Genomic DNA, 70464 nt, shown 5'->3' on the forward strand with positions numbered 1-70464 from the left:
ATTAAAGGACTTGTATTTGCCTGTGCCCCTAAATAATAGGGTAAACATGCTTTTGACATGATTTAACTGAACATTCTTAAGACTGGTACAGCTGGGTGCAGTGGCTCACAGCTGGAATCTCAATGTTTTAGGAGACTGAGGTGGGACAATCCCTTGAGACCAGGAGTTTGAGACCAGCCTGGGAAATAAAGCGAGACTGTCTCTATAAAAATACTGTTTTTTAAATTAGCCAGTCCTAGCTCCTGTAGTCCCAGCTACTCATGAGGCCGAGGAGGGAGAATCACATGAGTCCAGGAGTTAGAGACTGCCGTGAGCTACCATTCTACCATTGCACTCCAGCCTGGCAATAGAGCAAGACCTGATCCCTGAAAAAAAAAAAAAAGACAAAGAAGAAGAGGAAAGGCTATTGAATGTTATTAAAGCCTTTTCAGCATCTATTGATATAATCTTAAGATTTTTCTTCTTTAATTCACGAAAGATATTTATTTATTTATTTATTTTTGAGGCAGAGTTCTGCTTTTGTTGCCCAGACTTAGAGTGCAATGGCATGATCTCGGCTGATTGCAACCTCCACCTCCCAGGTTCAAGAGATTCTCCTGTCTCAGCCTCCCCAGTAGGTGGGATTTCAGGCACCCACCACCATGCCTGACTAATTTTTGTATTTTTAGTAGAGACGGGGTTTCACCGTGTTGGACAGGCTGGTCTTGACTCCTGACCTCAGGCCATCCACTCTCCTTGGCCTCCCAGAGTGCTGGGATTACAGGCATGAGCCACAGCGCCCGGCCAATTCATGGAATTTATGAATTATGTTGATATGCTTCCTGATAGTCTAGCCACCCTCATACATTTGGAATGAGCCAGTTTGGTCACCCTGTGGACTTGAATCTGCCTGGGCCCCTAAATGATATGGTAAGCTGATGTGACTCTGAAACCAACCCAATAGTCCCATAGACAGTTGTTTTTGGATAAACATAGAAATTGACCCTTCTGATCCTAAAGCTTGAAACTTACATTTGTTTCGTTTATTTATTATTATTTTTTTGAGACGAAGTCTCGCTGTGTTGTCCAGGCTGGAGTGCAGTGGCGCCATCTCGGCTCACTGCAAGCCCCGCCTCCCAGGTTCACGCCATTCTCCTGCCTCAGCCTCCGGAGTAGCTGGGACTACAGGCGCCCGCCACCATGCCTGGCTAATTTTTTGTATTTTTAGTAGAGACGGGGTTTCACCATGTTGGCCAGGATGGTCTCGATCTCCTGACCTCGTGATCTGCCTGCCTCAGCCTCCCAAAGTGCTGGGATTACAAGCGTGAGCCACCGCGCCCTGCCCGAAATTTAACATTTGTTTTATCTGAGTCCCTTCCTCAAGAAAGGATCTCCAGTCCTCTCAAAACGTATCAAAGAACTGAAACTTACCAGATCATCTCCTCCAGACAATGAGACTCCAGGCCCCACATTCATCATGATTGCTTCCTTATCCTTCTGAGTTTCTGTTTTCTCATACATAGTTACATTTCTTCCCTGATATATAAATCCCAAATTTTAGCTGGTCAGGGAGATGGATTTGAGACCAAGCTTCTATCTCCTCAGCTGCAGCACCCAATTAAAGCCTTCTTCTAGCAACACTCATAGTCTCAGTCATTGGCTTTCTGTGCTGTGAACAGTAGGACCTAGACCGAACCCCTGGTGTTTCGGGAACAACTCTTGTGTACTGGATTCCAGTTGCTAATATTTTATTTGGAATGTTTGCCTCTGTTCATTAGTAAAGTTGGTCTATAGTTCTTTCTTGGTACTACATTTTTCAAGGTTTGGTTTTAAAATTATGTCAGCAGTGTAAAATGAATTGCGGAGCTTCTCAATTTTCGATTGGATCAAATAACTGTAATAGGTCAAATAACTATGGACCTGTGTGTTCTTTAAAGGTTAAATGGAACTTAGTTGGAAAGCTATTAGGTTCTGTTCTTTTTGTTATCTAAAGGTGGATCTTTAATCACCTTTCAGATCTCTTTTGTGATGTGTATTAGTTCATTCTCACATTGCTATAAAGAAATAGCTGAGACTGGGTAATTAATACAGAAAAGAGGTTTAGGCCAGGCAGGGTGGCTCATGCCTGTAATCCCAGCATTTTGGGATCCACCAAGGCGGGTGGATCACCTGAAGTCAGGAGTTCGAGACCAGCCTGGCCAACATGGCCAAACCCTGTCTCTACTAAAAGTACAAAAATTAGCCAAGCGTGGTGGCACGCCCCTGTAGTCCCAGCTACTTGGGAGGCTGAGGCAGGAGAATTGCTTAAACCTGGGAGGTGGAGGTTGCAGTGAGCCGAGATCACGCCATTGCACTCCAGCCTGGGTGAAAAATAAGACTCTGTTCCCCACCTCCCACCACCAAAAAAAAAAAGAAAGAAAGAAAAGAAAAGAGGTTTGGCTGGCCACGGTGGCTCACGCCTATAATCAGAACACTTTGGGAGGCTGAGGCAGGTGGATTATTTGAGGCCAGGAATTCAAGACCAGCCAAGCTAACATGGTGAAACCCCATCTCTACTAAAAATAAAAAAGTTAGCCAGGCATAGTGGTGTGTGCCTATAAGTCCAGCTACTCGGGAGGCTGAGGCACAAGAATAACTTGAGCCCAGGAGGCAGCGGTTGAAGTGAGCCAAGATCACATCACTGCCCTCCAGACTGGGCGACAGAGTGAGACTGTCTCAAAAAATAAAAATAAAAAATGTGTTGCCATCAAGTTGTACACAGTATTCTCTTATAATTCTTTTTCATTTCTAATTTATTTATGATTGTCTCCTTTCTTATTCCCAATCTTAAACATTTTTTTCCTGTCTCCTTAGTGAAATTTTTAAGGAGTTTATTATCCTTTTAAAAAAAACTAGCTTTCAGATTTATTCATCCTTTTTACTATTTTTATGTCCTAGTTTACTAATTTCAGCTTTCTCTCTTTCAGCTTTCTTTCAGTTGTTTTTATTTTTTATTTTTATTTTTATTTGTTTATTTTTTTTGAGACGGAGTCTCCCTCTGTCGCCCAGGTTGGAGTGCAATGACACAATCTCGGCTCACTGCAAGCTCCGCCTCCCGGGTTCACGCCATTCTCCTGCCTCAGCCTCTCCGAGTAGCTGGGACTACGGGCGCCCGCCACCACGCCCGGCTAATTTTTTTGTATTTTTAGTAGAGACGGGGTTTCACCGTGGTCTTGATCTCCTGACTGCGTGATCTGCCCGACTCGGCCTCCCAAAGTGCTGGGATTACAAGCGTGAGCCACCGCGCCTGGCCTTTTTTATTTCTTAAGATGAGTTTTTAGGTCATGTATTTATGTTTATATATATTTTTTCTTTTCTTTTCTTTTTTTTTTTTTCTAAGAGGGAGTTTCACTCTTGTTGCCCAGCTGGAATGCAATGGCATGATCTTGGTTCTCTGCAACCTCCGCTTCTCGGGTTCAAGCAATTCTCCTGCCTCAGCCTCCAGAGTAGCTGGGATTACAGGCGCCCACCACCATGCCCAGCTAATTCTTGTATTTTTAGTAGAGACGGGGTTTCTTCATGTTGGTCAGGCTGGTCTTGAGCTCCTGACCTTATGCGATCCGCCCGCCTCAGCCTCCCAAAGTGCTGGGATTACAAGCGTGAGCCACCAGCTTCATAAATGATTATTAAATCAACTTTGTTTATTCAGCTCTTAAGTTCCTCTGTGTTTTTGCCTATTAGTCAGTATTAAATCTGTTTAATCACAATATCATTGTATTTTTCTCAAGTTCTCATTGCCTTTCTTCTTCTTTTTATTTTTAAACGGAGTCTCGCTCTGTCGCCGAGGCTGAAGTGCAATGGCACAATCTCGGCTCATTGCAAGTTCCGCCTCCCGTGTTCACACCATTCTCCTGCCTCAGCCTCCCGAGTAGCTGGGACTACAGGCGCCCGCCATCACACCCGGCTAATTTTTTTTTGTATTTTTTAGTAGAGATGGGGTTTCACTGCGTTAGCCAGGATGGTCTCGATCCCCTGACCTTATGATCCTCCCGCCTCGGCCTCCCAAAGTGCTGGGATTACAGGCGTAAACCACCGCGCCCGGCCTTCTTTTTTTTCTTTTTTTGAGACAGAGTTTCACTCTTGTTGCCCATGCTAGAGTACAGTGGCACGATCTCGGCTCACCGCAACTTCCACCTCCCAGGTTCAAGCGATTCTCCTGCCTCAGCCTCTCGATAGCTGGGATTACAGGTGTGTGCCACCATATCTGGCTAATTTTTGTATTTTTAGTAGAGATGGGGTTTCACCCTGTTGGCCAGGCTGGTCTCAAACACTGACCTCAGGTGATCCACCTGCCTCGGCCTCCCAAAGTGCTGGGATTGCAGGCATGAGCCACCGTGCCCAGCTGTCTCTTCCATTTCAATTTTTTTTTAGCCTTTTTATTATGTATCTCCAGATAGCCTATCAACATCCAATGAGAAACATATGTATTTCCATAGTCTATCAGTATACAATAGATATCCAATGGATTTTTGTTTGTTTGTTTGAGACAGAGTCTCGCTCTGTCGCCCAGGCTGGAGTGCGGTGGCGCGATCTCAGCTTACTGCAACCTCCGCCTCCCAGGTTCAAGCGATTCTCCTGCCTCAGCCTCTGGAGCAGCTGGGATTACAGGCATGCGCCAGCACACCTGCCTAATTTTTTTTATTTTTAGTAGAGAAGGGGTTTCACCATGTTGGCCAGGCTGATCTCAAACTCCTGACCTCAGGTGATCTGCCCACCTCAGCCTCCCAAAGTGCTGGGATTACAAGCGTATGCCACTGCGCCTAGCCTCCAATGGATATTAATGGACTTTCTGAAATTTATTATATATAACATATATTAATACATAAATATATAATTACATAAGCATAAAATACATAAATGAACATAGACATATATTGTATTATAGCTGTGTTCCTCTGTAATCATATGTATTTTATTTTTGCACTTAAAAACATTCAGAGAAGGGGTGTATAGCACACAAGGAAAGGCTAAGAACTCCTACCTTTAACAATCCCACCTGCCCCTACAACTTCAGTAACCATTTTTCCACCAATGACTCACCTGAATTTTTTTCTCCAATTCAGATCTCTCTTGAATTCCAGACCCGCATATTTACATACAAATACCTTCACTTGAGAAGCCCAAGTGAGGCTTTAAAGGAAACTCTAACACAACATGTCCAAAACAAAACTCATTTTCCTCCTCAGTCTGATCACTTTCCAATGAAATCTTTCTCAGAACATGGTGCTGGGAAAGCCAGTAGCCTAGTCCATCTCCCTCACCTCCATATCTAACCCTCACCAAGGTCTGTTGATTTAATCTCCTAAACTTTGTTCATTTCTGTCTACTCTCCTTATAGTGTGGAGGCGGAGGTTACTGGTGACCTTATTTGTTTTAGTGGAATGGGAAGGGCACAGGTCAGATAGACGTGGGTTAATGAGTAGTGAGTAGAAGGTACAAAAAAGGAGAGCGTAAACACAGACAATTCCTTTGGAAACTTTGGACGAAGAATCCTGGAAGATTTTGGAAGATGGTATCTTTCATTCCTTCAATCCAAACAACAGTGTTCCCTGGCACCAGTAAATAGGCAGAGCCTCAGATCTCTTGCTGAGCTTTTACAAGGTAAACCAGCATAAAAACACCCCCTCTCCTCAGTGAGGATATGAAAGAATTTGTGTGTGCTTGGAGATGGGAGGTTCCTGTAATATTACAAAACTAATACTACAAGGCATGCATCTGGACGGATACGGTAACCTCTTTATTGATTTCCTTCATCCATCCCTGCTCTCCTCCAAACTGTTTTCCATGGGGCAGCCAGGAACTTCAAATGTAATTTCTGATCATATTTAAATTCCTTCCTTTGCCTTCCTCACTAGTTTTTTCTCCCTGACTCTCCAGATTCATACTCTGGACCACAGCCACTGGAGATGTATTTGGATTCCTCACACTATCTCCTCTTCTATCACAGGCCTTCATATGTGCTGTCCCCTCTGCTGTCTCCGCCCTTTCATTGCTTAATTAACTCGGACTGATTCATCAGCTCTTAGCTCAAATGTCATTTCTTCAGGGAAGTTTTCATTGCCCTCCAGGACAGGCTAGGACTCCTGACTTTAGTCACATCCTGTCCTTTTCCTTTATAGGACTATATGTAACTGTCATAGTTTGCAGTTACATATTTGTTGTGATTATTTGATTAACATCTGTCATTTCTAACAGTTGGGACCCCTATGAAGGGAGGAAAGGGCCTCTTTTCATACCATGGTATCCTCAACCATGATACTAAGATAGTATAATGCCTAGCACACTGAAGATACTCAATAATGTGTGTGTATGTGTATACTGGCCAAGGGCCTGGATATGCAAAGCAAAGCAAACATGGACTGTGGTGATCTCATAAGGAGACACTAAACTGAGTGGCTATTTCAGAGCTCCCTGAAGAACATCTCTATGGTTAGTCCTCTGTCAACGGCAGCATATAATAGGATATACCATCTACTTGTTTGGTTTCTGAATCATCTGAATCTACCCACACTCAGCAATGTGGACTCTCAGCTTTCAGAGAGAGACCAACCTTGAGATAATTGCCATTTTTTTTTTTTTTTTTTTTGAGACAGAGCCTTGCTCTGTCACTCAAGCTGGAGTGCAGCGGCGTGATCTTGGCTCAGGTCAGAAGTTCGAGACCAGCCTGAGCAACATGGAGAAACTCCATCTCTACTAAAAATACAAAATTAGCCGGGCGTGGTGGTGCATGCCTGTAATCCCAGCTACTCAGGAGGCTGAGGCAGGAGAATCGCTTGAACGTGGGAGGCAGAGGTTGCAGTGAGCTGAGATTGCACCATTGCACTCCAGCCTGGGCAACAAAAGCAAAATTTCGTCTCAAAAAATAAAAATAAAAAAAAGCCGTAGTCCTAACTACTTGGGAGGCTAAGCCCAGGAGTTTTCGGGGCTGCAGTGAACTATGATTGCACCACTACACTCCAGCCTGGATGACAGAGTAAGACCCTGTCTGTAAAAGAGAGAAAAAAAAAAGTGCTATTTAGAATGACTACCCAAGGGGGCATACTTTTCAAACCTTCTAAGCTCTAACTTTGGACCTGTTTACACCATAAAAAGGCAATTTACTTGGCCCACATTAGACAAGCCCCTTAAAAAATAACCATCACTAGACTGGATGCAGTGGCTCACGCCTGTAATCCCAGCACTTTGGGAGGCCGAGGCGGGCGGATCACTTGAGTTTGAGATTAGGAGTTCGAGAAACCCCCGTCTCTAGTAAAAACACAAAAATTAGCCGGGCACAGTGGCGCGCGCCTGTAGTCCCAGCTACCGGGGAGGCTGAGGCAGGAAAATTGCTTGAACCCGGGAGGCGGAGGTTGCAGTCAGGTGAGATTAAGCCACTGCACTTCAGCCTGGACGACAGAGCAAAACTCTCAAAACAAACAAACAAAAAAACCATCACTAGATTGCTTTTTATGTCCTTGGCTTTCATTAGACATAACAAAAAGTATCCATGTGAATTTTGCTTTAGCATTTGTTGTTAAAATCTTCCTGATTGCTTTATTAAATCATCCACTGTTTCCTAATAAAATCACATGAGAAACTACCTTCAGAATCTGGTTATACAGGAAAAAAAAAAATCTATGATGTCTCCTATGATTAATTCATTCCTTTCAGATGACAAAATCTATTCAACATGTACTGTGTTTTCATTTTTACCCTAGCATCCAGGAAGCTCAGAACTACATTTATTTATTTATTTATTTATTTATTTATTTATTTATTTATTTCTTTTCTTTCTTTCTTTCTTTTCTTTCTTTCTTTCTTTCTGAGACAGGGTCTCACTCTGTCTCCCAGGCTGGAGTACAGTGGCACGATCTCAAGGTGGCGAGTCCAAGCAATTCTCCCACCTCAAACTCCCCAGTGGCTGGGTTTACAAGTATGCACCATCACGCCTGGCTAGTTTTTGTATTTTTAGTAGAGACAGGGTTTTACCATGTTGGCCAGGCTGGTCTCGAACTCCTAGCTTCAAGTGATCCACCCGCCTCGGCCTCCAAAGTGCTGGGATTACAGGCATGAGCCACCGCACCCAGCCGACAACTACATTTCAAATTCAGTTATAGTCTTGTTTAACCCCATGATAATTGTGATCTCCTTTTTCTCTGGCCCTAATTTTCTATTTCTAGTTTTCTAGCCTATTGTAAAGCCCCTTTATGCTCTTATGGACAAGAGAGGAGATAAAATTAACATTTGGTATGCTGATTTTAGAATTATTTCTGCAATTTTACGAAGGTAAATGCAAAAATACATGTCCTATGTTATGATATTTAAAGAATTTGTAGAGCTTACTCCAGGCACACTGCCTATGGGGTAACCCTGTTCCACAAGGAGCAGGAAAAAAAAAAAAAAAGAATTTGTAGTAACTGAAGGGGACCCAGAGAAAAGCAATAGAAAAAGAACAATGAACGGGGACTGGGGTAGTATGCCCATATTCTCCAACTCAAATATTGTGGCACATTGATGTAGCATATGGGCTAATAGAAGTGAATATCTGTAATTCGGACTGTCCTGAAAAATCCTGGAGATATGTTGAAGACAGATCCCAGGAGTCATGGTCATTATGCAGTATATATGAGAAGGTACAGAAAGGCTTTATCCTTTCTTTGGATCAGAGATTCCTTTGATGATCTGTTGAAAACATCGGAACTGCTCCCCAGAAAAATACAGACGCGTAGAGTTTCAGAAAGCAGAACCCTCCTGTTATCTATTTATTTTTCCAGAATATCAAAAGCACTTTACAGCTGGTATTGCTGTGAAGAGTTCAGAAAGACGAGGAAGAACCTGAGCTGCCAAGTCAGATGGGAAGAATGGCAAATCAGCTACCAGCTGAAGTTCTTAACGCTCTGAAGCCATTCTTAGACGGTTTAAGCCAGTGGGTGCTTTTTGTATGTTCTCAACTTTTTAAAGTAACATATCCCTTTGATGAGTTGCTTAAGGTATGGGTCAGCTATCTCAAAAATACTCCCACAAACACCCCCACCCTCGCTCCCACCCCACAAATCTGCAAATAATTTCACGGGGTTCATGGACTTGCTAAAGCCCATCCTCCAATACTCGCTTCTGTTTAAGTGCAGACTTCCCAGGGCTCAGCGGAATGCCCTTGATGACCTTTAACAATCACCCTTTTATCATGGGGACAAGAGCGGCCTAGAAGGAGGTTTTTGGAGTCACCAGACCCCCATGGCCCCTCACCAGGCCCCTTCAAGCTCTCCCCTCCCCCACGCTCGCGCAGCGCAGGTGCGAAAACCTTAGGGGCCACCCGGGCGCTACAGTCCCAAAGCGGGGGGGATGGGACCCTGGGAGGGGCGGGCGTGGGGGTGGGGGCCTTCCCGGTGTTGCTTGGTGACCACGCTCTCCGCCCAGACCGTTCCATTTCTTCAGCAGGGGGCGCCCCGGGCCGGGCCGGCACTGACCAGCCTCGCAGAGCCACCCTCTTCCGGCCTGTCCCCCTCTGCCGGGCGATGGCGTGCGCCCGTGACGTCACAGAAGGCGGGGCCAGCGCCGCTGCCGGGTGCTGGAGGCGCCATTGGAGCCGGCTTGGCTGGCGAGCCCGGCTGAGGAGCCTCTTGGGCCGCACTTACCGCCGCGTCCGCTCCCGGTCCCTGGCCCCTCAGCGGCATGGCGTGTGGGGCGACGCTGAAGCGGCCCATGGAGTTCGAGGCGGCGCTGCTGAGCCCCGGCTCCCCGAAGCGGCGGCGCTGCGCCCCTCTGCCCGGCCCCACTCCGGGCCTCAGGCCCCCGGACGCCGAGCCGCCGCCGCCGTTTCAGACGCAGACCCCACAGCAGAGTCTGCAGCAGCCCGCCCCGCCCGGCAACGAGCGGCGCCTTCCAACTCCGGGTAACCTGCGCTGCTCTGGGCTTGGCAGGAAGCCAGGCCCAGGCATTTTTCTGGGGGGAGGTGGGGGAGGGTTCGGAATACCAGGCCAGTTTACCCAGGGACCCCTTCTTTGCCTTGAGAAAAGGGAACTGGGATGCCGCTGGGCCTGGTTGCTTCCGGGGATGGGAGGCATCCGGGAGGGGTAGTGGGGCCACAGGGTCGGTTTTCGGTTTTCCTGGAGGAGAGCCTGGAGGGGTGGACACCAAGAGGAAGATGCGAGTACCTCTGGCCGCTCCGGGCCCTCCCTGTCGCTGAAGCCCCTCCTTCCTCCGCTGGCCGGGTCTGCACCAAGCCACCCTGCAGATCCAGTGGGCCATGGAAAATTGGATTCTACTCACGAACCTGGCCTGGAGGGCGGGGGTGGGGTGGGGGCGGGTTACCGGGAAGGGGCGCGAGTGAGTGCTGTTTAGCGCTGTAGGGAGACATGATTTCTAGAAGTCTTTAGGGACCCAGAGGCCGCCGCAACAGTCACGGAATCCGATTTCAACCTGATCATTTCTAAGGGACTGGCCACGTTCTTTTATTATATGGTTATTGCCTCGTACCATATATGGCTTGAAATCGGTAGATCATTAGCTAGAATTTGAGAATCCTACGACGTACGGAGGTTCTACAGAACTAATAATGTAACTGTCCTTAACAAGGACTCTCCTTCAGTAAGGCGTTCCACTTTGTCCAAGGAAAAGGAAGGGCTTGGCGTTACAGTAGACAACCTCATAGCGCAGGAGTAGAGGGGAGGGTGCTTCAGCATTAATATTCTGCAATTTTAAAGGACTTCCGGAAATGAGGGGGCGTCTCAATAATGGATTTGGGCAAGTCGTTTCTTTGTGTGTTTTTCTATTCCTCAAGCTTAAGTAAAACCTTAGGCTCACCGTAAAATTATCCTTTTTTCACCCCTTTTCAGTAGCAGTGCCTTCAGGTTTCATTTCCTCCTTCCTCTGCATATCGATCCACAATGCAAATTGCAGGCCCTCATCCTCACACCAAGATTCCTACATCCAGCTAAAGCTCTCCCAGACTTCATATCCTTAACTCGAGTTCACCTTTTTATCCTAGAATTCAAAGGACTTATGAACTGTGACCATATCTTACCTAGTCAGTCTCTTACACATTTTTTTCAAACTGTGCCTCTACTCTTTCCCCTGACCCACCGCTCTGTGCCCTTATCATGTTTTTCCCTATTTGCTAATCCCAAAAGAGTAATTTCTTCAAGTCTCTTACCCATTACCTGACTAACCTGCCCATAAAAAACGCTGTTCTACTTTAAATTCCCCGGCCATTCGATGTTGTATAACCTTATGTACAGGATGAGATAATGTTTGCAAAAGTCCATTTTAAAGAACCCTCAAAGACAGGCGCCATAGATGGCCACTTGCAGTGATGTTTTGTTCTTCCCTAGCTCCTGCAGATACCTAAAGATAGTCCATAATCGTTTTGGGTCTCACTTGTGCAAATTGGAGTTCATACTTGCCCTATCTTTTGTTGAAGAACCCTCAAGATAGTTGCAAAAAGTATTTTGAAAAGTATAAAGTGATGGGTTTAATGTAAATGTTTTATTCAATACTACCCTCTAGACTAATTCGGTTATGGTTCACATTACAGTAGCTGCTTCATAAGTGATTTTTGGGCTGGGCAAGGTGGCTTACGCCTGTAATCCCAGCACTTTGGGAGGCCATGGCGGGTGGATCACGAGATCAAGAGACCGAGACCATCCTGACCAACATGGTGAAAACCCTGTTTCTACTAAAAATAGCCGGGCGTGGTGGCGCGCTTGTAGTCCCAGCTTCTCAGGAGGCTGAGGCAAGAGAATCGCTCAACCCCGGGAGGCGGAGGTTGCATTGAGCCAAGAGCGCGCCACTGCACTCCAGCCTAGAGACAGAGCGAGACTCCGTCTTAAAAAAAAAAAAAAAAAAAAAAAAAAAAAAGGTTATTTTTTTGTGGGGGCAGTGGTGGCGTGCGCTTGTAATCCCGGCTACTAGGGAAGCTGAGGCAGGAGAATCTCTTGAACCCGGGAGGCAGAGGTTGCAGTGAGCGGAGATCACACCATTGTGCTCCAGCCTGGGCCACAAGAGCGAAACTCCATCTCAAAAAAAAAAAAAAGAATGTGGGCAAGGCGTGGTGGCTCACACCCGCAATCCCAGCACTTTGGGAGGCTGAGGCAGGAGGATTGCTTGAGCCCAGGAATTCGAGATTAGTCTGCGCAACATAATGAGACCTTGTTTCCACAAAAGAATTCTAAGGCCGGGCGCAGTGGCTCACTCCTGTAATCCCAGCACTTTGGGAGGCGGAGGCGGAGGCGGGCGGATCACCTGAGGTTGGGAGTTGGAGATCACCCTAACACACATGGAGGAATCCCGTCTCTACTAAAAATACAAAATTAGCGGGGCGTGGTGGTACATGCCTGTAATCCCAGCTACTCGGGAGGTTGAGGCAGGAGAATCGCTTGAACCTGGGAGGCGGAGATTGTGGTAAGCAGAGATCGGGCCATTGCACTCCATGCTGGGCGACGAGTGAAACTCCATCTCAAAAAAAAAAAAAAAAAAAAAGCTAAAAAATTACCTGGGCAATTTTTCTGAAATCCGAAATGCTGCAAAGTCTGAACTGCTCCAAAAATTGAGTGTTAATATGACACTCAAAGGAAATACTTATTCATTGGAGTTTTTCTGATTTGGGGTAAGGGATGTTCAATTGGTAAGTATAATGCAACTATTACACAATCCAAAACTGTGTCAGGCATTTTGGATGAGGGATGCTCAATCTGTATGGTACTTTTTGTGGAAAGGTCCTGTAAAACTAAGCCTTTCATTGCTTAAATCTTTATTGAGTGCTAGGTGAATTCCAGCCATGGAAGAAGGGTTGCTGACCGCAGGAAATATTTGTAAACATAGTGTGCAAAGCAATTAACTGATTATGACTTGAGAGTCTGCGAATAACTTCTGAATTAAGGTAGCATTTTAGCTGAGTCTTTTTGTTGTTGTTTTTTGTTTTTTGTTTTGTTTTGTTTTGTTTTTGAGACAGAGTCGCTCTGTTGCCCAGGCTGGAGTGTAGTGGCACGATCTCGGCTCACTGCAACCGCTGTCTCCCATGTTCAAGCGATTCTCCTGCCTCAGCCTCCCCAGTAGCTGGGATTACAGGCATGCGTCACTACACTCGGCTAATTTTTTTTTTTTTTTTTTTTGAGATGGCGTTTCGCTCTTGTTGCCCAGGCTGGAGTGCAGTAGCGTGATCTCGGCTCACTGCAACCTCCACCTCCCAGGTTCAAGCGATTCTCCTGCCTCAGCCTCCCAAAACGCTGGGATTACAGGTGCATGCCACCATGCCCGGCTAATTTTTGTATTTTTAGTGGAGATAGGGTTTCATCATATTGGTCAGGCTGGTCTCAAACACCTGACCTCAGGTGATCCGCCCGCCTCAGCCTCCCAAAGTGCTGGGATTACAGGCATGAGCCACCGCACCCGGCCTACTAATTTTTGAATTTTTTGTCAAGACAGGGTTTCACTATATTGGCCAAGCTTGTCTCGAACTCCTGACCTCAAGTACTCTGCCTGCCTCGGCCTCCCAAAGTGCTGGGATTACAGGCGTGAGCCACTGCGCCCGGCTAGCTGAGTCTTGATAAAGTTTGAGCAATAGTCCCATTTCGAGCACAGGGAAACTGTGAGAGCAAGGTCCAAAAAACACACAATTTAAGGAAAGAATAATGTAACTAAATTATAGTGGAATCCAGATGGAACCAGGAAAATAAATTGAGGCCAGATCTTGGAAAGTATTGACTGCTGTGTTCAAGAGTTTGAATTTTGGTTTGTAGCAGGTAGGAACACTGTAGAGTTTGGAGGATGGGCTTAGACCTGAAAGAATCTGGCAGCACAACCTCAAATAATGGAGGCAAGGATTAAAATTATCCACTATTAAAAAGAAATTTGAGTTTTTCTTTTTAAAAAAATCATGTGCTTTATATGGCCTTCTTCAGAAGAAAATCATGTCTAACTTTCTTATTTTTCTCCCATGGATACCGTGTTTAGATTCTTGGACTTCTTAGTCCTACCACCCTCAAAATTGTATCTTTCCATTTGTTAACATTGCAATACAGGAGGCAGAGGTTTATCAAAGACCTTCTGTTCTCTTGAGCATTGTCCTCATACTTGTCCTTTCTTGTTTCAAGTATTTGCAGTTCTTATCCTTGTATTGGCTCTGGCTTGAGGAATAAGACATTTTAAAATAAAGTGGGGGCAGTGGTGGCTCATGCCTGTATACTCAGCACTTTGGGAGGCTGAGGCGAGCGGATCAGCTGAGGTCAGGAGTTTGAGACCAGCCTGGCCAACATGGTGAAACTCTGTCTCTACTAAAAATACAAAAAATTAGCTGGGTGTGGTGGCGGGCACCTGAAATCCAGACTACTTTGGAGGCTGACGCAGGAGAATTGCTTGAACCTGGGAGGTAGAGGTTGCAGTGAGCTGAGATTGTGCTATTGCACTACAGCCTGGGCGACAGAGTGAGACTCTCTTAAAAAATAAAATGAGGTGAAAACTTAATAAATTCAGGAATCTAAAATACGAACTTCACAGCACTGTTTTTTGGTTTTGTTTTGTTTTTTGAGACAGTCTTACTCTGTCGCCCAGGCTGGAGTCCAATGGGGTGATCTCAGCTCACTGCAATCTCTGCCTCCTGGGTTGAAGCAATTCTCCTGCCTTGGCCTCCCAAGTTGCTGGGATTACAGGTGCACACCACCATGCCCAGCTAATTTTTGTATTTTTAGTAGAGACAATTTCGCCATGTTGGCCAGGCTGGTCTCTAACACCTGACCTTAGGTGATCCACCTGCCTAGGCCTCCCAAAGTGCTGGGATTACAGGCATGAGCCACCATGCACAGGCTTTTTTTCTTTTTTTTGATACTGGGTCTCGTTATGTTGCTCAGGCTGGCCTCAAGTGATACTCCCACTTTGGCCTTCCAAAGTGCTGGATTACAGGCATAAGCCACCGTGCCTGGCCCATAGCACTCTTGTTTTTTTGTTTTTGTTTTTGTATTTTTTTGAGACAGAGTCTCATTGTGTTGCCCAGGCTGGAGTACAGTGGCACAGTCTTGGCTCAGTGCAACCTCCGCCTCCCCGGTTCAAGAGATTCTCCTGCCTCAGCTTCCCGAGTAGCTGGGACTACAGGCGCGTGCCACCACGCCCGGCTAATTTTTTGTATTTTTAGTAGAGACGGTGTTTCACCATGTTAGCCAAGATAGTCTCAATCTCATGACCTTGTGATCTGCCTGCCTCAGCCTCCCAAAATGCTGGGATTACAGGTATAAGCCACCATACCCAGCTGGCCCATAGCACTCTTAAAGCATCTCCTACATTCTTCCAGTATTTAGCCTGAAAGTTAGGGAAGTTGACTATGTGTGGAACCACTTGAATTCATGTCAGTTCCTGGACTGTACTGTCACTTGTTTTATGACATTATTGTTACCTTTGGTTTTTATTTTTACCACCTTATCAGGTAGGTATTTAACGTTTATATTGAAGAAGATCCTGAATAACTTCTCAAGGTTATAATCACACAGCTAGTAAGAAGGAAAGTGGCATTGTTAATACCTCCCACCATTTAAAAAAAAAAGGTGGTTGTAGCAAAGTATACACTAGAAAATAATTTGAGTTGTTTGAGATGGATACAGTTATCTCTTTTTTTAAATTAGTAGGTACAAACAAAGAACTTGAAAACCACATCCTTTTAGATTCTTTGTTGTTTCTAGGAGTGTATTTCAAGGTGGTTAGTAATTTGTGTTTCCTGGGCTCCCTTTAATAGTGTTAGCAAATTTGCTTTGTGATTACCTTGACTTATAATCTCCCCACACACTGAGTTGCCTCTTAGGATCAGAAAATTATTTTCTAAGCCCTGACCATCACTTCTAGGCATTAAATCTCACTTCTTTCCTTGGTCGATGTCCACGCTGTAAACATTATGGTTTCTGCTGCCCTCTTTCCCAAAGTTTGTTTTGATTTTTTTTTTTAGATAAATCACCCAGGCTCCCTTGTGGTTTTTTTTTGAGACGAGATTTTGCTGTGTTGTTCAGGCTAGTCTCCTGGGCTCAAGGGATCCTCCCGTCTCAGCCTGCAGAGTAGCTGGGATTACACCCAGCTTTGGAGCCACCACTTCCAGCTTCAAAGATGCTTTTTTAAAGTCCCATATGGGACAAGAGCTTCCTTGTTAGAAGGCCTTGGGCAGTATGAGACTCACCCCTTAATACCATAGGTTGTGAAATTGTAAAATTTAAAGGAGATTAAAAAATAATCCCTGTTAGGTAAACAGAGGTTTCTTTTACTGTAAATTGTACTAGTTAACCATCCAGCTAACTGCAGATCTTGTGTTCATTGCCACAGGAAAACAAGTAAAGGGAACTCTGGCTGGTTTATGCCAAAGTAGCTATTCTTTTATGCATTGTTGAAATAGTGGCAATCGGCCGGGCGCGGTGGCTCAAGCTTGTAATCCCAGCACTTTGGGAGGCCGAGGCGAGCGGATCACGAGGTCAGGAGATCGAGACCACGGTGAAACCCCGTCTCTACTAAAAATACAAAAAAAAATTAGCCGGGCGTGGTGGCGGGCGCCTGTAGTCCCAGCTACTCGGAGAGGCTGAGGCAGGAGAATGGCGTGAACCCGGGAGGCGGAGCTTGCAGTGAGCCGAGATTGCGCCACTGCACTCCAGCCTGGGTGACAGAGCGAGACTCCGTCTCAAAAAAAAAAAAAAAAAAAAAGTGGCAATAAGAACATACTGTCTTTGAAGCCACTGGGGAGTGCTTGGTACGGTATAAACATTTTGCTTGTTTATGTCAGGGGAGGGGGAGATTGAGACCTACATGCCAAAGGGAGTATCTAAAGTCTAGTCAGAAGATCTTTGTCTCTTCCCACTTCTGAAGAAAGTTTGAAGAAATGAGACAATAAAGTGAAAGCTCAAGTTTGTTTCTTTTTTATTAGAGCAAATTTTTCAGAACATAAAACAAGAATATAGTCGTTATCAGAGGTGGAGACATTTAGAAGTTGTTCTTAATCAGAGTGAAGCTTGTGCTTCGGAAAGTCAACCTCACTCCTCAGCACTCACAGCACCTAGCTCTCCAGGTAAGCCCACTTTGATCTGCAAAATCCGCATTAAGAGTTTGTAAATGGTACTTACGATGATGAATCCAGAATTGGCCTCCTCTAATGTAATAAAATTGCTAAAGTAGATGTATTAATATTTACAGATATTTTTAAAACTATACAGTCATGAAATTAAAAGAAACCTCACATTGATTTGATGTGCTTCCATCCACCCAGTACAAGAATATCTTCCTGTATAACTGCAGTGTGTAATATTGTAGCCAGTGTGTAATAAATAGCCACATGTGGGCTATTTAATTTTAAACTAATTAAAATTAGATAAAATTTTGGCTGGCTGAGGTGGCTCATGCCTGTAATCCTAGCACTTTGGGAGGCTGAGGCAGGCAGATCTCCTGAGGTCAAGAGTTCAAGACCAGCCTGGCCAACATGGCAAAACCTCGTCTCTACTAAAAATACAAAAAAATTAGCCAGGCGTGGTGGCTCACACCTGTAATCCCAGCTACTCGGGAGGCTGAGGTTGCAGTGAGCTGAGATCACACCACTGTACTCCAGCCTGGGTGACAGTGAGTCTCTGTTTCAAAAAAAAAAAAAAAGTTTTTTAAAAATTCTGTTCCTCAGGTTCAGTAGTCACATTTCAGGTACTCATTAGCCACATATGGCTGTTGTATTCTATATGCAGTTACAAGATATTTCCATAATTGCAGAAAGCTCTGTTCAGCAGGGGCTGGTCATTATTGACAAATGGTCAAAGAGGATGTGCTAAAAAATAGAATCTCAAGGTTGGAGACAATCTTTATGGTCATGTAGTGACTCAGTTTTGCCTGCCATATTGCCTCCTATTGGGGTTCAACAGCCCAGTGTTTGACCATCTCCAGTGGTGGTGAACTCTGTCTCCTTTAATAGTAGAAGAGTCTTTTTCCTCACAAAGTATTCTACCTAACAGTTCTAAAGGTTAAAAGTTACCTTGATTAAAAATTGTCTGCTTACAAAATATAAACTGGGGTTTGCCGGGAATTAGGGTTAGGGGAGAATGAGGAGAGATTGCTTGATGGGTAAGGGCTTTTAGATTTTGTAGTAATGGAAGTGTTCTGGAACTAGAAGTGGTGGTAGTAGTGCAACATTTTGATGATGCTAAATGCCACTGACTTGTTTGCTTTAAAGTGATTACTTTTATGTTATGTGAGTTTTACCTCAACAAATTATTTTTTTTTAATCCAGAGTTCCTGGCTCTGGAACTGCACCCTTTCTGATTGCTCTTGCACATACATGATAAACCTGTCAGTGGTTACAACTAGCACTATTCTCTTGAGATTTCAGTAATATAATTTTAAAGTAATAGGAGATGTTTTGGTTAGATTTTATTTGTAGAGAAAAAAATATCCTTGAGTTAGTTTAAGCAAAAAATTATTTGTTTCAGTGTGTTAAATGGCTTACAGGCTAACAAATGGCCAAAGAAACAGATTTTAGCCTGAGCTTTGAGGAACACCTGAGAACTGGGCTGCCACCAGGGCTGCTGCCTGTTTTTGTTTTTTGTTTGTTTGTTTGTTTGTTTTTTGAGATGGAATCTTGCTCTGTCGCCCACGCTGGAGTGCAGTGGCGTCATCTCAGCTCACTGGAACCTTCGCCTCCCAGGTTCAAGCGATTCTCCTGTCTCAGCCTCCTGAGTAGCTGGGACTACAGGCGCCCACCAGCACGCCCAGCTATTTTTTTGTATTTTTAGTAGAGGTGGGGTTTCACCATGTTGGCCAAGCTGGTCTCGAACTCCTGACCTCAAGTGATCCACCTGTCTTGGCCTCCAAAGTGCTGAGATTACAGGCGAGAGCCTCCACGCCTGGCCAAGGCTGCTGCTTTTGTCATCAGAAAGCCACTTGTGGGATCTGTCCACTTGCCAGCTCCAGAACCAGGCTGGTAGAAGCTTATCCCTGCGACTTATTCTGTACTGAATTCAAATCTTCTGTGAGTGAACCTGATTAGGAGAACCTTTTTTTTTTTTTTTTTTTTGAGACAGTTTCGCTCTTGTTGCCCCGTTTGGAGTGCAGTGGTGTGATCTTGGCTCACTGCAATCTCCGCCTCTCAGGTTCAAGCGATTCTCCTTTCTCAGCCTCCCAAGTAGCTAGAATTACAGGTGCCCATCACCACGCCCAGCTAATTTTTTTGTATTTTTAGTAGAGACAGAGGTTTCTCCATGTTGGTCAGGCTGGTCCCGAACTCCCAACCTCAGATGAGCCACCCACCTCGACCTCCCAGAGTGCTGGGATTACAGGCATGGCCACTGCGCCAGGCCTTTTTTTCTTTTCTTTTCTTTTCTTTTCTTTTTTTTTTTTTTTTTTTTTTTTTTTTTTGAGATGGTGTTTTACTCTTGTTGCCCAGGCTGGAGTGCAGTGGCACAATCTTGGCTCACTGCAACCGCCACCTCTTGGGTTCAAGCAATTCCTCTGCCTCAGCCTCCCGAGTAGCTGGGATTATGGGCATGCCCTACCATGCCCAGATAATTTTGTATTTTTAGTACAGACTGGATTTCTCCACGTTGGTCAGGCTGTTCTCCACCTCAGATGATCTGCCTCCCTCGGCCTCCCAGAGTGTTAGGATTATAGGTGTGAACCACCACACCTGGCCCAAACTCACTTTTTCTTTTGGCCAGGTTCCTCATGGATGAAGAAGGACCAGCCCACCTTTACCCTCCGACAAGTTGGAATAATATGTGAGCGCCTCTTAAAAGACTATGAAGATAAAATTCGGGAGGAGTATGAGCAAATCCTCAATACCAAACTAGCAGGTAGGCCGAGGCAGTGACTGCCATTGTCATTAACAGGGTTCAGTTAAAAATTAACACCAGTTAAATAACTTAGAAAAAGATAGTAGGACCTCATGCAAGGGAGTTTATTGGGTTGCGGGTATGGAAGTTACTCTCTTTGGTGGTTGTAAACATATCATTTATACATTATATGGAAGGACTTTTTTTTTTTTTTTTTTTTTTTTTGACAGAGTTTTGCTCTTGTTGCCCAGGCTGACACCACAACCTCCCCTCCGCCTCCCAGGTTCAAACGATTCTCCTGCCTCAGCCTCCAGAGTAGCTGGGATTACAGGCATGCGTCACCATGCCTGGCTAATTTTTTTTTGTATATTTAGTAGAGACAGGGTTTCTCCATGTTGGTCAGGCTGGTCTCGAACTCCTGACCTCAGGTGATCCGCCCACCTCGGCCTCCCAAAATGCTGGGATTACAGACCTGAGCCACCGCGCCCAGCCAGGACTTTGTTTTTTAAATAGAGGCAAGGTTTTGCTGTGAGCCCAGCTCTAGGAGTCTCCAGCTCCAGGCCTCAAGAAATACTCCACCTCAGCTTCCCGGAGTGCTGGCATTACAGGAGTGCTACACCTTGCCCAGTGGGAGGGATTTTTCGTTTGCATTTCTGAAAAGAAACAAACCAAGGTCTTGCAAGAATTTTCCATATCAATGAAGGCATTGAGTAGGCCATTTGGGCTAGCTGGCTGGTAAACAGATGGTTGTGATACTGTACTAAACTCTCAACAGGTGTTATGGAAGAGTTCAGTATTGTCAACATATTCAAACTTCCTAGTAGAAGTCAGAGTTATGGATGTGGAGAGTTGGGTGTGATTTGGGAGGAACAGTAGAGTAAAAGCAAGGCTAGGGCAGGTTAGAACAAAGGTAGTGATCAATGATGGCAACAAGTAAAGCCTTCTGTGAAAGAAAGATCTGAATCAGAAATAAGAAATAGTACCTGTTTAGTGAAAGTGGATAATATTCCACATTAAACCACAGTACTGTATGTCAAGCACAAATCTCATCATACTCCTTTTCTGATTAAAGTCCTCAGCTGTACCCTATGGGATATAGGTCAAGATCTGTTGCTTAGGGTGACAGTGTGAGTAATTAAGAAATTTATGGGCAGCTTTCATGCTTTGCTGCTGTGTAATCATCAGAGAGTGAAGAAGCACAACTTTTTCCTGTAACACTATTGTTTCCTAATCTGGTGACCCACACAACGTGGTTCCTCAGAATATTAATAGATCTGTTTTATACTGGGAGCTGTTGGGTTAAGCAAGGTTAAATGAGTTCCTTTATAGTAGAACTACTTTGATCCTTTAATATGTATTATAAGAAGAAGCTCTAGGCCAGGCACGGTGGCTCACGCCTGTAATCCCAGCACTTTGGGAGGCTGAGGCAGATGGATCACAAGGTCAGGAGATCGAGACCATGCTGGCTAACACGGTGAAACCCTGTCTCTACTAAAAATACAAAAAATTAGCCGGGCGTGGTGGTGGGCACCTGTAGTCCCAGCTACTCGGGAGGCTGAGGCAGGAGAATGGCGTGAATCCGGGAGGCAGAGGTTGCAGTGAGCCGAGATCACGCCACTGCACTCCAGCTTGGGCGACAGAGTGAGACTCTGTCTCAAAAAAAAAAAAAAAAAGAAAAAAAACCAGAAGCTCTAATATATCATTCCCTCTCCCACTCCCACCTTAATACTGTTTCAGTCAGCTGGTTGTAAGTCACTTCTTTGTTCACAGATGTCAGGCTACCTTCTTCCTTTCTACTCAGTTTCCCCTCAAAAGGTGGTACTTCTGTGGAACTGTTTGCAATTAAATGGTATAGATTTTCGCTTAGCTTTCTAGCCATCCCACATTTCTTCCACTCATGTTTTTCACTCAATGTGTGTTGAAATGTATAACAAGGAAAGAGTTTCAAAGATTCATGTCCCATGGGAGATGGGCTGAAATTTGCTGGCTATGGTAGTGAGCATACTTCTCTGTCTTGGGAGGCTATTAATAGGAGATGGAGTTATGTCAGGGGGGAGAGGTTATCAGGAAAATACCATTATATACCATCAGTGACCAATTCTAGAAGCCAAGGATTTGGTTCTGGGTTCTAAGAGGAACAGATCTCAGTGACCTTTATTGGGTCACTGGACCTTAATACAAGGACCTTTATAAGGAGGGCCTGAGAGGGTGAAGAATTCAAACTGGGAAGCTATTTGTGATCCTGACACTTGATTCTTAAAAATTGAGGGAGAGTTGCTGAGGATAAGTATGTACCGTCTTCTCACAGAACAATATGAATCTTTTGTGAAATTCACACATGATCAGATTATGCGACGGTATGGGACAAGGCCAACAAGCTGTAAGTATTGCCACATTTTCTTTGAATTTTCCAACTTTCAAGAACAAAATTTCTACACTGAAACTTACCTTCTGAGAGTAAAAAGTCCCTGTGAAGTAAAATGTGCCCGCCACTGTGCTAAGCGTATTAAATCCACACCAAAGCTTATATAATCCTCACAGTGACCCTATGAGGGAGTACTATTATTAGCTCCATTTTACTGGTAAAGATAGCACTTAAAAAGGTTAAATAATTTGCCCAAGCTTATACAGCTAGGGGTTCAGCTAGGATTAAAATCTAGGTAGTCTGACTTGAGCACCAATTTGTTACCTGTCTTTTCTCCAGAAAGATAGTTTCAGTTGTTAATTTATGAAAGTTGATTCCTTAAGTTAATTTATCAAGTGTGGTCAGGATTTCTTATTCTAAATAATTTGCAACTACCAGATATTCAAAGCATAAAATATAAACAGTTGTATATCTAACTGAATTTGAGTCAGGTTCCTTAAATTCTTGATCTTTAGTATCTTTTAAGTGGTGACTCATCGTTCATGCTATTTCTCACGTTTACTGTTAGTGAAAATTTTTAAAGCATGACACTACAATTTTTAGTATTCTTACCCTTTTTGTTTTTTATTCCTAATTTACAGATGTGTCCTGAAGCTTTGTCACATAACTGGGTACCAGGTTTGACCTCAAGAGATGGCTGCTGTACACTTTTTGCAACTGGTTTGATGTCACATTTCAGCTCCAACTTTGCATCCTGAGAACACTTAAACGTTTCTGCAGGTCCATTTTATACAACTTGAAAGACTGTAAAACTTTCTGGTTGCCACAAGCATATCTTTCTTTTCTGCTCATCCAATAAACAGCTGTGCCCTACTGTGATAGATTTTCCAAACAAAAATACCTGGAGCAGCAGTTTAGCAAAATATGCCTTCAGTGGCACTCAACAAATGGAGTTTCCCCAAGCACAGTTCTGTAAGAAGTGTGTGTGAGAGTGTGTGTATATGTGTGTATGTGTATTTTAAGTTATTATTTGTATTGTGCAAAAATTTTTTTTGATCTTGGGGATTCTGGCTGTGAATTTGGTGCACGACAGTTATGGTAAAAAAACATTTGCTTGGTCTACAGAAGATCATTAATGTTTTGTGACCATATAAGTTGTAACAGTGGATTGTTTTTATGTGTAGGTATTGTTAAATACAGGGACTGTTTCCAGGCACAGAATATGAATCGTAAGTTAGGATGGACATTAGATGTGATTATGATAATAAAGCGAAGGTCTGTGGTCCTACATCTACAGACACGTGGTGAGAAATTAGAACAAACTGGAGATGGGCCATTGACACATGGACTCTGCCTGGGTGTGTTAGGAAAATACTTTTGACTCCAAGCCTTAAAATACTCACATGGAGTCGGCGCTCACCTCATTCACACAATGATCATAGAGCTCCCTGGACACTGAACCTCTAAAGGGAAAAGGTCTACCCTGGAGCAGGAGCATCAGGGTTGGCTTGGGGAGCATGAGAGGTGAGCTCAGGGCTAGGCCTGGGCCAGGCCCCGGCAGCACTGCTACTTGGGAGGAGCCACTTCACCTTTGTATTAGTTATTAAAAAATATAATTTGGGCTGGGCACAGTGGCTCACGCCTGTAATCCCAGCACTTTGGGAGTCCGAGGCATGCGGATCACTTGAGGTCGGGAGTTGGAGACCACCCTGGCCAATATGGTGAAACCCCATCTCTACTAAAAATACAACAAAATTAGCCGGGTGTGGTGGCAGGCGCCTGTAATCCCAGCTGCTTGGGAGGCTGAGGCAGGAGAATCGCTTGAACCCTGGAGGTGGCGGTTGCAGTGAGCACAGATTGCGCCACTGCACTCCAGCCTGGGTGACAAAACGAGACTTCGCCTCAAAAAAAAAAAAACCAGAATCTGGATCCTTTGGTCAGGTTCTCCCAAATTCTTTTCAGGTGTCCATGGTCAACTGCTTCAGCTTTGTTTTGGCAACCCCCTGCCCGAAGTCGCATATAGGCTGTTCTTCACCTTGTTTCCAAGGCTGAGGAACAGAAAGTAGCCTCTGTTTTGAGGAGGTGGAAGTTAAGTATACATTTATTTTTTACTGTGACTTGTTCAGGACCACATTTTACAAAATGCCTTGTTTCCTTTATTGTTTCTGGAAAGGAAAGTTCTATTAATATTGTTTTACTTTGAATATAGAATAGTTTTTTTAATTAGGGCTTATTTTGAAAAATTCTGAGTTTAATTCAAATGTATGCCAGTACCTTCCAAAGTAAGGTAATATTCAGAGACAGTTGTTCTGATCAGATGGCTTAGAGAAATTTCTGGAATATTCACATTCGAAGATTCCTTATTAATGAATGTCTTTGACTTAAATCTAACCAAAAACTGCAACATTATTCTTTGTACATTTTCATTATATAGTGTTAACAAGCTTAGTTGCAAACAAATAAAATACTTAAGCTATTTGTTTACCTTGCCTTCTTAATACTGTGATAATGTTTATTAATTCAGAGAACTTATGTGAGAGCTGCTATAACCATTTCCCCAGTTCAACATTGCATTGAAAATTTATGGACCTTTTAAAAAAGTCCAACAGTGATTTTTTTTTTTTTTTAATAATTAAAGAATGATTTTACTTCGTATTTGAAGGGCGATTTGTTTCATCACTTCTTTTTTCAGGGTAGTCACTTGTTCCTAAAAGAGGAACATGGCAGTGGCTGTAATGGGAATGGCTCTGCAGTGGGCTAGTCACACCAAAATAAGGAAAGGGCAGCTGTGGGAGCCATCAGAAGCTGTGGAGGCTGGACTGGTAATGGGGAATGCTGCCCCACTGAAGTCTTGTTTTAGAGATCAGTGTGATGTGCTCACTTAACTATAAAGTGTCAGCCCCCATTCCAACTAAGTGGCTCCTGGCTGGGAAGTAGAGTAGGTTTCTCTAAGGAAAATGACACCTGCTCACCCCACCCTCTCACTATCCCACATTGTTGTTAGGCTATCGTAACAACATACCGTATAATGATGAGGTTTCCCTCTGAGGCCACAAGGTAAGACCAAACCACCAGGGCTGGGTTTTGGGATCCCCTCTAAAGAGACCACACATGTTTGTTTAGTGTTTAGAGAAAAGACAACTCTTGGGACAGAAAATGGGGACCTGGAAGGTAGGTCTCAGACTGGTGAATGAAAGAATTTTTCCCTAGACCTTGATTTCTAGAGCTTGAATTTAAGGGCACTCCCAGGTAGGGAAATGTCTTTGTCCCATGGAAATTATAGACCAAGGAAGATGTCAACCTACAAAAACGTATAAGGGTCTCTCAGGACCAGCGTTTTCAGAATATCTGGTGAGCTAGTTTAATTTTTTTCTCTATTTTAATTCCAGTTATTATCCTTGTTAAAGTCTTAAGCTTAAGGGGAAAAAAAAGAGTAAGTGTCCATCCTTGGGTCAGAAGTTAAAAGGAAGATCAGAGCTCCTAAGGCAGTGATCATTGTTAAGATCTTCCAAAGGGGAAGACCGTCAGGGAGTACAAGAATTTAAGCCAGCGGGGCGTGGTGGCGCACGCCTGTAATCCCAGCACTTTGGAAGGCTGAGGTGGGCAGATCACTTGAGGTCAGGAGCTTGAGACCAGCCTGACCAACATGGTAAAACCTCATCTCTACTAAAATACAAAAATTAGCCGGGCGTAGTGGCGGGCGCCTGTAACAATCTCAGCTACTTGGAAGGCTGAGGCTGGAGAATCACCTGAAACCATGAGGCGGAGGTTGCAGTGAGCCGAGATTGCGCCATCGCACTCCAGCCTGGCAACAGAGCGAGACTATGTCTCAAAGAAAAAAAAAAAAGGATTTAAGCCAACCTTTCAAACCTGATGAATCTTCTTACCATGGAGGACTGGTTGGCTAGCATAGTAGTTAAAGGACTGACTGCGTGTTTGTAGCTCTGTAGTTTGGTTTCTTCTCTGCCACTAATTTGCTTATGTCAGCCTTGCCAGGTTACTAAACTTGCTGAACCATGGCTTCCTTACCTGTAAAATCGAGGTTAATAGTAGGTTCATATTGGGTTTTGTTTTCAAATGCAAGAAATAATCCATGTAAAGAAAGTATTTAGCACAGCTTAGGGCATAGACTGTGCACTTTACAGTGTTAGGGCAGGTTTCTTTATAGTAGTCTTCGTCAGACCTGGAGACTCAAACTTTTGTGTCCCAAGTAGTGATTCTCAGCTTTCCAATATGAATAGCCCCTTGTTAACATAAAGATCTCACTTTTTCTTATTAGAATTTGTACCTTTAAGTGTTTGATTAAGGAAATGAAAGATGAATGACAAATGAATTTGGTAATGCCTTTCTGTGAATCTGTATTCACTATGTTTTGTATGTTAATATAGCAGGGTCATACAAAAACTGGCCTATTTTTGTAAAGTTTTGTAGAAACACTGCTACACCTATTCATTTGTCTGTGGCAGCTTTCACACTGCAACTCTAGATTTGAGTAGAGTAGGTGCTACGAAGACCAAAGCATGGGCCACAGAGCTGAAAATACTTTGTGTCCTTTTTAATGCTGGCCTTTGCACTAAAGCATGAAGAAACATTTGGGAAAAAAGCACACAGGCTGGGCGCGGTGGCTCATGCCTGTAATCCCAGCACTTTGGGAGGCCGAGGCGGGCAGATCACCTGAGAATGGGAGTTCAAGACCAGCCTGGCCAACATGGAGAAATCCCATCTCTACTAAAAATGCAAAATTAGCCAGGCGTGATGGTGCATGCCTGTAATCCCAGCTATTTGGAAGGCTGAGGCAGGAGCATCGCTTGAACATGGAAGGTGGAGGTTGAGGTGAGCTGAGATCGTACCACTGCACTCCAGCCTGGGCAACAAGAGCAAAACGGTCTCAATTAAAAAAAAGAAAAAGAGCAACAAACAAGGCAAAGTTACTTCATTTATAATCCTTGTTGCATCATGAGTTGGTGAACACTTAACCTAATTTGTCATTCTTTTTTTTTTTTTGAGACAGAGTCTCACTCTTTCACCCAGGCGGAGTGCAGTGGCGCGATCTCCGCTCACTGCAGGCTCCGCCCCCCGGGGTTCACGCCATTCTCCTGCCTCAGCCTCCCGCGTAGCTGGGACTACAGGCACCCGCCACCTCGCCTGGCTAATTTTTTGTATTTTTAGTAGAGATGGGGTTTCACCGTGTTAGCCAGGATGGTCTCGATCTCCTGACCTCGTGATCCGCCCGCCTAGGCCTCCCAAAGTGCTGGGATTACAGGCATGAGCCACTGCGCCCGGCCCCTAATTTGTCATTCTTAAGGCTGTTAAGTTGAGGTGTGATGAAAATACCCTTTTTGCTTACAAATAAAAACTGATTGCCAAAGTAAGTATGTCACAGAAAAAGCTACTGAACAACTGTTTAGAGCAATGATTCTCAAGGATGGGGACAGGGAGCATACTATTTGGGGAGGGAAAAAGATTTGAAATGACCAATTTTATTTCAAGCATGTTTAATTTTGGAATTTTAGGTACAAAAATGGTGTGAGAATTTTGTTTAACAGAAAATAGCATGGCTTTAAAATAGTTTGTAAAATACTGCTCTTAAGGAGCAGAGTGTAATTGTGCCCATGGGCTATTAAAAAGGAACAGAAACTTCTCTGCTACTCGGGAGTCCTTTGTTGAAAACAGATTGAGGGAGTGCTGTAGTCTTCCAGAGCTACAGTTAAACTGGCTAAGGTTGGACACCTGGAGAAAAGCGTATGTTTACCCACCCTAAACCATACTTTCTTTCTTTTTTTTTTTTTGAGATGAAGTTTCATTCTTGTTGCCCAGGCTGGAGTGCATTGGTGTGATCTCGGCTCACTCCAACTTCCGTCTCCCGGGTTCAAGTGATTCTCCTGCCTCAGCCTCCCAAGTAACTGGGATTACAGGCATGCACCACCACGCCCAGCTAATTTTGTATTTTTAGTAGAGACGGGGTTTTACCATGTTGGTCGAGTGGGTCTCGAACTCCTGACCACTCGCCTTAGCCTCCCAGAGTGCTGGGATTACAGGTGTGAGCCACCACACCTGGCCACCAAACCATACTTTTAAGTAAATAATTAGCACTTTATTGTACTGAAGGTGTGATATTTGGACAATTTAAAGTTCTGGTCTTCATGAGTCTTTGTTTTGTTTTACTTACTACTATATCTAATATCTCCTTTTTTTTTTTTTCTTTTTTGAGACAGAGTCTCAGTCTGTCGCCCAGGCTGGAGTGCAGTGGTGCGATTTCAGCTCACTGCATCCTCCACCTCCTGGACAAGCGATTCTTCTGTCTCAGTCTCCTGAATAACTTGGATTACAGGCGCCCGCCACCACACCTGGCTAATTTTTGTATTTTTCAATAGAGACGGGGTTTCATCATATTGGCCAGACTGGTCTCAAACTTCTGACCTCGTGATCCACCCACCTCAATCACCGCGCCCTGCGTAGTATCTCATTTTGTGCCTGGTTGTCTGTGAGCTGGACAGTATATTTGAGAAATTATGACTGGGCATGGTGGCTCAGGCTGGGTGCTGTAGCACATGCCTGTAGTCCCAGCACTTTCGGAGGCCAAGGTGGGCAGATCACGAGGTCAGGAGTTTGAGACCAGCCTGGCCAATACAACAAAACCCCGTCTTTACTAAAAATACAAAAAATTAGCTGGGCGTGGTGGCAGGCGCCTGTAATCCCAGCTACTAGGGAGGCTGAGCCCGGAGAATCTCTTGAACCCAGGAGGAGGAGGTTGCAGTGATCCAAGATCGCGTACCATTGCACTCCGGCCTAGGCAACAAGCAAAACTCCATCTCAAAAAAAAAAAAAAAAAAAAAAAAAATTATTTGCAGGAGTAAACAGGACAAGAATGAGGGTATCTACCTCTAAGAAGGATTTATGTTGCCTGTGGCTGGGGATACTACCAAATCATCTGATGCAGGTTTCAGAAGACCGAAAGTACCTCAGGTCATCCAGATTAAATATAACCTGGTGGCACATCCACTTGAGAACTGGTTTACTTTTTTTGTCTGGTTTTGTTGTTTTTTTTTTTTTTTTTTTTGAGACGGAGTCTCGCTCTGTCGCCCAGGCTGGAGTGCAGTGGCGCTATCTCGGCTCACTGCAAGCTCCGCCTCCCGGGTTCACGCCATTCTCCTGCCTCAGCCTCTCCGAGTAGCTGGGACTACAGGCGCCCACCACGACGCCCGGCTAATTTTTTGTACTTTTAGTAGAGACGGGGTTTCACCGTGGTCTCGATCTCCTGACCTCGTGATTCGCCCGCCTCGGCCTCCCAAAGTGCTGGGATTACAAGCTTGAGCCACCGCGCCCGGCCTGGTTTTGTTGTTTTTTGAGACAGAGTCTCACTCTGTCACCCAGGCTGGAGTGCACTGGCACAATCTCGGCTCACTACAATCTCCGCCTCTCGGATTCGAGGGATTTCCCCCGCCTCAGCCTCCTGAATAGCTAGGAGTACAGGCACGTGCCACCAAGGACAGCTAATTTTTGTATTTTTAGTAGAGACGGGGTTTCACCATGTTGGCCAGGTTGGTCTTGAACTCCTGACGTCAGGTGATCTGCCTGCCTCGGCCTCCCAAAGTACTGAGATTACAGGAGTGAGCCACCACACCTGGCCGAGAAATGGTTTACTTTTGATTCACCTTTATCTTAACAGGGTAATTCTTTGGGATCCCAATTTAAGGTGTCTGTGGTGAGAATTCCCACCGTTAGCTAGCCTTAGGTTTTGACTTTTGTCCAGTCCTTGAGGCTGCTGAAAGACTTCCAAAAGTGCAGCTCAGGCGTCCAAGAACTTTTTCCAGATGGGCAAATGCCTTAAAGGAAAAAGCAGCTCTGACTGTTAGGCTTAGCTCTGCTTTGTCCTCGCTTAGACTTTGGTTCAATTCTTCCTTATTACCTGGTTAGCTTTTTGATGCCTTTAAGAGAATGACGGGCCAGGCGTGGTGGCTCATGCCTCTAATCCCAACACTTTGGGAGGCTGAGGTGGGAGGATCATTTGAGACCAGCCGGGGCAACATAAGGAGAAACCTGTCTCTGCAAAAAGTAAACTAAAAAAAATTAGCCAGTCATGGTGGCACACACCTGTGTTCTTAGCTTCTCTGGAGGCCGAGGTGGAAGAATCACAAGCCTGGGAGGTTGAGGCTGCTGTGAGCCATGATTGTGCCATAGCACTCCAGCTTGGGTGACAGAGCAAGACTCTGTCTCAAAAAACTATATATATATATATATATATTTTTTTTTTTTTTTTTAAACTGCTTTTTTTTTTGAGGTGGAGTTTTGCTGTTGTCGCCCAGGCTGGAGTGCAGTGGCATGATCTCTGCTCACTGCAACCTCCGCCTCCCGGATTCAAGTGATTCTCCTGCCTCAGCCTCCCCAAGTAGCTGGGATTACAGGCACCCACCACCACACCTGGCTAATTTTTGTATTTTTAATTGAGATGACGTTTCACCATGTTGGCCAGGCTGGTCTCAAACTCCTGACCTGAGGTGATCCACTCACCTTGGCCTCCCAAAGTGCTGGGATTACAGGTGTGAGCTACCGTGCCCAGCCATTTTCATTGCTTTTTAGTTGGCTTTGTCAGTAGGTTTTTCTATTTATTTTTTTAGAGATGGTCTCGCTCTGTTGCCCTTGCTGGAGTGCAGTGGTGCAATCATAGCTCATTGCAGCTCAAGCAATTCCCCCACCCTTGGCCTCCCAAAGTGTTGAGATTACAGATGTGATCTCTCAGATTTTATTTTTTTTAATTTAGGGTGACCATCACCCGTGGCATGGCCCTCAGGAGTCATGTGCCCTCAGGTGGATCCAGATTTTCTTTTTCTTTTTTTTTTTTTTTTTGAGACGGAGTCTCGCTGTGTCGCCCAGGCTGGAGTGCAGTGGCGCAATCTCAGTTCACTGCAAGCTCCACCTCCCGGGTTCACGCCATTCTCCCGCCTCAGCCTCCCCAGTAGCTGGGACTATAGGCGCCTACCACCACGCCCGGCTAATTTTTTTTTGTATTTTTAGTAGAGATGGGGTTTCGCCGTGATAGCCAGGGTGGTCTCGATCTGACCTCGTGATCCGCCTGCCTCAGCCTCCCAAAGTTCTGGGATTACAGGCATGAGCCACCGCGCCCGGCCAGGTGGATCTAGATTTTCTAATGCTCCATTTCTAGGAGTGAAAGTACCTGTGTATTTCTTGTCTCATCAGGGCTTTCATAAGTTGATGAAGGCTGTTAACCTGCCAACCTGCCTTGCTACCCAACATGGCTTCTTGTTAGTTAAACGTAAGTAGGAAAAGACATGTTTATGTTGGCTTTGAGTGTTAATCATTCAGCAAGTATTACTGGTGTCTCTGTGTTCTTTATTTCTGGAGGAACGATATTTGAGTTTTTAAAGCCTGACAAGTTCTGTAAATGGCCCTAGCCCTTCTGTCTTATAACGCTAGTACCCAATTTAGAGTTTAACATAAATAAATAGTCAACTGAATCTACTGAGAAGGGACTCAGTCTAGCAAGAGATATAAGCAGGCAAGGTAAAAGTTGGCAAGTGTTGTGTGACTAGTACAGGTAATAGACTGAGGAGAGGGCGGTTCTGATCAGGGAAAGCTTCATTGGAGCAGATAGGGTTGAAACAAGTTTCAAAGAATGAATGAGTCTGGGCGCGGTGGCTCACGCCTGTAATCCCAGCACTTGGGGAGGCCGAGGCGGGCGGATCATGAGGTCAGGAGATCGAGACCATCCTGGCTAAGATGGTGAAACCCCGTCTCAACTAAAAATACAAAAAATTAGCCAGGCGTGGTGGCGGGCGCCTGTAGTCCCAGCTACTGAGGAGGCTGAGGCAGGAGAATGGCGTGAACCCGGGAGGTGGAGCTTGTGGTGAACTGAGATTGTGCCACTGCACTCCAGCCTGGGCGACAGAGCGAGACTCTGTCCCCAAAAAAAAAAAAAAAAAAAAAAGAATGGGCTCAGGTAGGTGAAAGTAGGGATAGTAATGGGAAACCATGGTGGTATGCAGAGAGGACATTCTTGTTTAGCCAGAGTAGAAAACTGTTATGGATCCCAGGAAAAGTCTGGAGCTAGGTAGTAGGGGCTAGATAATAGAGGGCTTTGACTAATAGAAGTTTGGCCGTTATCCTGTGGAAATCTGAAGGGTTTTGGGAAAATGAATTCAGGGCTAGGGGCAAGACAGAAGGGCAAATACCAGACTAAGACACACAGCCACTAAGAGCCCCCCCCTTTTTTTTTTTTGTCCAGTCAGAGGTAATGAGGCCTATATATTTGTTAGGAAGGATGATTACCATGGCTGTAGCTTCACCTAAGAGGAACGTGGCTCTTGGCTGGGTGCGGTGGCTTACGCCTGTAATCCCAGCACTTTGCGAGGTCGAGGTGGGTGGATCACCTGAGGTCAGGAGTTCAAGATCAGACTGACCGACATGGAGAAACCCCTTCTCTACTAAAAATACAAAATTAGCCGGGTGTGGTGGTGCATGCCTGTGATCCCAGTTACTCGGGAGGCTGAGGCAGGAGAATCGCTTGAACCTGGGAGGCGGAGGTTGTGGTGAGCCAAGATCACACCATTGCACTCCAGCCTGGACAACAAAAGCAAAACTCTGTCTCAAAAAAAAGAGAAGAATGTGGCTCTTGAAGAATCTAGTCTCATCTTCCCTGTCCCCGTAAACACACCTTCAAAGATCCTTTTTCTTTTGGTTTGGCTTGTCTTTCCCCCTCACTTTACCTAATCCAGCCCAATTCCATAGCCGCTGCTGGTTCCTTTAACGGAGGAGGGGAGTGGGGTGACATAGATTCTCTTAAACCTACCTATTTAAAGGCATTAATTAGCGTTTGCATGCACTACTTTAAAATTTTCCTCTCAATTGCTTGAGTCCAGGAGTTCAAGGTTACGGTGAACTATGATTTCACCATTGCAGTCCAGCCGAGGCAACAGAGAGAGACCCTGTCTCTTACAAAAAAAAACAACTTTTTCCTCTCAGATTCTGTCCCTAGCATTGACTCAACCCATCATTTTTTTTTTCTTGAGATGGAGTTTCAATAAAAAACTCCAGGCTGGAGGCAGTGGCACAGTCTCGGCTCACTGCAACCTCCGCCTCCCGGGTTCAAGCGATTCTCCTGCCTCAGCCTCCCAAATAGCTGGGATTACAGGCACCCGCCACCACACCCAGCTAATTTTTTGTATTTTTAGCAGAGACGGGGCTTCTCCATGTTAGCCAAGCTGGTCTGGAACTCCTGACCTCAAGTGATCCACCCACCTTGGCCTCCCAAAGTACTGGGATTACAGGCATGAGCCACCGTGCCCAGCCTTGACCTATTATATCTATTCTTGTCTTTTAAATAGTGAGTGACTTCACAGCTCAGTCTCTTTGTTCTGAACTTCCATTCTGAGTCGCAGCCCAGGTACACCTTAGGAAGGGCAGGATCCCATTATCCTGTCCCTGAACAACTACTGAGACAGCTGATGAGGCTGGCTCGGTGTGTGACGGAGGCGCCCCCAGAGTCAGCAGAGCCGAGCGTACAGCGCACATCAGGCAGAGCAGGCCAGGGGCAGGGAAGACACACTGGGGCAGGGCCAGTGGGCACATCTGGACCACCTGCAAGGGCTCTGCAGGGAACTGTGACTATAGGCCAGTTGTGAGTAGTCCCCTGCAGAGACTGCCCACCCAAGGTTTGGTTGGGGTGGAATGTGATGACAGCACATACACTAAGAAGGTGGGAACCGGGGGCTGGGCACAGTGGCTCACGCCTGTAATCCCAGCACTTTGGGAGGCTGAGGTGAGTGGATCACCTGAGGTCAGGAGTTCGAGACCAGCCTGGCCAATATCGTGAAACCCCGTCTCTACTTAAAATTGAATGTAAAAAAACTGGGGGCCAGGCCCAGTGGCTCATACCTGTAATCCCAGCACTTTGGGAGGCCAAGGCGGGTGGATCATGAGGTCAAGAGATCGAGACCATCCTGGCCAACACGGTGAAATCTCATCTCTACTAAAAATACAAAAACTAGCTGGACATGGTGGTGGGCGCCTATAGTCCCAGCTACTCGGGAGGCTAAGGCAGGAGAATCGCTTGAACCCAGGAGGCAGAGATCGTGGCGAGCAAAGATAGCCCCACTGTACTCCGTCCGGCCTGGCAACAGAGCGAGACTCTGTCTCAAAAAACAAAACAAAACAGTGGGAACAGGGTTGTCACCTACCTAGCAGGGCTCTGAGAGAGCCGGGCAGGCCCAAAGTGGCTTGAGAAGGTAAGGGAAAAATCCTGGCCTGTGCTTGGGGTCACAGAGTAGGGGCCCAGGGGTAGTTCCTGCTGAGGGCAGGGCCTTGCCAGACTTCGGTCTCCATCCAGTGCCAAAGGTGGGAGCTCCCGGGCTGTCAGCATCTCCAGATGAGGGCAGAAGGGAGAGGCTTAAACTCAAGTCATGTCCAGCAATGGAGTCCTATGTCCACATCGTCTGGGAAGTGAGGAACACCTCTGCCCCGCCCCCACCCCATCTGGGAAGTCAGGAGCACCTCTGCCCGGCTGCTGTGCAACCCTCCAGGTGTAAAGTGACAACCTTGTGTGTGATCTTTCTGCCCTCCCCAAGTTTGCATTTTCGACATTAAAGTTTACTTTTTAATTATGTTTTAAATTGGAGAATTAAAAAAATAGTGACGTAATGAATTATGTGGCTACTCTTCCTCTTCCCCAATTTTCAGTATTCTACCTGAAACTCTTTCCTCTTAACTCCCAGATCAAATAATTTTAAGCCTTCTGTAGGCTGTCTCTCTGCAGCCAAAATCAGTGATTCAGCAGTCCTCATCCTAGAGAAGCTCACAATCTAGTGGGCAGAAGACTCTTTACTTTGGTAAGTGTTCTTTGGGTCTGGACAGAGAGAGGGCAGGGTGTTTCCTGGGGAAGGTTATTCAGCTGCCCTGGCAAGTTCCCTCCAGGTAGTGTAATTACCCTCATCTGTGTTCAGGAATCTGACTCACTAATAAAGCTGTATTGGTCTATAAAACCAGATTCCTGGCCGGGCGCGGTGGCTCATGCCTGTAATCCCAGCACTTTGGGAGGCTGAGACGGGTGATCACAAGGTCAGGAGTTCAAGACCAGCCTGGCCAAAATGGTGAAACCCTGTCTCTACTAAAAATACAAAAAAATTAGCCGGGCGTGGTGGCACACGCCTATAATCCCAGCTACTCCAGAGGCAGAGGCAGAGAATTGCTTAAACCTGGAGGGGCGGAGGTTGCAGTGAGCCAAGATCGCACCACTGCACTCCAGCCTGGGCAACAGAGTGAGAATCCGTCTCAAAAAAAAAAAAAAAAAACCAAGACTCCAGTGTGTTAATTTATGATGAAAATATATGTCAGGTAGACTGGTCCTTTGGCCTTACTAGTTTATTTTCTTCATGTAATCATACTACTTGGGGAGCCTAGTTAAAGTTAAAAGGCAGCTCTATAAATCAAAATGAGAGGAGTTAGTTGTTCTAGGGATGGGATGTTTACCAAAATCAAGTTACCCCTCCCACCATGAGCCTGGCACAGTCTCTCCCCAATTCATTTTGTCTCAGTGATTCCTGATTGTTTCACCTGTTCAACTTGATATTTCCTCCACCCCCAAGTGGCACAATCTTAGATGTCACTTAGATGATCGCTCTGCTTTCCATTATATTCCAGCCCTTAAGACCCGTTTGTTTTTCACATCACTTTGCTTCTCTGTTGTGTCTGTCCTACAGCCGAATTACCAGGTTAGGAGTAGGGAGACTTTCTAAACACCGTCTTCCCCAAATGTGCTACCCAGCTTATTCAAATCTGTGTGGCAGTGGTACCAGGATACAGACCTAAATAAAGTTCCCAATGTGCTAAATTATAGATGGCCTATCTGTAGAAGGGTACTGTGAGAGCTTTTCTCAGGTTATGACTAAGGTGTGTAAACATGAGGGAACCTTACAGGTCAAGGACAGAAATCCCGTGAATGCAGACCCAGGGAACCTTTAGACGGCTCTGCCTACAACCTTACAGACACCCTGTGCATGCAGCAGCTGAGGCTTGTTCAGAGGGGTGGGACTCAGGGCCTTGCATTAGCACTTCCAGCCCCGCTTTGTTACCCTGGGAGCAAGGCTATGTTGGGAAGAATACCTAGTCCTATTCCACTGGGCGTCGGGGCCTCGGGATCCATGAAACGGAAAACAGCGATAGCCTGGGCTTGCCTCTCTACACATGAAGGCCTCCTTTGATTTCAGTATAAAAACACCCATGAAGCAATGGATATGCAGATCCAGGCAAAGAAAAGGTAAAGGTAGGGAAGGGGGGAGGGGACAGCAACATTACCTCGCTTGTGACATAGGGAGCAACAAAATGCAGGCAGCGGCCAGTGGCAACACGCAGGCTCAGTTCTGGTAGGGGGTACTCTGGGAGTTGTAGTTTCTCAGCCTTTGCGGCCAAGGAAGACTGACACCTACATCGTTGCACCCCTGTCATGCATACAGCAAGACTGTATGCAGGGCCCAGTGGAGGAGGCTGGGGAATCATCATTTAACAGTATCTATAATAGACGTTTACAGGGCTGATGGGATCTCAAAAAGGCCTAGTGAATGCCTGAGGAATTCAGGAAGTTTTCACCAGAAAATGACGTGATACACTGGATCTGGATGGATTAGGCATTCGCCAGGGAGACAGTGGGAAGGTAGCAGCAAGTGGGTGGGATCGTTCCAGGCGAAGAAACTGCTCCTACAGCTTGGAGCGTGAAAGCAATTGTGGATGCCTGAGAACACGAGTTTGAGTGGGGGCGGTAAGCAATGGGATCTGAGGATTTAGAAATGGGTGAATGATCTTGAATGCCAAACCCAAGAATTTTTACCTTTTGTTGAAGCATTGACACACGCCAGGGCAGAATGAATGGCTCCCTCCTTTGTGTTTCATTCATCTTTCTGTAACAGATCACTGGCTACGACATTTTGACTGTTTCTTCATCCCAAGAACCCAAGGGCCATGGAAGTGTTGTTTTCATAAATTATTAGGGTACAGGTGGTATTTGGTTACATGAGTAATTTCTGTAGTCGTGATTTGTGAGATTTTTTTTTTTTTTTTTTTTTTTTTGAGACGGAGTCTCTCTCTGTCGCCCAGGCTGGAGTGCAGTGGCGCAATCTCGGCTCACTGCAAGCTCCGCCTCCCGGGTTCACGCCATTCTCCTGCCTTAGCCTCTCCGAGTAGCTGGGACTACAGGCGCCCGCCACCACGCCCGGCTAATTTTTTGTATTTTTAGTAGAGACGGGGTTTCACTGTGGTCTCGATCTCCTGACCTCGTGATCCGCCCGCCTCGGCCTCCCAAAGTGCTGGGATTACAAGCGTGAGCCACCGCTCCCGGCTGATTTGTGAGATTTTGATGCACCCATCATCCAAGCAGTATACACGGTACCCTATTTGTAGTCTTTTATCCCTCGCCCCCCTCCCGCCCTTTCCTCCAAGTCCCCAAAGTCCATTGTATCATCCTTAAGCCTTTGCGTCCTCATAGCTTAGCTCCCACATATCAGTGAGAACATATGATGTTTGATTTTCCATTCCTGAGTTACTTCACTTAGAATATTAGTCTCCAATCTCATCCAGGTCGCTGCAAATGCCATTAATTCATTCCTTTTTATGGCTGAGTAGTATTCCATCGTATATATATATATATACACCACAGTTTCTTTTCTTTTTTTTTTTTTTTTGAGACGGGAGTCTTGCTCTGTTGCCCAGGCTGGAGTGCAGTGGTGTGATCTCAGCTCACTGCAACCTCTCCGCCTCCTGGGTTCAAGCGATTCTCCTGCCTCAACCTCCCGAGTAGCTGGGACTACAGGCACGTGCCACCACGCCCGGCTAATTTTTCGTATTTTTAGTAGAGACGGGGTTTCACCGTGTTAGCCAGGATGGTCTCCATCTCCTGACCTCATGATCTGCCCGCCTTGGCCTCCCAAAGTGCTGGGATTACAGGCATGAGCCACTGCGCCCGGACCACAGTTTCTTTATCCACTCATTGATTAATGGGCATTTGGGTTGGTTCCACATTTTTGCAACTGAGAATTGTGCTGCTATAAACATGTGTGTATAAGTATCTTTTTCGTATAATGACTTCTTTTCCTCTGAATAGATACCCAGTAGTGAGACTGCTGGATCAAATGGTAGTTCTACTTTTAATTCTTTAAGGAATCTCCACACAGTTTTCCATAGTGGTTGTACTAGTTTACATGCCCACCAGCAGTGTAGAAGTGTTCCCTGATCACCGCATCCATGCCAACATCTACTGCTATTTTATTTTATTTTATTTTATTTTATTTATTTTTTTTTTATTTTTTTTGCACACAAAAACAATAAACATTTTCTAAAAATACATACAAACAAAAAGATGCATATCAGACATATTAGGAAGGTTGCACATGGGAAGTCGGGGAATAGAAATGGGGGGTGGGAGTTAAAATAAATGTGAGAGGGACTTTATATGGATCAGTGATAATAACTCAATCCTCAATTTGACAAAGAAGAGGGAGAAGGAAGAGGAAGAAAAAGAAAGTGGGATAAAGGATCAGAAAGGGAGGAAAATAGAAAAAATTAGAGTATGACTCCAGGGTAGACCTGTTTTGTTGTCACTGAGTTGGTTGGTTGGTTTGTCTGTTGTATTTTTCATGTTTTGCCATGTTGGCCAGACTGGTCTCGAACTCCTAGCCCGAAGTGATCAACCCGCCTCGCCCCCCAGAGTGCCGGGACCACAGGCGTGAGCCACCACGTCCAGCCCCCACATTGCTTCTGGCCTCCGTGGTAGACCTCCAAGACGGAGCGGCCGGGCAGAGGCGCTCCTCACTTCTTCCCAGACACGGGGCGGCCGGGCAGAGGCGCTCCTCACTTCCCAGACGGGGCGGCCAGGCAGAGACGCTCCTCACTTCTTCCCAGACGATAGGTGGCTGGGCAGAGGCGCTCCTCACTTCCCAGACGATGGGTGGCCGGGTAGAGGCGCGCCTCACTTCCCAGACGATGCGTGGCCGGGCAGAGGCGCTCCTCACTTCCCAGACGATGGGCTTCCAGACAGGGGGCGGGCAGGGGCCTCACTTCCAGAGGGGGTGGCCGGGCAGAGCCCTCACTTTCCCGGACAGGGTGGCCTCCCAGACGCTGGGTGGCCGGGCAGAGGCGCTCCTCACTTCTTCCCGGACAGGGCGGCCGGGCAGAGGTGCTCCTCACTTCCCAGACGGGGCGGCCGGGCAGAGGCGCTCCTCACTTCTTCCCGGACAGGGCGGCCGGGCAGAGGTGCTCCTCACTTCCCAGACGGGGCGGCCGGGCAGAGGCGCTCCTCACTTCTTCCCGGACGGGGCGGCCGGGCAGAGGTGCTCCTCACTTCCCAGACGGGGCGGCCGGGCAGAGGCGCTCCTCACTTCTTCCCAGACGGGGCGGCCGGGCAGAGGCGCTCCTCACTTCTTCCCGGACGGGGTGGCCGGGCAGAGGCGCTCCTCACTTCGGCCGGGCAGAGGCGCTCCTCACTTCCTCCCCGGCGGGGCGGCCGGGCGGAGGGCCTCCTCACTTCCCAGACGAGGGGTGGCCGGGCAGAGGCGCTCCTCACTTCCCAGACGGGGCGGCCGGGCAGAGGGGCTCCTCACTTCTTCCCGGACAGGGCCCAGAGGGGGCGGGCGGAGGGCCCTCACTCCCAGACGGGGCGGCAGAGGGTCCTCACTTCCAGACGGGGGGCGGGCAGAGACGGGGCGGCCGGGCACAGGCGCTCCTCACTTCCCAGATGGGGCGGCCAGGCAGAGGCGCTCCTCACTTCTTCCCAGACGGGGCGGCCAGGCGGAGGCGCTCCTCACTTCCCAGTCGATGGGTGGCCGGGCAGAAGCGCTCCTCACCTCCCAGACGATGGGTGGCCGGGCAGAGGCGCTCCTCACTTCCCAGATGGGGAGGCCGGGTAGAGGGGCGGCTGGGCAGAGACGCTCCCTACCTCCCAGACGGGGCGGCGGCCGGGCAGGGGCTGCAATCCCAGCATCCTGGTAGGCCAAGGCAGGCGGCTGGGAGGCGGAGGCTGCCGCGAGCCCAGACCCCGCCACTGCACTCCAGCCCGGGCAACACCGAGCACCGGGTGAGCGAGACTCCGTCTGCAGTCCCAGCACCTTGGGAGGCCGAGGCGGGCAGAGCGTTAGGGGTCAGGAGCTGGCGACCAGCGTGGCCAAGATGGCGAATGCGCGCCGGCAGCCAAGGGAGAAAAAAGAGGCAGCGGTGGCGCGCGCCGGTAGTCCCAGGCAGTCCGCGGCGCGGGGCAGCAGCGAGACGAGGAGATTGCAGCCTGGGCCACAGAGGGAAAGGAAGGAAGGAAGGAAGGAGGGAGGGAGGGAAGCTATTTTATTTTATTTTATTTTGTTAGAGACAAGAGTCTTGCCCTATCCCCCAGGCTGGAGTGCAGTGGCGTGATCTTGGCTTACTGCAACCTCCAACTCCCAGGTTTAAGCGATTCTCATGCTTTAGCTTCCCGAGTAGCTGGGATTACGGGCGCCTGCCACCACGCACAGCTAATTTTTGTACTTTGAGTAGAGACAGGCTTTCACCATGTTGGCCAGGCTGGTCTTGAACTCCTGGCCTCAGGTGATCTGCCTGCCTCGGCCTCCCAAAGTGCTGGGATTACAGGCATGAGCCGCCATGCCTGTTTTTTTATTTTTTTATTGCGGCCATTCTTGCAGGAGTAAGATGGTATCGCATTGCGGTTTTGATTTGCATTTCCCTGATCATTAGTGATGTTGAGCTTTTTTTCATATGTTGGTCATTTGTATATCTTCTTTTGAGAATTGTCTATTCATGTCCTCAGCCCACTTTTTGATGGGATTTTTTTTTCTTACTGATTTGTTTGAGTTTGTTTTGTTATAGATTCTGGATATTAATCCTTTGTCAGATATAGATTGTGAAGATTTTCTCCCACTCTGTGGGTTGTCTGTTTACTCTGCTGGCTGTTCCTTTTGCCATGCAAAATCTCTTTAGTTTAATTAAGTCCCAACTATTTGTCTTTGTTTTTATTGCATTTGCTTTTGGGTTCTTGGTCATGAAATTCTTGCCTAAGCCAATGTCTAAGTTATTTTCTAGACTTTTTAGAGTTTCAGGTCTTAGATTTAAGTCCTTAATCCATCTTGAGTTGATTTTTGTTTAAGGTGAGAGATGAGGATCCAGTTTCATTCTCCTACACGTGGCTAGCCAATTGTCCAGGCACCATTTGTTGAAAAGGTGTCCTTTCCTCACTTTATGTTTTTGTTTGCTTTGTCAAAGATCAGTTGGGTGTAAATATTTGGATTTATTTCTGGATTCTCTATTCTGTTCCATTGGTCTATGTGCCTATTTATTTATTTTATTATTATTATTTTTTTGAGATGGAGTCTCACTCCCGTCGAGCAGGCTGGAGTGCAGTGGCATGATCTTGGCTCGCTGCAACCTCCACCTTCCGGGTTCAAGCAATTCTCCTTCCTCAGCCTCTCGATTAGCTGGGATTACAGGCATGCACCGCTACGCTGGGCTAATTTTTTTATTTTTAGTAGAGGTGGGGTTTGGCCATATTGGCCAGGCTGGTCTCAAACTCCTGACCTCAGATGATCCAGCTGTCTCGGCCTCCCAAAGTGCTAGGATTACAGGTGTGAGCCACTGCGCCCGGCCTACATGCCTATTTTTATACCAGTACTACGCTGTTTTGTGACTATGGCCTTATAGTATAGTTTAAAATCAGGTAATGTGATGCCTCCAGATTTGTTCTTTTTGCTTAGTCTTGCTTTCGCTATGCGAGCTCCTTTTTGGTTCCATATACATTTAAAAAATTTTTTTTTTTTTTAGAATTGTTTTTTCTAATTCTGTGAAGAATGGCGGCGGTATTTTGATGGGGATTGCGTTGAATTTGTAGATTGCTTTTGGCAGTATGGTCATTTTCACAATATTGATTCTACCCATCCATGAACATGGGATGTGTTTCCATTTGTTTGTGTCACCTATCATTTCTTTCAGCAGTGTTTTGTAGTTTTCCTCGTAGAGGTCTTTCGCCTCCTTGGTTAGGTATATTCCTAAATATTTTATTTTATTTTTTGCAGCTATTGTAAAAGGTGTTGAGTTTTTTGTTTTTGTGGTTTTTTGTTTTGTTTTTGTTTGTTTGTTTTGAGATAGAGTCCCACTCCATTGCCCAGACTGGAGTGCAGTGGCGTGATCTTGGCTCACTGCAACTTCTGCCTCCCAGGTTCAAGTGATTCTCCTGCCTCAGCCTCCCAAGTATGTGGGATTACAGGCACCTGCCACCATGCCCAGCAAATTTTTATATTTTTAGTAGAGACGGGGCTTCACCAAGTTGGCCAGGCTGGTCTCAAACTCCTGACCTCAGGTGATCCACTTTGGCTTCCCAAAGTACTGGGATTACAGGTGTGAGCCACCACGCCCAGCCTGCCTGCCTGCCTCCCTCCCTCCCTCCCTTCCTTCCTTTCTCTCTGTCTCTCTCTCTCTTTTTGACAGGGTCTTGCCCTGTCACCCAGACTGGAGTTCAGTAGCTCAATCATGGCTCTGGCTCACTGCAGCCTCAACCTTTTGGGCTCAAGCGATCCTCCTGCCTCAGCCTCCTAACTAGATGGGACTACAAGCAACACACCACCATGCCCAGATAATATATACATATTTTTTATATAGACAAGGTCTCACTATGTTGCTCAGGCTGGTCTTGAACTCCTGGGCTCAAGCAATCCAGCCTCCTAAAGTGCTGGAATTCCAGGCATGAGCCATCATGCCCAACCCTGCATGGTATTTCTGAGGAATGATATGATGAAATCTGTATTTTAGGATGACCAGTCATGCAGAACAGATTGAAGTGAGGAGTTGGGAGACAAGAAGGAAGAGATAAATCAGAAATTTGTTGAAGGAATATTTGACAGAACTTGTGCTGTAATTAAATACTAAATGAAAGAAAAGGAAAAGGCAGAATACAACTCCAGGGTTTGCTGCCTAAGTGGCTGGGATGATGACACCATCAACAAACAAGAAAAGGGGCAGGGGACTGGAAAAGGTAGTGATAACTTGCCACTAGCACTTTGTGGGCAAGGGCCATGAGTTACCAGTTATCTAATCCTGCAGTATTCAGCTGGACATACAAGAGGTCTTCACAAAGTTTATGAAAAATGTGTATTATGAAAAAACTATGCATAGATTTCAAAAATTTTTTGCACCAAAGTAAATTTGTACTAACTTGTTATAACATGTCTGAGCAGGATCTACTTTGAGGCACCATGAAGGATAAGACATTAGTTTGAAAAGAGCCCCTATAAGAGCAACATGAATTCTGCTAAAATTGAAGCAAGAACAAATATCAAGTTTATGGTTAAGCTTGGGTGGAAGAATGGTGAGACCATTGATGCTTTACAAAAAGCTTATGGTTACAATGCCTCAAAGAAATCAGCAGTTTACAAATAGATAACTTGTTTTTTGTTGTTGTTGTTTTTTGAGAGGGAGTCTCACTCTGTCACCCAGGCTGGAGTGCAGTGGCGTGATCTAGGGTCGCTGCAGCCTCTGCCTCCCAGGTTCCAGTGATTCTCCTGCCTCAGCCTCCCTGGGTAGCTGAGATTACAGGCACCTGCCACCACGCCCAGCTAATTTTTGTATTTTTAGTAGAGACAGGGTTTTGCCATGTTGGCCAGGCTGGTCTTGAACTCCTGACCTCAGGTGATACACCTGCCTCTGCCTCCCGAAGTGCTGGGATTACAAGCATGAGCCACTGCACATGGCCAGATAATTTGTTTTAAGAAGGGATGAGATTAGGCCGGGCTGTTCCTCTACTACAGACTCCTAGTATTTATTTTCTTTAAGAATACTTGGCCAGGCATGGTGGCTCATACCTGTAATATCAGCACTTTGAGATGCCGAGGCAGGCGAATCACCTGAGGTCAGGAGTTCAAGACCAGCCTGGCCAACATGGTGAAACCTCGTCTCTACTAAAAATACAAAAATTAGCCGGGCAGTGTGGGACATTTTGGCAGGCACTTATAATCCCAGCTACCTGGGAAGGCTGAGGCAGGAGAACTACTTGAACCCGAGAGGCAGAGGTTGCAGTGAGCCAAGACCGCACCATTGTACTCCAGCCTGGGTGACACAGCAAGACTCCATCTCAAAAAAGAAACAAAATAAAGAAGGGATGAAATGATGTTGAAGATGAAACCCACAGTGGCAGACCATCCACATCAATTTATGAGAAAAACATTTTGTGTCCTAACTGAAGTGGATTGACAACAGCAGAAATAATAACCAACACCATATGCATCTCACTTGGTTCGGCTTACATGATTCTGACTGAAAAACTAAAGTAGAGCAAACATTCCACTTGGTAGGTGCCAAACCATCATGCCCAGATCAGCTGCAGAGCTTTCAATGGGAATTTTAAACAAGCAGGATGAAGATCCTGACATTTCTTTGAAGAATTGTAATAGGAGATGAAACATGGCTTTACCAGTACAATCCTAAAGACAATGCACAATCAAAGCAATGGCTACCAAGAGGTGGAGTGTCTGGTCAAAGCAAAAGTGGACCAGTCAAGAGCAAAGGTCATGTCATTCGTTTTTTTTTTTTTTTTTTTTTTTTGAATGTTTAAGGCATTTTGTTTATTGACTTTCTGGAAGGCCAAAGAACAATAACATCTACTTATTATGAGAGTGTTTTGAGAAAGCTAGCGAAAGTTTTAACAGAAAAATGCCTGGGAAAGCTTCACCAGAAAGTCATTCTTCACTATGACAATGTTCCTCCTCATTTCTCTCAGCAAACAAGGGCAATTTTGCAAGAGTTTTGATGGGAAATCATTAGGCATCCACCTTACAGTACTGATTTGGCTCCTTCTGACTTCCTTTTGTTTTCTTTGTTTCTTTTTCTTTTTTTTTTTTTTGAGACAGAGTTTCGCTCTTGTTGCCCAGGCTGGAGTGTAATGGTGCGATCTCAGCTCACTGCAACCTCTGCCTCTCCGGTTCAAGTGATGCTCCTGCCTCAGCCTCCTAAGTAGCTTGGATTACAGGTGCCTGCCACCATGCCCAGCTAATTTTTTGTATTTTTAGTAGAGACAGCATATCACCATGTTGGTCAGGCTGGTCTTGAACTCCTGAACTCAGGTGATCTGCCTGCTTCAGCCTCCCAAAATGCTGGGATTACAGGCGTTAGCCACTTCACCTGGCCCTTGTTTTCTAATCTTAAAAACTCTTTCAAGGGCACCCCTTTTCTTAGGTTAATAATGTATAAAAGAGGCTGTCTCATTCTTACAAGGAGCCTGCCTTCAACTTTCTCTCAGAGTGTTAAAAAAAAATGTATAAAAGCTCCAGGCATGGTGGCTCATGCCTGTCATCTCAGCACATTGGGAGGCCCAGGCAGGAGGATCACTTGAGCCCCCAGGAAACATAGAGAGATACTCATCTTCACAAAAAAATTTTTTTAAAGAATTAGCTTGGCCGGGCGCAGTGGCTCACGCCTGTAATCCCAGCACTTTGAGAGGCCGAGGTGGGCAGATCACGAGGTCAACAGATCGAGACCATCCTGGTCAGTATGGTGAAGCCTCATCTCTACTAAAAAAAAAAATACAAAAATTAGCTGGGTGTGGTGGCGCACACCTGTAGTCCCAGCTATTTGGGAGGCTGAGGCAGGAGAATCGCTTGAACCTGGGAGGTGGAGGTTGCAGTGAGCCAAGATCGCACCACTGCACTCCAGCCTGGCGACAGAGTGAAACTCTGTCTCAAAAAAAAAAAAAAAAGAATTAGCTGGGCACAGTGGCATGTCTGTAGTCCCAGCTACTTGGGAGGCTGAAGCAGGAGGATTGCTTGATCTCTGGAGTTTGAGGCTGCAGTGAGCTATGATAGCACTACTGCACTCCAGCCTGGGTGATGGAGTGAGACCCTATGTCAAATAAAATAATAATTATAATAAAGACTGCCAGGCACATGGTGGCGTGCACATGTGGTCCCAGCTATTTGGGAGGCTGAGGTGGGAGGATCACCAGAGCCCAGGGAGGTTGAGGCTGCTGTGAACTGTGATTGCACCACCGCACTCCAGCAGGGCAATGGGAGTAAGACCCTGTCTCAAAAATAATAGTTTTATATATATATAATATATATGTTCTAGTATTTTCCTCCCATACCTCCAATGTATAATATCTCATGCACCCTGTGGTCCACCCCCCAAAGACATACGCATAGCACTTTAGAGTCTCTGATGTAGTCAAAGGGAGTCATTGGAGGTTCTGGAACAGATGACAGGCATGGTAGCAGTTGATTCACAAACTGAAAGCTGAAACATCAAAGAACTGCGACTGCCTCGGAATGTTTCCCATGTGCTAGCCACCACCGCCTCAGTGCTTTATACATAAATCCATTAATCCCTATAGCAACCCTCCATTGTGAATACCATAATTATCTTAACAGATGAGGAGACTGAGGCACAGAAGTTAAGAAACTTTCCTAGGGTCACACGAAATTGGTGGGGGCCTACTTTTTTTTTTTTTTTGAGACTGAGTCTAGCTCTGTCGCCAGGCTGGAGTGCAGTGGCGCGGTCTCGCCTCACTGCAACCTCCGCCTCCTGGATTCAAGCGATTCTCCTGCCTCGGCCTCCCACTAGCTGGGATTACAGGCACTTGCTGCCACACCCAGCTAATTTTTGTATTTTTAGTAGAGACAGGATTTCACCATATTGGCCAGGATGGTCTTGATCTCCTGAGCTTGTGATCCGCCCACCTCGGCCTCCCAAAGTGCTGGGATTACAGGCCTGAGCCACCGCGCCTGGCTGGGGGCCTACATTTGACCCCACGTGGTGGTTTGGGCTTATAGTCCACGTGCTTAACCACTAGTGGGTAGGCAGGGAGCCAGTGTTCTTTCTCTCCTGTGACTTTGGTGAAGTCTCTCACCAGTCAGTGTTGTCGTGAGCATGCTAGGCAGAGTGCAAGAAAGGAGCAAGAACTCACTAATGGCTAGGCCTTCCCTGTGTCTCTATAATTGATGGGTTTGTTTTTTTTTTTCCTTTCTCTCTCTCTCTACCTCCTCTCTCTCTTCTTCATCCTCTCTCTCTCTCGCTCTCGCTCTCCCCCTGAGATAAGGTCTTGCTCTGTTGCCAGGGCTGGAATGCAATGGAATGGTGTGATCATGGCTCACTACAGCCTCAATCTCCTGGGCTCAAGGGATCCTCCCACCTCAGCCTCCTGAGTAGCTGGAACCACAGGCATGCACCACCATGCCCGGCTGATTTTTTATTTTTTTTATTTTTTTATTTTTATTTTTATTTTTTTTTGAGACAGAGTCTTGCTCTGTCACCCAGGCTGGAGTGCAGTGGCGCGATCTCGGCTCACTGCAAGCTCCGCCTCCCGGGTTCACGCCATTCTCCTGCCTCAGCCTCCCGAGTAGCTGGGACTACAGGCGCCCGCCACCACGCCCGGCTAATTTTTTTTGTATTTTTAGTAGAGACGGGGTTTCACCGTGGTCTCGATCTCCTGACCTCGTGATCCACCTGCCTCGGCCTCCCAAAGTGCTGGGATTACAGGCGTGAGCCACTGCGCCCGGCCTGATTTTTTATTTTTTGTAGAGACGGGAGTTTCGCCATGTTGCCTAGGCTGTTCTCGAACTCCTGGGCTGAAGTGATCTTCCTGCCTCAGCCTTCCAAGGTGCTGGGATTGCAGACGTCAGCCACCGTACCAGGCCAAGGGGCTTGGTTTCTATGGTTTTCTGGGGAGACGGCTGAGGGAAGGTCGGCTTCCGGCGTCTCGCTGCAAACGTCGCGCTGAGGTCATCCTTTACGGCAGGCGTCCGCGTCGCAAGCTAGTAGTTCTGAAGCTGCAGCCAGAGAAGAGTCAAGGGCACGAGCATCGGATCGGTAGGGGCTGCTTATGTCCGCGCGGCAGCTTAGTTTAAGGACCTTCCTTCCGAGGTCTCTTTAACAGATTTCCTCTTGGCTTGCTGTGTGTCCCCTTCTCCCAGACCCGAACTCAGGGCGTGTTCCCTGCCCTCCCAGGCCGCTTCACCTCCACAGCTAATGGCACCGGAGCCTGCAGATTGCCGCTCTCTCCACTTTTCAGATTTGTTTAGGTTTTTGCCGGACTAATGTTTTGGCTTTCTGTTTCTTAACCTAAAGTCTACGATCCTTATCCCAGCTTTCCAGGCTCTGCGTGATTTCGGCCCTGCCAGCCTCCTGAGCTCATTTCATACTTTTCACCGTCATGCACGCTGCGCTCCATTGTCCCCCAAACATAGCCAGCACCTCCGGCGGTATGTAATTCGGGCTGTTGCCCAAGTGGAACACTCTGCCCACTGATCTTCACTTGGCGAACTCGCAAGCCATGTTAAAGGCATTTTCAAGTCTCCGGGCAGAGTTGGTGATTCCTCCTTCGAGCTCTTACCCAACTCGTGTTCCTTGCAGTGTATTCCCAATTCCGAGTGTGTCTCTGATGCTTACGTTGGAGCTGCTTTCCCCCGCATCTGAGTGCCTGGAACGTAACTACTCAGTAAATGATGACTGAGGGACGGGAAGGAACTTAAGAAATTAAATTCACCTTTTTGTTGAGATGGAGTTTCGCTCTTGTTGCCCAGGCTGGAGTGTAGTGGCGCGATCTCGGCTCACTGCAGCCTCTGCCTCCCGGATTCAAGCGATTCTCCTCCCTGAGCCTCCCGAATAGCTGGGATTACAGGCATGCGCCCCCACGCCCGGCTAATTTTGTATTTTTTTAGTGGAGCCAGGGTTTTGCCATGTTGGTCAGGCTGGTCTTGAACTCGCGGCCTCAGGTGATCCGCCCGCCTCGGCCTCCCAAGGTGCTGGAATTACAGGCGTGAGCCACTGCGCCCAACTAAATTCACCTTTAAATCTACCATGAGTACACATTTATATTGATATTTGTGAGTGTGCGCGCGCTTCCTTTCAGTCATCTTAGGCAGTCAGGGTTTGTGTGTGTGTGTGTGTGTGTGTGTTTACATTTAACATTATTATGTATTTGCATGTAAATTTTTTTTCCCAAATGTCTGTAATATTCTACAAAGTAAGTCTCAACCCATTTTTTCACTCTGGTTTTTTTGTTTTTTTGTTTTTTTTTTTTTTTTTTGAGACAGGATCTCGCTTTGTTGCCCAGGATGGAATGCAGTGGCCAGGTCATAGCTCACTGAAGCCTTGAACTCCTGGCCTCAGTCTCCTGCCTCAGCCTTAGGAGTAGCTGGACTATAGGTGCATACCACCACAAGTGCCTTTTTTTTTTTTTTTTTTTTTGAGACAGAGAACCTGACCAAAGGATCTAAATTCTTTTTTTCTTCTTTTTTTTTGAGACAGAGTCTCGCTCTGTCTCCCAGGCTGGAGTACAATGGCGGATCTTGGCTTATTGCAAGCTGCGTCTCCCCGGTTCAAGCAGTTCTCCTGTCTCAGCCTCCCGAATAGTTGGGATTACAGGCATATGCCAACACGCCTGGCTAATTTTTTTGTATTTTTAGTAGAGACCATATGGCCAGGCTGGTCTTGAACTCCTGACCTCAGGTGATCCACCCACCTTGGCCTCCCAAAGTGCTGGGATTACAGGCATGAACCACCGCGCCTGGCCCACAAGTGGCTGATTTAAAAAAAAATTTTAGGCTGGGTGCAGTGGCTCACACCTGTAATCCCAGCACTTTGGGAGGCCAAGGCAGGCGGATCACCTGAGGTCAGGAGTTCAAGACCAGCCTCGCCAACATGCTGAAACCCCATCTGTACTAAAAATACAAAAATCAGCCGGGCGTGGTGGTGCACACCTGTAGTCCCAGCTACTTGGGAGGGTGAGGCAGCAGAATCGCTTGAACCTTGGAGGAGGAGGTTGCAGTGAGCCGAGATCGCGCCATGTGCTGCAGCCTGGGTGACAGACCAAGACTCCATCTCACATGGTAGGTGAGCCACTGCTCCTGACCTAGAAAAGATTTCTATGCATTGTTCTTTAGTTATAGTTCTCTTTTCCTTGAGTTTTGAAAAAGCACAAAAACTGCTTATCTGCCATAAACTGGAAGAACCTATTTAATGAAAAAGTTTGGTGAGAAGAAATCGGGAGAATAACATCAAACAGTGTTCTAAAGGGCTACTTATCATGATTATCTAATTTTTTCTTAGAAATTTCTCAGTTGATTGCCCTCTTGTGGTATTTTGTTTACTTATTTTTTTAAATCTTCCATTACAGCCATGCCTTTCTTGGACATCCAGAAAAGGTTCGGCCTTAACCTAGATCGATGGTTGACAATCCAGAGTGCTGAACAGCCCTACAAGATGGCTGGTCGATGCCATGCTTTTGAAAAAGAATGGATAGAATGTGCACATGGAATCGGTTATACTCGGGCAGAGAAAGAGTGCAAGATAGAATATGATGATTTCATGGAGTGTTTGCTTCGGCAGAAAACGGTAAGAAAGTGATGGAGGTGGAAGCTGAATTACTTTCTTGTTCCTTTGGGATTATTCTTTTTTTTGTTTTTTCTTTTTTTTTTCAGACGAAGTCTCACTCTTGTCCCCTAGGCTGGTGTGCGATGGCGCCACCTCGGCTCAGCCTCCCAGGTTCAGGGGATTCACGTACCTCAGCCTCCTGAGTAGCTGGGATTATAGGCACCTGCCACCATGCCCGGCTAATTTTTGTATTTTTAGTAGAGACAGGGTTTCACCATGCTGGCCAGGCTGGTCTTGAACTCCTGACCTCAGGTGATCCGCCCGCCTCGGCCTCCCAAAGTACTGGGATCACAGGCGTGAGCCACCGTGCCTGGCCTCCTTTGGGATTACTCTTAAGTGTTTTTCGTGGGTCATTGAGCAGTGGCTTGCCAAATGTGAATTGGCAAAGCTTTTCTGGTGAAATACCTTTCCTACTTTGGTACCATGATGAGGAAATTAAATGCCTTCAGATATGAGGATGGTCCATTGTTCCTCAGCATTCTTTCTCTTCTCCCAAATTTTCCTTAGTATTTTACCCTGCTCTAGCCACCAGGTTAGAAATTGCATGTGTGTGTATACCCATTTTTTCAGTTGGCTGTGAAGCAGAGAATATCAACTAGCTTTGGATGTTGACCCTTGAAAATCTTTGGGTGAAAATATTTCAAATTCATTGAATCCTCCTTGGAAAAGAGATTTAACCTTGCAAATCCATTACATTCAACATCTTTGGATTCATTCCACTCTGAAGAAGATGGAGGTGTTGATGAGATTGCTGTACATGAACCTGAACAACGATGCAGTGGAAAAGGGATGTTAACAGCTTAGTGTTCATCTCCTCAAAAGTTGAATGAGTTGGCCAGGCATGGTGGCTCACGCCTGTAATCCCAAGACTTTGGGAGGCTGAGGCGGGTGGATCATGAGGTCAGGAGTTCGAGACCAGCCTGGCCAATATGGTGAAACCCTGTCTCTACTAAAAATACAAAAATTAGCTGGGTGTGGTGGTGGGCGCCTATAGTCCCAGCTACTTGGGAGGTTGAGGCAGAAGAATTGCTTGAACCCGGGAGGCAGAGGTTGCATGGAGCCGAGATCGTGCCACTGCACTCCAGCCTGGGCGACAGAGCGAGACTCTGTCTCAAAAAAAGAAAACCAAACAAACAAACAAACAAAAAAAACCCATGCAGTGGCTCATGCCTGTGATCCCAGCACTTTGGGAGGCCAAGGTGGGCAGATCACCTGAGGTCAGGAGTTCAAGACCAGCCTGGTCAACATGGTGAAACCCAGTCTCTACTAAAAATACAAAAATTACCCAGGCATGGTGACAGGGGTATGTAATCTCAGCTACTCAGGAGGGTGAGGCAAGAGAATTGCCAGAAACTGAGAGGCAGAGGTTGCAGTGAGCTGAGAACACACCACTGCACTCCAGCCTGGGTGACAGAGCAAGACTCCGTCTCAAAAAAAAAAAAAAAAAAAAGATGGCCTGGCACAGTAGCTCACGCCTGTAATCCCAGCACTTTGGGAGGCCGAGGCAGGTGGATCACGAGGTCAGGAGTTCGAGACCAGCCTGACCAACATGGTGAAACCCCGTCTCTACTAAAAATACAAAAAAATTAGCTGGGTGTAGTGGCTGGCGCCTATAGTCCCAGCTGCTCGGGAGGCTGAGGCAGGAGAATGGCATGAACCCGGGAGGCGGAGCTTGCAGTGAGTCGAGATTGTGCCACTGCACTCCAGCCTTGGTGACAGAGTGAGACTCCGTCTCAAGAAAAAAGAAAGAAAAGAAAAAAAAAGATTTTGATAAATTGATACCAACAGGAGGCATTGTAGTAAGGTGGAAAGAACATTGGATTGGGAGTTAGGAGAGTCAGGTTCTGATGCTGGTTCTGCCACCACTCATTTGTTGTTGGTTGGTTAATTTTAATTTATGTTTTGAGACAGCATCTCACTCCCGTCTCCCAGGCTGGAGTGCGGTAGCGTGTTCACGGCTCACTGCAGACTCAACTTGGGCTCAGGTGATTCTTCTGCTTCAGCCTCCCAAGTAGCTGGGACTACAGGAGTGCGCCACCATGCCCAGCTAATTTTTTGTATTTTAGTAGAGACAAGGTTTCACCATGTTGCCCAGGTTGATCTCGAACTCCTGATCTCAGGTGATCTCTCTGCCTTGGCCTCCCAAAATGCTGGGATTACAGGTGTGAGACACTGCACCTGGCCCTAATTTTGATTTTATTTATATAAAATAGAAATGGGGTCTCCCGGCCGGGCGCGGTGGCTCACGTCTGTAATCCCAGCACTTTGGGAGGCCGAGGCGGGCGGATCACAAGGTCAGGGGATCGAGACCATCCTGGCTAACACAGTGAAACCCTGTCTCTACTAAAAATACAAAAAATTAGCCGGGCGAGATGGCGGGTGCCTGTAGTCCCAGCTACTCGGGAGGCTGAGGCAGGAAAATGGCGTGAACCCCGGGGGGCGGAGCCTGCAGTGAGCCGAGATCACGCCACTGCACTCCAGCCTGAGCGACAGTGAGACTCTGTCTCAAATAAATAAATAAATAAATAAATAAATAAAAAAGAAATGGGGTCTCCCTGTTTTGCCCAGGCTGGTCTCAAACTCCTGGGCTCAAGTGATCCCACATTGGCCTCCCAAAGTGCTGGAATTACAGGTGTGAGCCACCACACCCATCCTGTTAGTCGTGTTTTTGAGGCAGGTTCTTGTTCTGTCACCCGGGCTGGAGTGCAGTGGCGTGATCATAGCTCACTGCACCCTCAAACTCCTAGGCTCAAGTCATTCTCCTGCCTCAGCCTCCCAAGTTGCTAGGACTACAAGTGCATACCACCATGGGCGGCTTTTTAAATTGTTGATAGAGACAAGGGTTTGCTATGTTTCCTTTGCTGATCTTGAACTCCTAGCCTCAAACGATCCTCTTGCCTGGGCCCCCCAAAGTGCTGGGATTACAGAAATGAGCCTCCACGTCCAGCAAACTACCACTAGTTTTGTGACTTTGAGCAAGTCACTTTCCTTTCTTAGTCTTGATTTCCTTATCTGAAACAATTAAAGAATTGCTCTAAGGTCACTTCCTAATCCTGTGAATTTATGAGTAGATAAGTTACCATTTTCAGGGTCACTTTAAGTGAATAGATACCTCCCTGTAAGTGAAGAGGCTAGTGAGTCAGAATTAGAATCAAGTCCTATTGTAAGTTCTTAGCATATTATAATGCATTTATTTCTCACAATTCTATGAAATGAGTTACTAGTAGTTTCCCCATTACACAGTTAAAATTTTAACTTTGGGAGGCTGAGGCAGTGGATTACCTGAGGTCAGGAGTTCAAGACCAGCCTGATCAACATGGTGAAACCCCCCTCTCTACTAAAAATACAAAAAATTAGCTGGGTGTGGTAAGCGGGTGCCTGCAATCCCAGCTACTCAGGAGGCTGAGGCAGGAGAATCGCTTGAACCCAGGAGGCAGAGGTTGTAGTGAGCTGAGATCGCGCCACTACACTCCATCCAGCCTGGGCAATAAGAGTGAAACTCCGTCTCAGAAAAACAAACAAATGAACAAACAAAATTTAAGGCAAAGAAAAGGACATCGCCTGAACTTACATAGCTAGTAAATGGTGGAGCTGGGATTTTATCCTGGTAAGGCTCGCTTCAATACCTATGCTTTTATCCAGAGTTACTGCTTTTAGCTCAGAGAAAGATTTGACATATGGTATTGTCATAGTTCAAAACCATGACTAGCCGGGCGCGGTGGCTCACGCTTGTAATCCCAGCACTTTGGGAGGCCGAGGCGGGCGGATCACGAGGTCAGGAGATCGAGACCACGGTGAAACCCCGTCTCTACTAAAAATACAAAAAATTAGCCGGGCGTGGTGGCGGGCGCCTGTAGTCCCAGCTACTCGGAGAGGCTGAGGCAGGAGAATGGCGTGAACCCGGGAGGCAGAGCTTGCAGTGAGCTGAGATTGTGCCACTGCACTCCAGCCTGGGCGACAGAGCGAGACCCTGTCTCAAAAAAAAAAAAAAAAAAAAAAAAAAAACCATGACTAGTCTTGTGTTGGGAGACTCTTAAGTAAATGGTAAGAATGTAGTCTTTTAAAATGGTTAATGTTTATATCAGGGTTTTTTCTACGGAAGTTATATCAACACTACTTCTTTAAGGTTAATGAGATGTTTAACTGAATATACTAATTTTTCTCTTTCTTTTTGAGACGGAGTCTCGCTCTGTCGCCCAGGCTGGAGTGCAGTGGCGCAATCTCGGCTCACTGCAAGCTCCGCCTCCCGGGTTCACGCCATTCTCCTGCCTCAGCCTCCCAAGTAGCTGGGACTACAGGCGCCTGCCACCACGCCCGGCTAATTTTTTGTATTTTTAGTAGAGATGGGGTTTCACCGTGGTCTCAATCTCTTGACCTTGTGATCCGCCTGCCTCAGCCTCCCAAAGTGCTGGGATTACAAGCGTGAGCCACCGCGCCCGGCTGAATATACTAATTTTTCATATCTTTGTGATAAGTTAGTCATCTGTTAAAAAAAATTATGTCAGAAACTAGTCTAGGCACTAGGAATACAGTAAGCAAAACAGCAAAAAAAAAATCTCAGACTCAGTGGAGCTTATGCTATAGTGGGAGGAAGGGCAGAAAAATAACAAGTAAAAATACACGTGATAATAAGTACTGTGAGGAGAATAAACAGGAGAAGGATAGAAAGTGCTAGGGGCAGGAGCTAGGTGGATGCTACTTTAAATAGGGTAGTCAGAGAAGATCTCAGCAAAAGCAGACAGACCAGAGACTTAAAGGAAGTGAACCATATGGATATGAGGGAAGAATGTTCCATGCAGAGGAAACAGCAAGTGCAAAGGTCCCTGAGCTGACTGGAAGGAGCTAGGGGAATATTAAGATAATGAAGTCACTGGAGTAGGCCTTGTAAGCCATGATAAGGATTCGTCTTTTTGTCTCAGTAAGATAGCCACTGGAGGGTTTTGAGCAGAGGAATAATGTGATCAGAATTAGTAAATTTTCTGTGTCACAGAATCCAGGGACCAGTTTATTGTTGTGGCTTTGACACACTCATGTAACATACTTTTGATTTATTGAGAAGCAACCAATGCCCTATCTGAGTAGAAGAGACAGAATTCAGGACTCAGCGGTGACTAGTGGCTGAGTAAGAATCAGGCCTTTACTTCCATATGGGGAAAAGAGACCTCATATTGGCTATTTCTGCTTCATTCATACCCATTGCATAGTTACAGCAGCAGTGCCACTTCCACATAGAATATACAAGTGCTTGCCGGGCGCGGTGGCTCACGCCTATAATCCCAGCACTTTGGGAGGCTGAGGTGGGCGGATCACGAGGTCAGGAGATCGAGACTATCCTGGCTAAGACAATGGAACCCTATCTCTACTAAAAATACAAAAAATTAGCCAGGTGTGGTGGCGGGTGCCTGTAGTCCCAGCTACTCGGGAGGCTGAGGCAGGAGAATGGCGTGAACCCAGGAGGTGGAAGTTGCAGTGAGCCGAGATTGTGCCACTCTGTCGCCCAGGCTGGACTGCAATAGCGCGATCTCAACTCACTGCAACCTCCGCCTCCCAGATTCAAGCGATTCTTCTGCCTCAGCCTCCTGAGTAGCTGGGACTACAGGCATGCGCCACCACACCTAGCTAATTTTTGTATTTTTAGTAGAGACGGGGTTTCACCGTATTGGCCAGGCTGGTCTCGAACTCCTAACCTTGTGATTTGCCCGCCTCGGCCTCCCAAAGTGCTGGGATTACAGGCGTGAGCCACCACGCCCAGCCCAACTTTTATTTATTTATTTATTGAGACAAAGTCTCACTCTGTCACCCAGGTTGGAGTGCAGCGGTGCAATCGTGGCTCATTGCAACCTCTGCCTCCCAAGTTTAAGCAATTCTCCTGCCTCAGCCTCCCGAGTAGCTGGGATTACAGATGTGCACCACCATCCCCGGCTAATTTTTGTATTTTTAGTAGAAACAGGGTTTTACCATGTTGGCCAGTCTGGTCTTAAACTCCTGACCTCAGTGATCTACCTGCCTCGGCCTCCCAAAGTGCTGGAATTAAACTTTTGATATTTTAAAAGATTTTAGTATACACAAATATGCCTCTTAAAGGTTTTTGCAAATATCCATATTGCTATATATATATTAAGAACATTTTAGTTGTTAGTTTTCAGAGAGGTTATGTATACTAAAAATTTGTTTGAAAGCTTGGGAAGTGATTTCATGTTAATTCTTTAAAGGCGGACTTCATTTCAGAGGCCCCGTAAGATGAAAGGCCTTTTGTAGTTTAAAAATGAAACCAAAATTGATCTGTTTTTCCAGTTCTCACTTTTTGGCACATATCTCCTCCCTCAGTTTAATTATGTTTTCCTTTGACAGATGAGACGTGCAGGTACCATCAGGAAGCAGCGGGATAAGCTGATAAAGGAAGGGAAGTACACCCCTCCACCTCACCACATTGGCAAGGGGGAGCCTCGGCCCTGAGCAGAGCAGCTGCTGATGTCTGGAGGCTGATTTTCCTATTCTCTGTTCTCCACTGGAAAGGTTGTTTATGAAAAACCTCCTTGTCAAAGTGTGTAAAAATAAAGGATTGCTCCATCCTATTTGTTCTATTTTCTCTTGGATCATGCCTTTCTTTTCTTTTCTTTTTTTGTTTTTGAGACAGAGTCTTGCTCTGTTGGCCAGGCTAGAGTGCAGTGGCATGATCTCGGCTCACTGCAACCACCATCTCCCAGGTTCAGGTGGTTCTCCTGCCTCAGCCTCCCAAGTAGCTGGGACTACAGGCACACACCACCACACCCAGCTAATTTTTGTATTTTTGGTAGAGGTGGGGTTTCACCATGTTGGCCAGGCTGGTCTTGAACTCCTGACCTCATGTGATCTACCTGCATCAGCTTCCCAAAGTGCTAGAATTACAGGCGTGAGCCACTGTGCCCAGCCGCATCATGCCTTTCTATATTGAGATTGTAACCTATTTTTTAAATTTGATTTTAAAAACAGTTGAAACTTTTAAACAGTTCCTAAAAATTAGCAGCTATGGAATAATAACTAACATTTAATTAACACTTAATGTGTATAAGGTACTTTAAATATGTTAACTCATTTAAGAAATTATAGTGTTTTCATTCTGGTTTTTCTTACATATTTCTCTCTCTCTCTCTCTTTTTTTTTTGGAGATAGAGTCTCATTCTGTTGCCCAGGCTGGAGTGCAGTGGCGTGATCTTGGCTCACTGATAACCTCCACCTCCTGGGTTCAAGCGATTCTTCTGCTTCGGCCTACCAAGTAGCTGGGACTATAGGTATGCACCACCACGCCCAGCTAATTTTTGTATTTTTAGTAGAGACGGGGTTTCACCATATTGGCCAGGCTGGTCTCGAACGCCTGACCTCGTGATCTGCCTGCTTCAGCCTCCCAAAGTGCTGGGATTACAGGCTGAAGCCACCACGCCCAGCCCTTTTTTTTTTTTTTGAGACTGTGTCTTACTCTTTCACCCAGGCTGAGTGCAGTGATGCCATCACTGCTCACTGGAGCCTCAGCCTCCTGGGTTCAGGCAGTCCTTCTGCCTCAGCCTTGCGAGTAGCTGGGACTACAGGTGTACGCCACCACTTCTGCCTGTGACTTATTTTTCATAAAACATAGACTTGAGCTGGGAGAGGGAGGCAGTGGAGATAGGGGTTGTGTGTTGACTGTAAGGTCTGTGAAGTCTAAGGCTAAGAAAATGCCAAGTTCAGATAATTTAATTTTGAAGAAGTAGTAACATTCTTTTAATTTGCCACTTTTTGAGGTGGAGTCTTGCTCTGTCACCCAGGCTGGAATGCAGTGGCACGATCCCAACTCACTGCAACCTCCACCTCCCAGGTTCAAGTGATTCTTCTGCCTCAGCCTCTTGAGTAGCTGGGATTACAGGCGCGTGCCACCACGCCCGGCTAATTTTTGTATTTTTAGTAGAAACAGGGTTGCACCATGTTGGTCAGGCTGGTCTCAAACTCCTGACCTCAGGTGATCTGCCCACCTCGGCCTCCCAAAGTGCTGGGATTACAGGCGTTATAACAGTGGCATATTAGCACTAGTTAACTTTTTTTTTCTTTTTAAAATTTATTTTATTTTGAAATAGAGTTTCGCTCTGTTGCACAAGCTGGAGTGCAATGGTATGATCTCAGCTCACTGCAACCTCCATCTCCCAGGTTCAAGTGATTCTCTCACCTCTGCCTCCCGAGTAGCTGGGACTACAGTCAGGTGCCACCATGCCCAGCTAATTTTCATATTTTTAGTAGAGACAGGGTTTCACCGTGTTGACCAGGCTGGTCTCGAACTCCTGACCTCAAGTGATCCACACCCCGCCCCCACCGGGCCTCCCAAAGTGCTGGGATTACAGGTGTGAGCCACCATGCCCAGCCTATTTTATTCTTTAATATTAATTTTTTGAGACAGGGTGTCACTGAGACCTAAGTGCAGTGGCCTGATGACGGCTCACTGCAGCCTTGACTTCCCGGGCTGCAACGATCCTGCCAACTCAGCCTCCCAAGTTTCTGGGACCACAGGTGTATACCGCTATGCCTGGCTAATTTTTGTATTTTTTGTAGAGACGGGGTATTGCCATGTTGTCCAGGCTGGTCTCAAACTGCTGTGCTCAAGCGATCCACCCACCTCGGCCTCCCAAAGATTACAGGTCTGAGCCATAGTTAACATGTTTAGAAGCTTCTGGTTTTTGTTTTTGAGATGGAGTCTCTCACCCAGGCTGGAGTGCAGTTAACACCATCTTGGCTCACTGCAACCTCCGCCTCCAAGGTAAAAGAGATTCTCTTGCCTCACTTCCTGAGTAGCTGGGATTACAGGCGTGCGCCACCATGCTCAACTAGTTTTTTGTTTGTTTGTTTGTTTTTGTTTTTTTTGTTTTTTGTTTTTTTTTGAGACGGAGTCTCGCTCTGTCGCCCAGGCTGGAGTGCAATGGCGCAATCTCGGCTCACTGCAAGCTCCGCCTCCCGGGTTCACGCCATTCTCCTGCCTCAGCCTCTCCGAGTAGCTGGGACTACAGGCGCCTGCCACCACGCCCGGCTAATTTTTTTGTATTTTTAGTAGAGACGGGGTTTCACCGTGGTCTCGATCTCCTGACCTCGTGATCCGCCCGCCTCAGCCTCCCAAAGTGCTGGGATTACAAGCGTGAGCCGCCGCGCCCTGCCTCAACTAGTTTTTGTATTTTTAGTGGAGACAGGGTTTCACCATATTGGATGTTGACCAGGCTGGTCTCGAACTTGTGATCTGAAATGATCTTCCCACCTCAGCCTCCCACAGTGCTGGGATATCAGGCATGAGCCACCGTGCCTGGCTAGAAACATGTTTTTAAAAGAAACAGGCCAGGTGTGGTGGCTAACGCTTATAATCCCAGCACTTTGGGAGGCCGAGGAGGGTGGATCACTTGAGGTTAGGAGTTGTAGGCCAGCCTGGGCAACATGATGAAACCCTGTCTCTACTAAAAATGCAAAAATTAGCCGTGTGTGGTGGTGGGTTCCTGTAATCCCAGCTACTCAGGAGGCTGAGACAGGAGAATCGCTTGAACCTGGGAGGCAGAAGTTGCAGCAACCTGAGATGGCGCCACTGCACTCCAGCCTGGACAACAAGAGCGAAACTCCCAACTCAAGAAGAAAAAAAAGACCCAGATATAGAAAGTATGAAGCTGCCTGGACATGGTGGTTCATGCCTGTAATCTCAGCACTTTGGGAGGCTGAAGCAGGTGGATCACTTAAGCTCAGGAGTTTAAGACCCGCCTGGGGAATGTGGCTAAACCTCGTCTCTACAAAAATTATCTGGTGTGGTGGTGTGCACCTGTAGTCCCAGCTACTCGGGAAGCTGAGGTGGGAGGATTGCTTGAGCCCAGGAGGCAGAGGTTGCAGTGAGCTGAGACTGTGCCACTGCACTCCAGCCTGGGCAACAGAGCCAGACCTTGTCTAAGAAAAAAAAAAAAAAAAATTATATGGGGTTCTAAGGAACCCAGAATATGAAAAAATAATCTTGAAAATGACGAGCATATTTAGAGGACTCAACACTTTCCAATTATTTCAGAACTTACTACAAAGCAGTAATAGTTAAGACTGGTGTTAGCATAAGGATAGACATAGAATTGCAAGTTCAGAAATAAACACATGTATGGTCAATTGATTTTTTTTTTTTTTTTTTTTGAGACGGAGTCTCGCTCTGTCGCCCAGGCTGGAGTGCAGTGGCACAATCTCAGCTCACTGCAAGCTCCGCCCCCCGGGTTCATGCCATTCTCCTGCCTCAGCCTCTCTGAGTAGCTGGGACTACAGGCGCCCGCCACCACGCCCGGCTAATTTTTTGTATTTTTTTAGTAGAGACGGGGTTTCACCGTGGTCTCGATCTCCTGACCTCATGATCCGCCTGCCTCGGCCTCCCAAAGTGCTGGGATTATAAGCGTGAGCCACTGCGCCCGGCCAATTGATTTTTTTTTAATTAAAAAATCACAATAGGCAAGCATATGGTCAATTTTTTTTTGTTTTAATTTTTTTTTTTTGAGATGGAGTCTCACTCTGTTGCCCAGGCTGGAGTGGTGCAATCTTGGTTCACCACAACCTCCACCTTGTGGATTCAAGTGATTCTCCTGCCTCAGCCTCCCTGTAGCTGGGATTACAGGTGCACGCCACCACGCCTGGCTAATTTTTGTATTTTTAGTAGAGATGGGGTTTCACCATGTTGGCCAGGTTGGTCTCAATCTCCTGACCTCAGCCTCCCAAAGTGCTGGGATTACAGGCGTGAGCCGCTGCACCTGACTGGTCAATTGTTTTTTGACAAGAGTGCCAAGACTACTGAATGGTCAACAAGTGGTGCTGGGATAACCAAATAGCTACATGCAAAAGAATGAACTTGGACCTCCTAGTTATACTGTATACAAGTTGAAAGGCCTTTTGCTAGACCCAGCCTAACATTGGATAAAATCAATTTTCCATAAACTCAAAGAGAATTGCCTGCCAGAACAAAAACCAACACTTTTCAGTAAATAACAACAGAAGCCAGAGTCTACAACTTTTATCATTCACAATATTTAGTATACAACAGACATGTATACTGTTAATGGGAAATGGGACATATAGTAAGGGAGAAAAGCAGTCAACAGAAACAGAATCAGACCCAGAGATAACTCAGAAGTTGAATCAGCAGAGAAGGACTTAAAAGTATCTATCAAAAATATGTTTGGGCTGTGCACGGTGGCTCATGCCTGTAATCCCAGCACTTGCAGAGGCTGAGGTGGGTGGATCACCTGAGGTCAGGAGTTCAAGACCAGCCTGGCCAACATGGTGAAACCCCGTCTCTACTAATAACACAAAAATTAGCCAGGTGTGGTGGCATGCACCTGTAATCCCAGCTATTTGGGAGGCTGAGGCAGGAGAATCACTTGAACCCAGGAGATGGAGGTTGCAGTGAGCTGAGATCATGCCATTGCACTCTGGCCTGGGTAACAGTGTGAGACTCTGTCTCAAAAAAAAAAAAAAAGTTCAAAGATTTAATAGTCATAATGAGTGAACAGACAGGCAATCTTAGAAGAGAAACAGAAACAGAAAAAGACCTTAATGAAAATCTTATGAAGAACACCTGCAATATCTAAAATAAATAATTTACTACCTAGGCGTAACAACAAATTAGAGGCCGGGCACAGTTGCTCACACCTGTAATCTCAGCACTTTGGGAGGCAGAGGCGGGCGGATCACGAGGTCAGGAGATCGAGACCATCCTGGCTAACACGGTGAAACCCCGTCTCTACTAAAAATACAAAAAATTAGCCGGGCAAGGTGGCGGGCACCTGTAGTCCCAGCTACTCAGGAGGCTGAGGCAGGAGAATGGTGTGAACCCGGGAGGCAGAGCTTGCAGTGAGCCAAGATTGTGCCACTGCACTCCAGCCTGGGGGACAGAGCGAGACTCCATCTCAAAAAAAAAAAGAGTTAGAGGGGAGGCCAGGCTCGGTAGCTCACGCCTGTAATCCCAGCACTTTGGGAGGCCAAGGTAGGTGGATTGCCTGAGGTCAGGAGTTCGAGACCAGCCTGGCTAACATGGTGAAACCTTGTCTCTACTAAAAATACAAAAATCAGGTGGGCGTGGTGGCACACACCTGTAGTCCCAGCTACTTGGGAGGCTGAGGCAGGAGAACTGCTTGAACCTGGGAGTTGGAGGTTTCAGTGAGCCAAGATCACGCCACTGCACTCCAGCTTGGGACAGAGCAAGACTCCATCACAAAAAAAAAAAAAAAAAGGAAAAGGTTCAGTGAAGTTGAAGGTAGATCAAAGCATACAAAGAGGGATGGCAAAAAAAAAAAAAAAAAGCCAACACAGGAAATCTCAAAATCAGGCTGCTTTAAAGAAGCCAAAAGAAATATATATATACAACCAGTACAGTGTGTATGCACAATAAGATACACATACACACCATATGATTCCATTCCCAAGAAATTGAAATTCAAGAACAGGCAAACTAATCTCTGAGGATAGAAAGTAAAACAACAATTGCCTAAGGAGGGGATAGGGATTGAATGGGAGAGGACATGAGGAACTTTCTAGGGTGATGGAAGTCTTCTGTATCTTGAATATAGTGATGATTAATGGATATACCCAATCATGGAGTCTCATGAAAGATACCCTTTTTTTGAGACAGAGTTTTGCTCTTTTTGCGTAGACTGGAGGGCAATGGTGCCATCTGGGCTCACCGCAACCTCTGCCTCCTGGGTTCAAGCGATTCTTCTGCTTCACCCTCCCATGTAGCTGGGATTACAGGCATGTGCCACCACGCCCGGCTAATTTTGTATTTTTAGTAGAGACGGGGTTTCTCCATGTTGGTCAGGGTGGTCTTGAACTCCCAACCTCAGGTGATCTGCCTGCCTCGGCCTCCCAAAGTGTTGGGGATATAGGCATGAGCCACTGCACCTGGCCCTCCAAAGAGGATTTTAGAAGAGAGGAAACCGGTGAAAGGGATTCTTTAAGCCTGTATATGAAGTCCTAGGTAGACGCCTGATTGACCCATACATCAAACTGAATAGAATTAACAACAACAAGGAGAATATATAAAAATAGAAGCAGAAAATTTTAAAGTGGGCCGGATGCAGTGGCTCACACCTGTAATCCTAGCACTTAGGGAGGCCAAGGCTTGAGCTCAGGAGTTCAAGACCAGCCTAGGCAATATAGTGAGACCATGTCTCTAATTTTTTTAAATAAAGTTAAATAAACATATATATATATATACATATATATATACATATATATATACATATATACACATATATATATACGTATATATATATATATATATATATGCAGAAGCTATTATGAAAGAGTCTATCTGAAATTATTTAAAAGAAAAATACAGCAACCAGATTTTTTTTTTTTGAGACAGAGTTTCACTCTTGTTGCCGAGGCCGGAGTGCAATGGCACAATCTTGGCTCACTCTAACCTTCGCCTCCCAGGTTCAAGCGATTCTCCTGCTTCAGCCTCCTGAGTAGCTGGGATTACAGGCGCCCGCCACCATGCCCAGCTAATTTTTTTTAGTAATTTTAGTAGAGATAGGATTTCACCAGGTTGGCCAGGCTGGTCTTGAACTCCTGAGCTCAGGTGATTGGACTGCCTTGGCCTCCCAGTGTTGCGATTACAGGTGTGAGCCACGGTGCCTGACTCAGAATTTTTTTAAAAAAAGGATGGGCTTGGCCGGGTGCCATGGCTCACGCCTGTAATCCCAGCACTTTGGGAGGCTGAGGCGGGCGGATTGCCTGAGATTAGGAGTTTGAGACCAGTCTGCCCAACGTGGTGAAACCCCATCTCTACTAAAAATCTAAAAAAAATTAGCCAGGCATGGTGGCACACGCCTGTAAAGCCAGCTACTTGAGAGGCTGAGGCAGGGGAATTGCACTCCAGCCTGGGCGACAGAGCGAGACTCCATCTTAAAAAAAAAAAAAAATGGGTGGACTCAGTAGCAGAGTGAAAATGACAGAGAAAAGAATCAGCGAGGCCAGGCACAGTGGCTCACACCTGTCATCCCAGCACTTTGGGAGGCTGAGGTGGGCAGATCACGAGCTCAAGAGATCGAGACCATCCTGGCCAACATGGTGAAACCCCGTCTCTACTAAAAATACAATAATTAGCTGGGATGACGCACGCCTGTAGTTCCCCATACTTGGGAGGCTGAGGCAGGAGAATCGCTTGAACTCAGGAGGTGGAGGTTGCTGTGAGCCAAGATCATGCCACTGCACTCCAGCCTGGTGACAGAGCAAGACTCCGTCTCAAAAAAAGAATCAGTGAACTTGTTGAAGATAGATAAATATAATAGCACAGTTCTAAAAGAAAATGCAAAAGAATATGCAAAGATATTTTAGGACACAGAAATCACTAACCATTAAGAAAAACTGGTAATTTGGATATTGTCAAAATTAAAATGTTTCTTCATCTGGCCGGGCACAGTGGCTCACCCCTGTAATCCCAATACTTTGGGAGGCCAAGGCAGGCAGATCACTTGAGGCCAAGATTTGGAAACAGCCTGGCCAACATGGCGAAACCCCATCTCTACTAAAAATAAAAAAAATTAGCCAGGCAGTGTGGTGCACGCCTGTAATCCCAGCTACTCAGAGTCAGGCGCAGGAATCACTTGAACTCAGGAGGCAGAGGTTACCTTGTGCTGAGATCGTGCCACTGCACTCCAGCCTGGGGGATAGAGTAAAACTCGGTTTCAAAAAAACAACAAACCTTTTGTTCATCAAAGGACACTATGAAGAAAATGAATAGCAAGCCAAAATTGAGAGAAATGTTCAAAATACATGTATCTGACGAAAGTCTTGTGTCTAAAATATGTCTGTGTGTTTACACCAGTATATATTACTCATATCTGCAAATCTGTAATTAAAAGGCTCACAATACAATTTTTTTTTTTAATATGATGGAGTTTTGTTCTTGTTGCCCAGGCTGGAGTGCGATGGCACGATCTCAGCTCACCGCAACCTCCGCCTCCCGGGTTGAAGCGATTCTCCTGCCTCAGCTGCCGAGTAGCTGGGATTACAGGTATGTGCCACCACGCCCAGCTAGTTTTGTATTTTTTTAAATAGAGATGGAGTTTCTCCATATTGGTCAGGCTGGTCTCGAACTCCCAACCTCAGGTGATCTGCCCGCCTCGGCCTCCCAAAGTGCTGAGATTACAGGTATGAACCACTGCGCCCAGCCAATACAACTTTTTAAAAATGACAAAATACTTGAACAGGTATTTTCCTAAAGGAAGATATACAAATAGCCAATAAGCACACAAAAAGATAATATCGTTAGTAATCTGGAAAATGCAAATTACAACCATGCTGAGATACCACCTCACATCCACTGGAATGTCCAAAATTTTTGAAAAACTGACAACCCCAAATGTTGCTGAAGATGTAGAGTGTCTGGAACTCTCTTACATTGCCAGTAGGAATATAACATGATACAGCCACTTTGGAAAACTGTTGGCCTGTTTTTTATGAAGTTTAACATACACTTACCACATGACTAAGAACCTTCATTCCTAGATATTTTATCAAGATAAATGAAAATGTATGTTTAAATAGAGACTTGTGCATGAATGTTCATAGCAGCTTATAATAGCAATAATAATTATTATTGTTGTTATTTTTTGAGATGGAGTCTTGCTCTGTCGCCCAGGCTGGAGTACAGTGGCACAATCTTGGTTCACTGCAACCTCCACCTCCTGGTTCAAGCGATTCTCCTGCCTCAGCCTCCCAAGTACCTGGGATTAGAGGCACACGCCACCATGCCCAGCTAATTTTTGTATTTTTAGTAGAGTCGAGATGTCACCCTGTTGGCCAGGCTGGTCTTGAACTCCTGACCTCAAATGATCCGCCCGCCTCAGGCTTCCAAAGTGCTAGTATTACAGGCATGAGTCACTGCACCCAGCCCCGAAGTTTCTTATTTAAATGACAAAATCGTATATATTTATCATGTACAACACAGTTTTGAAATATGTATATATTGTAGAATCGCTAAGTCAAGCTAATTAATATATGCATTATCCCATATACTTTCATTTTTATGGTGAGAACACAAAATCTTAGTAATTTTTAAGAATACAATACACTGGCCAGGTGCGGTGGCTCATGCCTGTAATCCCAGCACTTTGGGAGGCCGGGAAGGGGTGGATCACTTGAGGTCAGGAGTTTGGGACCAGCCTGGCCAACATGGTGAAACCCCGTCTCTACTAAAAATATAAAAATTAGCCGGGCATGGTGGCACGCACCTGTAATCCCAACTACTTGGAAGGCTGAGGCAAGAGAATTACTTGAACCTGGGAGGCGGAGGTTGCAGTGAGCTGAGGTTGCACCACTGCACTCCAGCCTGGTTGACAGAGCGAGACTCCATCTCAAAAAAAAAAAAAGAATGCAATACATTGTTATTAACTAGAGTCACCATGTTGTACAACAGTTCTCTTGAACATATTCCTCCAGTCTAATTGAAATTTTGTATCTTTAGACCAACATCTCTCCATCTACCCTCCCCAGGAGATCAAAATTCCTTATCCACAAGGATGGAGACAATGTTGGTCAACCTACTTTCATTTACTTAACATTACTTTTATTCTAGGTGTGGCATCTGGCATGAAACCAAGGACGAGACACTCAGTTCAGCTTTGTGAAAGAGTGACAGATGATGGATAGAGTCATGCGCCCACCTCTTATGGAGCTGAGAAATGAAATCTGTATACAGATAATCAGTTTGTGGTAGAAAGTACTCACTCATTTCCATGAGGGAAGCACAAGTCCTGTGTAGGCCCAGAGAAGGGAAAAAGCCTTTTTGGGCGTAAGAGTGAATGTTGAGAGTTGGAGACAGGAATGGTCTGGAGGCTTTGTAGCATTCATTTTGTGCCCTAAAGGACAGATAATATTTGGACTTGAGAAGCTGTAGTGAGCCATGACTGCACCACTGCACTCCAGGCTGGGTGACAGGTCGAGACCCTGTCTCAAAAAAAAAGAAGAAGAAGAAAGATTTGGGCATGAAGAGATGCCAGGCATTACAGACAGAGAATACAGTATGAGCAAAAGCACAGAGGTTTTTTGTGTTTTGTTAGTTTTTTTTTTTTTTTGAGACGGAGTATTTTGCTCTTTTTGCCCAGGCTGGAGTGCAATGGCATGATCTCGGCTCACTGCAACCTCCACCTCCTGGGTTCAAGCAGTTCTCCTGCCTCAGCCTGTAGAGTAGTTGGGATTACAGGTGCACACTACCATGCCCAGCTAATTTTTGTATTTTTTAGTAGAGATGGGGTTTCACCATGTTGGTCAGGCTGGTCTCGAACTCCTGACCTCAGGTGATTGTTCTGCCTCGGCATCCCAAAGTGCTGGGATTACAGGCATGAGGCACCGCACCCGGCCAGCATGGAGGTATTTGAGAGCAACAGTGATCAGAACCATTTGGTTCAAGCAGCAGTTTTCAAACAGAAGTGGAGAAGGAATTATTAGCAGATCCCTGACATCCTCTTCAATCAGAGTTCCTCCATTGTGAACTGGTTTACATGTCAGCATTATGGATTTTGGTGCAACACCCACTCCCAACAGGAAGAAAAGAAGAAAAAGAAGAAGAGGCAGGAAGAAGAGAAAGACAAAGAAGAAGAAGGAGGAGGAGACAAGAGGAGTAGGAGGGAGGAAGAAGGAGGAGGAAGAAAAAAAGGAGGAAGAAGAAAAGAAGAAGGAGGAAGGAAGAAGAAAGAAGAATTGGGAGGCCGAGGCAGGCAGATCACAAGATCAGGAGTTCAAGACCAGCCTGGCCAACATGGTGAAACCCCATCACTTCTAAAAATACAAAAATTAGCTGGGCGTGTTGGCACATGCCTATAATCCCAGCTACTTGGGAGGCTGAGGCAGGAGAATTGCTTGAACCTGGGAGGCAGAGGTTGCAGTGAGCAGAGAGCTCACCACTGCACTCCAGCCTGGGCAACAAGAGTGAGACTCTGTCTTGAAAAACAAAAAAGGAAGGAAAGAAGGAGGAGGAGGAGAAGAAAGAAGAAGCTTTTATTATTGTTATTTTTTGAGATGGAGTCTTGCTCTGTCGCCCAGGCTGGAGTACAGTGGCACACTCTTGACTCCCTGCCACTCTGCCTCCTGGGTTCAAAGGAGAAGGAGGAAGAAGAAGAAAGAAGGAGAAAGGCTGGGTGCAGTGGCTCACACCTGTAATCCCAGCACTTTGGGAGGCTGAGGCAGGTGAATCACAAGGTAAGGAGTTCGAGACCAGCCTGGCCAATGTGGTGAAACCCTGCCTCTACTAAAAGCACAAAAATTAGCCGGGCATGGTCTGAGGCAGGAGAATCGCTTAACCTGGGAGGAGGAGGTTGCAGTCAGTCGAGATGGTGCCACTGCACTCCAGCCTGGGTGACAGAGTGAGACTTTGTCTCAAAAAAAAAAAAAAAAAGGGAAAGAAGGAGAAGAAAGGAGGAGGAGGAGGAGGAGAAGAAGAAGAAGGAGGAGGATGAGAAGGAGGAGGAGAAGGAGGAAGGAGGGGGGGGAGGAGGAGGAGGGGAGGAGGAGGGAGGAGGAGGGGGGAGGAGGAGGGGGAGGAGGAGGGGGAGGAGGGGGAGGAGGAGGAGGAGAAGGGGAGGGGGAGGGGGAGGAGGAGAAGAAAGGAGGAGGAGAAGGAGAAGAAGAAGGAAGAAGAAAAGAGGAGGAAGAAAGGAGGAGGAGGCCGGGCGCGGTGGCTCAAGCCTGTAATCCCAGCACTTTGGGAGGCCGAGGCGGGTGGATCACGAGGTCAGGAGATCGAGACCATCCTGGCTAACACAGTGAAACCCCGTCTCTACTAAAAAATACAAAAAAAATTAGCCGGGCGTGTTGGTGGGCGCCTGTGGTCCCAGCTACTCGGGAGGCTGAGGCAGGAGAATGGCGTGAATCCAGGAGGTGGAGGTTGCGGTGAGCCGAGATCGCGCCACCGCACTCCAGCCTGGGGGACAGAGAAAGACTCCATCTCAAAAAAAAAAAAAAAAAAAGAAAGGAAGAGGAGGAGGGGGAGGAAGGAGGAGGAGAAGAAAGAGGAAGAGGAGGATAAGGAGAACAAGAAGGAAGAAGGAGAAAGGAAGAAGAAGGAGGAGGAGGAGGAGGGGGAGAGAAGGAGGAGAAAAGTAGTTGAGGCCCAAACACCAAGAGGGAGCAAAGATTGAAAAGATGAGATGAGCCAAGAAAGCAAGCACAGGAGTTACTGACGGTACTGGGGATCCCATGTAGGTTTAGGATCTGAGCTTTTGGAAGATTGATCGGGTAGCCTTTGAGCCACCTGATAAGTGGAAAGAACAAGAGAGGCTGGATCTGTGTTTTCAGGAAGCATATGTTGGCCCAGCAATTGCTGGCTTGTAGTGAGGAGGCACACAGCTGGCCTAGGACAGTGGTTGTGAAAATGCAGAGGAGGTAAAGTCCCTGCACTCCTAGAGAGACTAGTCCTGATGTCCCTGCCTGGAGTTAGTCAAAATGGTGTCCTCTCCCTCCCTGCACTACCCAGCCCAGTCAGTGGGAGGACTTGCTCAATTCCAGTAGCCATTCAAGTCCCTGGAATTGGTGGCTGTCACTTGCAAACTACAGCAACTTGAGCAGAAATGGGCCAAGATTACTTATCTTTAATCTGCATATCATTGGGAGGCACTTACCTGCTAGCTCTGGCTAAAAACTAGAGCAACCCTGGCCTGCGGTAGCTCCTGCTGCCCAGACAACTCCTCCAATATGAAAGGGATGAGGGGAACTCAAAGTTACAATGTCCTGCTTGGAGCAGTAAGTTCAGTAGACCTATCACTTGCCTCACTAACATCATCAAGCATCCCAAAACCCAGTCTGGGTCAGTTTTGCCCAGAGTGGGGTTTGTAGAACACGGGTTCTCCTGGGATCCTATACCTAGCCCAGAATCAGTTGCAAAAGCCAGGCCATAGCGAATTGTCCTGCCGGCCAGACAGAGAATCTGATGGCAACAGGCAGAAGGAG

General features: G+C 46.3%; 2 protein-coding genes across 5 annotated transcripts; both read left to right on the top strand.

Moving 5' to 3' along the window:
• Positions 1-9558: 9558 nt before the first annotated feature.
• AKIRIN1 (akirin 1) lies at positions 9559-23004 on the top strand. 3 transcript variants are annotated; one of them, XR_009214558.1, is made up of 5 exons: positions 9559-9889; positions 16883-17023; positions 19647-19781; positions 22029-22140; positions 22767-23004. XR_009214558.1 is itself a non-coding variant. In XM_032160322.3 (5 exons), the coding sequence occupies exons 1-5, from the start codon at positions 9670-9672 to the stop codon at positions 22775-22777; spliced, it is 579 nt and encodes a 192-aa protein (XP_032016213.1). In that variant the 5' UTR covers positions 9560-9669; the 3' UTR covers positions 22778-23004. The 3 variants fall into 3 exon arrangements, 2 of the variants coding, with proteins under 2 accessions (XP_032016213.1, XP_058298895.1); XM_032160322.3 differs by having other exon boundaries at positions 9560-9889; positions 22069-22140; XM_058442912.1 differs by lacking the exon at positions 22029-22140 and having other exon boundaries at positions 9560-9889.
• Positions 23005-47870: 24866 nt separating this feature from the next.
• NDUFS5 (NADH:ubiquinone oxidoreductase subunit S5) lies at positions 47871-57101 on the top strand. 2 transcript variants are annotated; one of them, XM_032160323.2, is made up of 3 exons: positions 47871-47952; positions 50261-50478; positions 56869-57101. In XM_032160323.2, exons 2-3 carry the CDS (start codon positions 50263-50265, stop codon positions 56971-56973), a joined length of 321 nt encoding a protein of 106 aa, XP_032016214.1. In that variant the 5' UTR covers positions 47871-47952; positions 50261-50262; the 3' UTR covers positions 56974-57101. The 2 variants fall into 2 exon arrangements, with proteins under 2 accessions (XP_032016214.1, XP_032016215.1); XM_032160324.2 differs by having other exon boundaries at positions 47912-48006.
• The last annotated feature ends 13363 nt before the right edge of the window (positions 57102-70464 follow it).

The sequence above is a fragment of the Hylobates moloch genome, unplaced genomic scaffold, assembly GCF_009828535.3.
Source record: "Hylobates moloch isolate HMO894 unplaced genomic scaffold, HMol_V3 SCAFFOLD_8, whole genome shotgun sequence".
NCBI lineage: Eukaryota > Metazoa > Chordata > Mammalia > Primates > Hylobatidae > Hylobates > Hylobates moloch.

Coding starts and splice junctions, on each gene's coding strand:
- NDUFS5 (XM_032160323.2), top strand. CDS start 50,263: ATGCCTTTCTTGGACATCCAGAAAAGGTTCGGCCTTAACCTAGATCGA. Junction 50,479..56,868: donor GTTTGCTTCGGCAGAAAACG/GTAAGAAAGTGA, acceptor TTCCTTTGACAG/ATGAGACGTGCAGGTACCAT.
- AKIRIN1 (XM_032160322.3), top strand. CDS start 9,670: ATGGCGTGTGGGGCGACGCTGAAGCGGCCCATGGAGTTCGAGGCGGCG. Junction 9,890..16,882: donor GCGGCGCCTTCCAACTCCGG/GTAACCTGCGCT, acceptor CTTTTTTATTAG/AGCAAATTTTTCAGAACATA. Junction 19,782..22,068: donor CCTCAATACCAAACTAGCAG/GTAGGCCGAGGC, acceptor GTCTTCTCACAG/AACAATATGAATCTTTTGTG.